Genomic DNA, 72,089 nt, shown 5'->3' on the forward strand with positions numbered 1-72,089 from the left:
ACCACTGACTTGACCCTTGACCATCTCTCCAAATTCATCCTTTTGCAATCTCCCTCTTATTCATACTTCAGTCACTTTTGCGTTTTTAATGGGGATCGAATATTCCCTTTTCATTCTTTAGATGTCTTTATTTTTCCTTGCCCTGTACTTGTCTTCCCCTGGACCATGGCTGGCTACTCCAGCAAGTCTCACTTTAGAGTTGAACTCTTTGGCTAAGACATTTTGAACCACCCATCCTAAAAGAAACTCTTTCAATTAAAGATCATTTATTATTTTCATCAGAGAACCCGAAGTTTTTATTTATAAAAGAAAGTTTTTATCTTCCTCTGAAATAGAAGTCCCCATAAGTTTAAGGTTCTTTTCTAACTTATTCTCTCTAGAGCTTCAGTGCCAAGAATAGTGCAAATGTTTGACGCATGAATCAGTTGCGAAGGAATGTATGTGATACATATATACATACAAAGGAATGTAATACATACAAAGAAAAAATAATTGTGATATCCTTGAAGAAATGCTCAAAGTCGGTGTAAACTGGCTGACATATTCCAGAGGACACATTTAAGGGACCCATCCTCAAGCTACAAAAGATTTCCATGAAAAACCAGAAGCAAATATGCCAACCTCTCTATCTGTTGAAACTTCAACAGTGAACAGGAAACACATCTTTCCTCAGCCAATAGGCACCTTCTCAGAGGGTAAGGAGCATGGCAGGTATTCAGGGCATGAATTAGTATGTTTGTCAGGTCACATCCCCAGAGACAAGGCACTTGTTTCATCAAAGTTACAGCTCTCTCCAAAGCATGGAAAATCTCCAATCAGCAATTTACATGGGCAAATTTAACATATTGTCCGATGTTGATTTATGGTGACAATTAAGAACGTATTACCCAACTCTATTTCACCATTAACATCCCTGAGGACAGGATATGTTTTAAATCTTCTGGCTGTTCCCTCCCTAAAGACTTGGATCTTGGCTAAGGATTTAGAGATTATAAATTTAAGAAAGGATGAAAACTGCAAGAGGAGAGTCTTGAACAGCAAATAATGAGTTTAACCAGGATCTCAAGTTCTCAGCAAGATTTACAACTCCTCCCTGCCTGAGGCCAAGGAATCTTTTATTTTGAAGTTTATAGCCCCTTTCACTTATTGTTTTAGCTCCAGATGTGAAAGTCTGGCCCTTGGATAGGATGTTTATGGAAGCCAATGGTCACTGCTTCAGCAAAACTTTCCTTCTGAGTGGCTTTTGGGGGAGTAGTAGCAACCAAGAGGCAAAGATCAAAAGAGGCACCTATGGCTTAAACATGATGCACACTCAGTGATAGAGCATCAATTGCACACCCAGTGACAAGACTTCCAGCCCTCTGTTACAAAAGAGTCCTGGGAATCATTGGTTCTATGAGGACAGAGATGGGATTTTCACCTCTGGTGGAGCTGAGTCACCAAGCACAGCAAAGGACAACACTAGCAAAAAATCAATCACTATCAACTTATGGTTGAACCAACAGAATTTGAAACTTAAGTCAAGGTTAAGTTTCAACTACACTTAACTCGAACTTCTCAAAATACAGTCCAGAGATATCTTGATCAGAATCAGCTGGTGTGATTTTTTAAAATATTTATTTATGCATACAAGAACTGCTATACAGGCCAGAAGTGTGGGGGGTGAGAGGATTCACCAGAGACAGAGCAGGGAACAGAACAGGCAAATTGACTGAAATACACTGCTGAGAGGAGCAGCCGGTGAGACAGGAGAGGTCTGCTGCGTCATGTTGGTCAGCTCCCTGACCTGGGATCAAACTCGTGCTGCAGTGGCTGCAGATAACTTCACAGTGCTGTGTCTTAACCCCTGGTGCCACCAGGGAGGCCCCAGCTGGTTTGTTTTTAAAGTAAGCCCCTACCTCAGACCTATAGAACCAAAATCTCTGAAACTGAGGTCTTGCCATCTCTGTCTGAAAAATTAGCACCTCTGGGGGCTTACTCTGCACTCAAAATTTTACATGCATGAAGATTCTCATCACAATGTTAACTTAGGTTATTTTTGATCTCCATCTCACACATGAAAAAACAAACAAAAAAATGTAAGTGGCACGCAACGATTACTCCACAGAGAAATGAGCTGGGATATGAATCCAAACAGCCTAACTCCAAAGGCATCATTTACTTAAAGACGCAACACTCACCTCTGTACCAATGGCACAAGCACATCTATCAGACCACAGGTAAACAAGGGGTGCTGCTGTGTGCTGATAAAAATTTATTTATCAGCACTAAAGACTGAACTTCATATAACCTTCCTGCATCATAAAATATTGTTCTCTTGGCTTTTCCCACCCATTTCAAATATGTAAAACTATCATGTTCACATGATTGATACAAAAATGGATGATGACCAGGATTTGGCCAGAGGCTATCATTTGCAGACCTCTGATTACATCACTTCCCATTCATGATATCTTAGGCGTGTTGTTAACTTCTCAGCCTCCTCACTCTTCATGCCTTGATTCATGTGTGCCATTGTCAGTTGGCTCATTCACACATTCACATTTTCACCTAAATATCTATTGAGCCACGCACTGGGCCAGATGTTGTTGATGCTAGATCCAGCTCCACCCTCGCAGAGCTTGTATTTCAGTGTGAGTAAAAGACAAATAAGCAAGTGTTCTACTAGGTGTCAAGTGTATGTTGGCAAAGTACAGAGTGTGGTGGGACAACGAACTGCAGGAAAAGGGATTCAGGATGTATCAAAGGCACCACGGAACTATAAGCAATTCCATCCCACTTGGGGGGTCTCACAGTTTCACTTCCCCTGTTCTAGTTTGATCCTCTTGAGCAGCAGATGGGTTACATAATTTCTGGACTAAAGCTATATTTAGCTTTCTATTGCTGTGGAATAAATCATCAGACCCACTGCAACTTAAAACAACACACACTCCCTGTCTCACAGTGTCCAGAGTCAAAGCCTGGTCATGGCTGAGTGGGCCCCTTAGTGCAGGCTCTCACTAGACTGCCATCAGGCATCCGCTGGGCTGCACTCTCCTCTGGAGGTCTGGCTTGAGGACAAACAGCTGAGTTTGTTCCCTTGTGGCTCAAGCACTCATGGGGGCTTGCTGGCTTGCTTGTTCAAGGGCAGCAGGAAAGTGAGAATGAGTTTCCTTGGAGTCACAGAAGTATGAATATTTATAAATAATGAGAACATAATTAGGAGTGACATCCCGTCACCATTTTTGCCAGAGAGCAGAGCTTAATCAAGGTAGTGACACCCCACCAATCACTGTGTCCATATTTCTGGAAATCATTCCCAGAAAAGGGGTAACAGTCATCAAGGGCCTTAAACCAGGAAGCAGAGATCATGGGGGGCCAGTTAGGATTCTGCTGTCACAAAAGACTCCGTCAGACCTGGGAGGGGTACCTGGGTCACGGGGTGTCCATATACTTAAAGCTCTTAGAACACTGTCTGGCACATAGGGAAGGCATATTATCATTTTCCTCTCATTTGACACTATCATTATTAAGAAGATTCTTAAAAAGATAAGCTCATGCAATTTGCAGCAACATGGATGGAGCTGGAAGGGATCATACTCAATGAAATAAGCCAGAAGGAAAAAGAAAAATATTGGATGGTCTCACTCATAGCAGGAATTTAGAAAACCTAAATGAGGGACCAGGAAAAAGACTAATTAAAACAAAGTAAAAATCAAAATCAACAAGCAACTATAAACCAGAGACATACTATGGGGGAGCGGGGCAGAGGAAGGATAAGGGTCAAAATAAGGGGGGATGCAATTGTATGGGGAATATACCCAAAATGAAAATGCATACATTGTGCAAAAATGAAAAATGATGTAAGAATTATATAAAATAAAATATAAAAAATTAAAAAAAGATTCTAGCCATGGGCATCATTCACTCTCTCCAAGGTGATCGGGGATATTGCTATGCAGAGAGCAACTTCTCTGCTTTATCTCCAGGGATTTCCAGGCATCACAATGAGTCCACATTCCCTTTGACGTCGTGGGATCTTCAAGCTGGCCCTAATGGCTCTGTGCCATCTCATTTTCTAGGTGAAAATGTTTCTGTCAGAGATGGGTTATGTCAACTTTTGCCCATAACCTCTGAGCTTCCAAATTCCAAATGCTAATTTGCTCTGATACAACAGACTCATCTCCCAGGCTTTCAGGGCATGCCCACAGCACGTCAAGTGTTCTGCTTCCTCCCTCTCAGTAGGTTTGCTCCAACTTAAATACCCAGAATTTTCTCTCATTTTGCCTGTTTTAATTTGTATCCAGTGTCACTTCTTCCCATTCTATTTAAGATAGAACCCCTTTTCAAAAAGCATTATCTGCAGCTTTGAGGTGTTGGAGAAATAGTGCATCTCACTGTTCCCCAATTTTATTGCATGGATATACAGAGGAGAACTAAGCCTCCCCCCACACCCCCCACTTCTCTCTTTATTTTCTTACTGCTTCTTCCTGTCATTGAGATTCAAAATTGCTGCCAGCCTCCTCTCTCTTAGAACCATTTCTAAAAAAACAGCTCTTTGGTTGACTGTTTTTTATTTCTTCTACTTTTTTTAACCTCTGATTTCCTAAGAATCCTTTCTCAAAGATTTCAGTCACACCAAAAGACTCAGGAGATTTTTACTATATGATTAGTAATGGCAATAATATTAATAATATGTTAATGACAACTAATATTGCCAGACTTCTAATTACATTCCAGGATCTGATCTAAGATCTTTGTTCATATTAGCCCCTTTAACCCTCATTTTGAAAATCAAGAACACAGAGCACAGAGAACTTAAGTAACTTGCCAAAGGTCACACAGCTCCTAAGGGCTGGATCCACGTCCAAGCTGTCTAATTTCAAAGCCTATGTTTTCAACCATTTTTTGTTTCACAGAGACTATGGGGAAAATATTTTTATAGAAATGGAATCCCTTTTCCAGAAACAAACTTTGAATCCAAATGAGAGGAAGAGTTGGGCCTCCCTGGTGGTGCAAGGGGTTAAGATGCAACCTATGAAGCTGTCTGCAGCTACTGCAGCATGAGTTCAATTCCCAGCCAGCCAGGGAGTTACCCACATGGCGCAGTAGACCTCTCCTGACTCGCCCCGCTGCTCCCCTCGGCGGTGTACTTCAGTCAACAGAACTGCCTGTTCTGTTCCCCACTCTGTCTCTGGTGAATCCTCTCACCACCACCCCACACCTCTGGCCTGTATCCCAGCTCTTGTATGCATAAATAAATAAATCTTTTTTAAAAATGAGAGGAAGAATTCATAGAGAGGTAATGAGAATGAGAGGGAAAATTTTAACTGTATTCCTCTGAAATGCAGGTGGGTCCTTTCTCGAACACCTCAAGACTCTAGATAATGCTTTTTAAAAATCAGCTCAAATGAATTGGAAAGGAGGGAGGAGGTGATCCAGAATCCAAATTAAAACAGACATACGGAGAGAAAGCAAAGGTGCAGTGATGCTGTGAATTCCATCAGAATTTGTTCAAATCTTGGCTTGACACCTCATACCCGAATACCTGAATATTGAATATTCAGGTATTATACTGAGCACCTCCAATCTTGTTTGACAAAGTGACTCTTTACTCCCTCAAGCAAGTTAGTACTCATAAATGGAAATCATAATGATATCCTTATCTACCCATTAAAACATTCATTCTTGCATATTCTACAAAGTGATCTTTAATTTATCTTCATTCTGTTGCTTTACACTTTGTACAACAAAATCAGGATAAACAGAGTCATAAATAATATTTGATCATTCAATATTATAACATTAGTACTCAACAGTGGGCATTCACTGTATTTTTTGAAAGAATTAAAGTTTTTTACTTGTGATATTTAATTGGAACATCCATTCTACTCAATAAATATTTACTTATGTCTTTGAGGATACTAATGTTTCTTAAGTGACTGCACACTCCAGGTTCTGTACCAAGCCCTGCATGTGGAATGGGTTATCTAACCCAGAGCCCATCTCCAGCTTCCAGTGCTAACTCTTTGTGGAGTACTGAACCAGATGGGATTGCCAGTACTCAACCATTTTTCACTTATGGGAATGGCAATTTCATATGGTTCATCCCAATACTAGGGATTACACAAAACAGAAGCACAATTATAATCTAAGAGCTATGCAGGAAAATTATGGCACTTTATGTAAAAGTGACACAGAGAAAACCTCTAAATCCAGGCTTCAGGATGGGTTTGGGAGATATTTCTTCTCCAGTTCTATGTTGTTTCCCAAGATGCCCATTACTCAAACAGTCCTGCCTCCCGCCACCGTGCCCACTGGTTTGTTAGGGAGAGGATTCTGACTCAGTTCCTGCCCTATCCTTTCTCTGGGGAGGCAGCCACTGCACAACCATCAGCTTTGCTTGCTCCTCCACGCTTAAGCGTTCCTTTTCATTGTGGTTAAATGGACATAAAATTTACCATTTTGACCACTTTTAAGCGGCATGAAGTCCATCCATACTGTGCGACCATCAGCACCATCATCTGCAGAACTTTCATCATCTTTTTTTTTTTTTTTTAAAAAAAAAAAATTTATTTATTGATTGATACAAGCACTGGGTACAGTCAGAAGTGCAGGAGGGTGAGAGAGTTCACCAGAGCCAGAGCAGGGAGCAGAACAGGCAGAAGGACCGAAGTACACTGCTGAGGGGAGCAGCGGGCGGCAGGAGAGGTCTGCGCGCCATGTGGGACCCTCGCCCGGCGGCCAGGGATCAAGCCGGCGCTGCAGAGGCTGTGGGCAGACTCGCAACCCAGCGCTCAACTGCTGTGCCTCCGAGGAGGCCCTTCTTTCATCTTCTAAACTGAAATTGTGTCCATTAAATAACTCCCCACCCTGCTTTCTCCTCAGGCCCTGAAGCAAGAAAGTATTTCAGTCACTACTGGATATTTAAAAAAAAAAAAAAAAAAAAAAATCAGCATAATTCCCAGCCTCTCCCCCAGGGAGAGAGTAGCAGAGTAGCTTCAGGTTACCCCTCTTAACCTGAGCTTGAAGAAACTGAAAATCCCTGTGGGTGTTCCCAGGTAGTGTGGGCTAGTGGGTCCTCCCTGCTGAGACCAACTGCAAGCTGCAATGCTGCTGGGCTGCACACAGGGCCAGAAGCTAAACAGGAGTCAACCGTCGTTGGGTGCAAGGGGAACTCAACAGCAGAAGAGTAGAACACAAGATCTGAAACCAGGCCAACCGGTGCTCACGCCCCGTTCATTCATTTCTCTAGCTCTGTGACCTCGGGCAGGTTGCAATGACGACTTGATTCAGTGTCTTCACCTGTAAAGCGGGGATAAGGGTAGCCCTGGTCTCACTGGTTTGCTGCAAAGATTCATTGACGTAACACACGCAGCAAGATCTTGGCTCACGCAAATATTCAATTTTAGTGGATGCCATGTCTGTTCAGTGTTGTCCAACAGAACTTGGTGCTATGATGGAAATGTCCTATACCTGTGCTGTCCAACACAACAGCCACTAGCAGCCTGACTATTAAGCACTTGAAGTGGCTAGTGAGAATAAGGAGTCTGATTTTTTTTTTAAAGATTAATTCATATATGCATACAAGAGTGGGGAGCAGAATAGGTGGATCTACTGAAATACACTGCTGAAGGGGGGCAGCAGGTGAGACAGGAGAGATCTGCTGTGCCATGTGGGTCACCTCCCTGGCCGGGGATTGAACTCGTGCTGCAGTGGCTGTGGAGAGCTTCACAGTGCTGATATTTAACCCCTTGCGCCACCATGGTGGCCCAGGAGCCTAATTTTTAATTTACAGGTAGCCGCTATCCTGCTGCATAGCATGTCACTTTAGATTGTATTCTGCATCCTGGAGTAATAATATATGTTTGCCACAGAGGCTGGGGGCTGTCACAGAAGCTAAAATTCTCATTCTAGGTCAATGCATTTGGGTCCACAGGTTAGTCCTGTGGAGAAAGGAAGTATCCTTGGCAAGCAGCTCTGAAAAGCCTCTATTAATACATCCCTGGACAAAGGCTGTCTTAAGGTTCTCAGGAGAAGCTCAGAGTATGTGAAAAGGGTCTGAAATAAGTCTCTCTTGCTTCTCTGTTAGTCCAAATTCTTGTCATTGTAATACCATTTATTAAATGCTTGCTGTGTAACGGACATGACTTTTGATGCACATCTCACTTAATTCACGTGAAACACTATGAGCTAGACACCGTGTTAATTCCCACTATACAGACAGGTAAGCAGAAATTTTAAAGATTTACTTTAAAGGGAAATTATATCACCACTGAGAACATACATTCAAAGTGCTAGCTACACTTTGTCTCCTAAGAGTCATGCAAATAAACATAAAACTGAAAGGTGTGGTTTGTTGCTTTTGTTTTTGTTTTTCTTTAAGTTCACCCAGGAATCACCCAGGGCATCCAGGGGATGCTGCTTCCATATAACCAAACTAGGCATCTCCCCGTGAGGTGGCAGTGATGGGGATGAGGGTGCTGTCCACAGAGACCAGATTCAGAGCCAGGGACTTCCAGGGAGTTTCCTCTGTGGCCTCTCTTCCTCCCCGCTGGGTCTTAATGGTGCCCCGGGGCTCCTGGTTTCCACTGGGTGCTGACTAGGGGCAGAGAGATGGAAGGCAGCACAGCCCTCCCTAGACTGCTGCCCAGATGCCTTTGTTCGCATTTCCTAAAATGTTCTTTAGGCTCAGCATTTATTTCGTTTTAAGAAACAGATCCCAAGTGTTTTTAAACCCAATCTAGTTCCTTTATTCCAGCCTAGCAGACTGCCATTTGGGCACATCATAAACATGACCCTTACCCAAGAAAAGGGGAAAAGGAAGAGGACATAAGACAATTTTATCCAGGTAACATGTTTCACTCGCAAAGTGATGAGAAAATTTATTTACACACTGTATCTTCATGTAGGACTTGCCTCACATCACCAGGATATAAATGTTGCGTAAAAATTACCTTCTCTCTGCACAAAGTCTGTAGGATGGAAAGCAAGACACCCAGGTTGGGAGGCGAAGGTGTCCAGAGGACCCTGCGGAGGAAAGGCAACCCCTCTCCACCCTACACAGGTCCTCCTCCCTCCCTCTTCTCCCAGGAGCAGGCAGGCAGAATTCATGCCTGCAGAATCCCAGACAGTGTCCCAAAGGTGCTATATCGGAACAAGAGCTGTCATGCTGGTTTCCCTAAACTGTTCTCAACATCTGTGATCTCCACCCCAGAAGTGATCAGGCCACGGGATATTATCTCAGAGCCACTTAGTTATAAATCCTCCTGCTTAATATAGTTGACTGAATTAGATAATCAATTAATGCATAAGTCATGCTGCTCTAGACTGATACATATGCCAACACAGCAAGGAACTGGAAAACACCAGGGAAATGAAGGCCGCAAAGGGACTTGCTCTGCAATACTGGAGTATATACTCCAAGTGCAGCACAAGTTCGGCAAACATCTGCTGATTCAGAATATGAGCAACCAGGGAACTCAAAATAAGCAGGAAGGTTTCTTGGAATTTTAAAAGAACAGTGGATGCTCTTCACCCTAAGATTCTCAGGTCATACAACATCTTAAAGTGTCTCTTAGTCAAATGAAGATTCCCTCCCACCATTTAGAGTTTTTGAAAAAATTATGTACCAACTTTCTGAAAATTAGCCCAAGTGTGTGTTCTCTGGGGCAATTCTCAGTTAATGTAGATATTCTGTCCACCAAAGAGTCCATTTCTCAGCAATTGCAGGGGATGGGGAAACAGGATGTAAACCAGGCATGGGGTTTAAGCCAGGAAGGATGTGTCTCTGTAGAAAGAATATCGCACTAAAAAGCAGAGGGCACCCTGGGCTCGGGTTTACCAGAAGTATGAGTGTCTAGGTAAAAAGGCTTTGCAGAGCCTCTACTTCCCAATCTGTATGACGAGAAAGCTGTTCCACCTTCCCACGTGGCTGTGAGGGTGATAAGAAAAAGTGAGTGTGAGGACTTTGGATGGCAAAGAGTAGTATTCAAAGGCCAGCAATAATTACTGCTTTTCATAGCAACACCATCTTGGGTTTGAGTTATCGCCCCTTCTCTCTCCTTTCTCCTTCCCTCCCTCTCCCTCCTAGGGGGCACAGTAACATTCAGGATAACTGTTACTCATGGAAAGTACATCTCTCCATTAGTTCTTCTTACAGAGTAAATTTTATCGAAATCCATTAAAATATTTTAAGCAATATGGCTACTTTAAAAGTGTCATTAATCACTATTTTATATCAAGATGTTGGTCTAAAGGATAAAAAGCTAGATTTTAGATATTTTGTGGTGCAGTTTGATAATAAGGTGGATTTCATTCAATTTTGCCCACTCCTTCCAAACTGTCAACAAACAAAAACACAGAGGGAACGCTGGACAAATATGACGTATTCAACAATTAAGCCAAAATAAAGATGTCCCCTGTGTTTACAAAGGTTGTAATAGGCGAAGAAGAGAGTGTTTTACCCACAAACTCATTATCCACCCAAATGGCAAATTTATACTCTACTTTTATCCCAAGGAATGGGGCTTTCTAATATTTTCCCTATTACTTCTTGAGTCTTTATGGAGTGGGTCTCAAAGAGAGGGAGAAATTGAGGGGGGGGGAGAGGGAGGGGAGAGTGAGAGATTCCATTCAGATGGATTCTTCCTCCTATTCATGGGGGACATGAGATAAAGGAACTTAAGAATAAAAAAATATGCAAAATGACCGATTGAGAAGGACCCTCAAAAGCAATCCAACCCACCTCTGTATTGTTAAAAAGACATATAACAGGTACGTGAAAATGTGTTCAAGATCATTCACCACCAGGGAAATACAAATCAAAACTACAATGAGCTATCACCTCACCTCACACCAGTTATAATGGATTTCATCAAAAAGACAAGTGATAGTAAGTGTCGACCCAGATGGGGAGAAAAGGGGGCCTTGTGCTTTGCTGGGGGGAATGTAAATTGGTGCAGACACACAAAAAAAAACCCAGTATAGAGGTTCCTCAAGAAATTAAAAGTAGAGCTACCATATAATCCAGTAATTCCACCACTGGAAGTATATCCAGGGGGAATGAAATCACTATCTCAAAATGGTCATTGTAGGATTAGCCACAAAATTCAAGACATGGAGCTGCCTCCTAATTGCCCACCTATTCAGAAAAGATGATAGTGAGTGCCTTGGGGTAAGGATAACAGAATTACCATGTCTTGACCATCAGGTTTGTGCAAGATGCTTTACTTATATTTTCTTATTTAATCTTCACAGTAACACCACATGCTAAGTCCTACTATTTTCATTGCATGCACGGGGAAGCCAGGGCTCAAAAAAGCCTGGACTCTCCTTTGGGCACCAGAATAGAGGCCTAGGTCTGCCCAACTCAGAGGTCTACCCCATACTGACAAGCTGCCGCAATGTATAGCATCTAAATCAAACAGACCCTCTCTGCTGGCACCACTTGGTCGTGGGCTTATAAATCAACACCTCTCAGTATTTCCTGGGCATGTGAATCATCTGGAGATCTTATTAAACACAAATTCTGATGCAGCAGCTGCTTGGTGAGAACTGAACCCTGCATTCCTAACAAGCACCCAGCCTGCTGGTGTGTGGACAACACTTTGAATAGCAAGGATATGAGAGAGTCCTCCAGTACCTCCATAATTTCTCACTTTTGGCCACTTGAGACTCAAGAGGCATCTGTGGTTGTACAATTGAGACTAGGAATTTGTTTCACTTTCTTGAGCTGTTTGGAGCCAGATTTTCCAAACCATCAATGCCAGTCTATACACACACACACACACACACACACACACACACACATGCTCTCAACCTCTCATATATTTTTGTCACATGGTTATTGCACCCATTTGATACCAACCCATACTAAAATCAAATGAAAACTCAAATTTTTACTAGTCATATTTAATTCAAAAGGAGAATTCCACCATAAGACAAAATGCAGCAGAGGCACCAGCAACTTTGCAGGAAATTTTTTTTTAAAGATTTATTTTATTTATACAAGAACCAGGGTACTGGCCAGATGCACAGGAGGGTGAGAGGATTCACCAGAGACAGATCAGGGAACAGAACAGGCAGACTGATGAAATACACTGCTGAGGGGAGCAGCGGGCAAGACAGGAGAGGTCTGCTGCGCCATGTGGGACCCTCCCCAGCCGGCCGGGATTGAACTGGCGCTGCAGAGGCTGCAAACAGCTTCACAGCGCTGTGCTCAACTGCCTGCGCCACAGGGAGGCCCAACTTTCCAGGAAATATTGACCTAAGAAATGATGATGAGCCAGATGGCATTGGGTGTACATGGTTAAATCTTTAACAAAAGGGTCCTTTCCCTTGCCTACTCTCAAATTTAATCCCATCAGAAGTTTTTAAGTTTTAAGGATGTCCTCATGTAGTGGCCCCTCTTGCTAGCCATATTTCACAGCTGAGGTCCCTCCTGCCCATCCTTATCTCCCTAGGTGTTCCTTTCCCAAGACTTTCTTTGCCCAACTGTTCTGGTCTTTAGATCCTCAATCACCACACTCATGCCTACTTCAGGGACCTCAACTACATTCTTCCCTTTTCTTGGATTATTTTCTCCTATCTGTGACCCCCTGCAGATTCTTCTGTCTCTAGCCTGAGTTTCCCTTCATAGGGCCACACTCGTTGACCTTGCTCACATTTAAGGATATTGACTTCATATCTTAATCTCTCCAATTGGGTCAACCATGTTTGGGGACTCCAGAAAAAAAGGAAGAAAGCAAGGTCAAAGAACGCCATAATGGCTAGTAACACAGGCCAACTCACAAACACCACTAGCATGACCTCCACCAACATTTGGCCAAATATTTCCTCTGTGAATTAAAGTCAAGTGGTAGTTCAAGCAAGACACTGCATTCCATTTACATATGCTGGTTACAATAACACTGATAAGTAGAAATAATAGGTAGGCACCACTGCCAACAAGTTCTTGCATATAAAATGCAACCCATTCCCTCTTGATCACAAGCCAGCCTCTCCAGAGTTCTCCATCGCTGTCCTCTAAGAAAACTTCTCCTGGATGCCCCTCCAGTGATTTTCTCCTTCATGTGATCATGAAAATGGCAAAACTGCAACATCACTTCCTCTTCATCATTCTTGGGCCTCCCAATATCTCTGACAAAGTTTTAGTCTTGCTGACCAAGTTATGACTGCCAAATTCTTTTGATCCAAGACACACTATTTATAGTAACAAAACAGAATATACAAACTACTCCCTAGCATGTAGAATCTTTCCCAGATACAGCTTACTTAAAAGTGATAACAATTATTATAAACAGTTTGCACCAAGCACTATTCTATGCATTTCACATACACTAATTTATTAAACACCAGCATAATTCTAGGGGTAGGTATTATCTTCCCTGTTCCAGAGATTAAGAAATAGAGACACAAAGAAGTGACATAACTTGCCCAAGGTCAGGCAGACAGTAAATCAGAATCTGAACCAGCATTTGAACAGACCACTCAGGCTCTCTGGATCATAAAGTCTTAAATCACTGTACAGTGCTACTCCTGTTTACAAGCTATATCATCATTGCATTGCCTATTGTTGAATAATTTCTCCTTATTTTAATTCATTTCATTTTTGGTCAGTACATTCCATCATATATAATTTCAAATCACCATGGAAATTTGAAGACAGCAGAACAGTGTGCTATAAGAAAGAGAAACAGTAGGGATCTAATCTCCGTGGGAGAGTAGGGGAAAGTCTCTCTCAAGGTTTAAACTTGGACTGGGACCTAAAAGATGAAAAGGGACCAAGTATATCAAGCCTGGAAGGATGATCTAAGAAACAAGAGCAAACATGGCCAAACACCAAGGGCAGGAAAGTGACGGGCACTTTCAAAGAATGGATCTAAAAACATTGTGGTTGGAACAGAGTAAGAGGAAGATGGTGGCTGTGTGGACAACTCTTTCAAGGAATCTGATTGTGAATATAGATCAGTAACCAGGGAGAAGTAGAATTTGGGGGATCAGCAAGTCTAAAGGGCACTGGACCGGTTAAGGGGTTATTGTTTAGGGAAGATACTTTTGTGCAGAACAGAGAAGGAAATGGTGTTTTACTAAAAGTTCCCTGTAGACCCCCATGGACCTATGTTTCAGAGGTAAAGGAGTTCAGCTGACATGATCCTTGAGGGAAATTCATCAGCTTCCCCGAGGAGTACTAGAAAGGAGGGCAGAATAAGGGAGAGAAAAGTGAAGAAAAGAAGTGAAGGAATCCCTCAACCTTTACACCAAAACTTATTTTCTTTCCAGATTCTCTTCCCACCCTTTGTTCCATCACTCATAACACAAGCCCATTGAGTGGATCCACAGAATCATATGTGACAAAGGCGCTCATCTGACATGACAAAACCAAGGATCAGAGTGGGTGAGTGAGTTACACAGCCAGATGAACAGGGGGTTTGCCGTCCCTGCCTGTTCTGTCCTGTGGAAGCACTCCTGGGCAGAGAAATACCACCAATTCTGCCACACTTCAATCCCTTATTCAGGCAACCTTGTAAAACTGAGAATATTGGCTCCTCTTTCTTTTATACTAGCAGTGTCAGGAGGCTCTCCAACCATTTATTTGATGGAGAGGTTGCTAAATGTTACAGCAAACGGCCACATCAATCTGGATAATAGCTGAGCGTTGGTGTCTGCTAAAACCCTAAGACCTCACCAACTTGCAAGGAAAGGTTTTCCTGACCTCCAGACCAGGGTCTGCAAGAACATGGGGAGCAGGTCCACCAGGTGGGGCAAGGGCTCTGGAGGTAAGGGATGTTCTATTTTAGCCCAGACTCTGCTGCCAACTTGTGTGACCTTGAGGAGATCACTCGGTCTCTCTGGAGAGGCTTTTACTGGATAGGAAAGGAGACTAATATAAATAGCCCCAAATGTGTGCACACAGACTTGAGAACAAGCACACCCTTTCAGGCCTGTGTGACTCCAGCGAATCCCCGCTCCTCTAAAACAGAAACTCTGGCTACCACACCGCTCATCACTGTACACCAACCACAAAGCCCCAGTGGTTGTGCAACAATAAGAATGTGTATGGCTCGTGCATCTGCCGTGGGGCTGGTGGATTTAATCTGGGCTTGGCTGGCCCAGCTGGTTCGGCTCCACACGTGTCTGATCCTCTTCTGGCTGCAGCAGACTAGCCCAGGTATATGCCTCCCATGCGATGGCCAGAGCACAGAAAGCAGACAGAAACGCATTGGGTTTCTAGAGGTTTGGCTCCGAACTGGCACATTGTTACTCTCAACTTATTCTACTGACTCAAGCAGCTCATGTGGCCAAGCCCAAAGGTAAGGGACAGGGAGAGAGAATCCACTCCCTCGGTGCATGCCGCCACCAAGTCCCGAGGGACAGGGCATCCCAGAGCAAGGGGTCAAGGGATTGCTGCACCTGCCCACCCCAACTGGAAACCTGGACCTCCACTGGGCCAGTTTCCTCCCTGTGCCCCCACTATGTCTTTGCCCATGTTGGGCATCCCTCCCGAAATAATCCCCCATCCACCTATCTAAACCCTACCTACTCTACAATCCCCTCCTCCACCCAGGAACCTTCTCCAGCCCCACAGCTGACCCTTGAGCTGTTCTGATCCTCTGGTTTTAGGTACACACCTGCTCTCTCTGGCCAGCTGGAGACCAACTGTGTCTCTTTGACACTGGCCCCACAGCTAGAGCTCAAGCAAGCCCTGTCAGCTAGGGGATTAGTGTGTGCGCAAAGGGAGGGTGTTCTAATGCTCAGCTTTCCTAAGAAGGGGAGGAAAGGCTGACTGTCTCAGAATATCTGCGCCACCCCAAACCCCGGGGTGCTCAGTGGAGAGCTCACCCTCCAGGTTGAGTGGCAACTGCTCACCAAGGCAGCAATGTGGCCACACAGCTGCAGGCCAGTGCAACAGTTCTCACAGTGCCCCCAGCTCATACAAAGACCTTCCTCCCTAGAGCCCAGAGGTGCCCCTGGAGTGGAGCTGAGGGGCAGACATCATAGGGCTCTTCCAAAAGGCTCTTGACTCTCTCATGTCAACCACGATACCCCAAACTTCCTTATGGAAGAACCGCCTCTGTAAGATTCACAATAAGATGTGCAAAGACAATTGTGGGTTATATGCCCACACACTCAGACCTCAACTTAGATGATCTAATCCATCCCCGACTACAAATATAATTTTTTAAAAGAGAGTAAATTAGGAAGAAATAACAAGCTGACACCAAAGAGCATGATTAGCCCTCAAAATTAATTACATCGCTGCCTTAATAATGCCCAGATATCTGGGAACTGGGAGAAGTCAATGATAAAATCCTGTGATTGGACCCAGTGCCGCTCCTGCCACAGAGCCCAGTGGGCGAGGCAGCTTTCTCCCACCCACTGGATCTTTCCTATCGGCCTCCTGGATTTCCAAGATCTCCTCACCTCTGGCTTTAGGACCAGGCCTGGGAGGCATTAAACAAATGCCATCTGAACCGCACGGCAATTACTTCTCATCTTGCAAGATAACTCTCTTCAAGTCCTGGCCGGCCACTTTCTACAAAGTCAGAGGCAACCCAGGCCCTGCATACCAGGCTGTAGACCCTTCTCTCCTTTCCCTGTTAAGTGCCCAGGGACCATTTTGCACACACCTCTCAGCGGCGGCTGCGGCAGACACCGCAAACCTGCGGGCAGACTTCATTAGCTCCGTGACAGGCCCCGGGCTCGCCCTGCTCACCACTCCCGCTTCCTCGAGGCATCTGAGGGTTCCAACAGAGAAAAGAGAGAGAGAGTCCAGCATCTCCTGCTGCCCCGCCTCGGCCCCAGTGGCCCCCTGGAGCACATCAAAGTACTCCCCTGGCCGCACGGGCACACTCCCCAGCCCGGCGCACGCTCTGCAGGCCTGGCCGTGCCACTTCAGCTCACAGCACAATTTAGCACATTTTCACACACTGCTCTGGAAAATAGTGACCTGCAGAGATTTGGTAATTGGCAGCCTGAGTCCTAGCATGCCCTGTTCCCCATAGAGCACCATGTTACTTTAATTGCTTGGAAACCCATTTTCATATCCCAAGACCAGGGGCCAAAGATGCTGTAATAACCTGAAGGCAACAGATAATAAACCTTCTCCTGGGCACTGCTCTGGACAGAATGAAGTTTTCTATTTCAGGGGTAATGGCAAGGCAGGACAGGACAATTCGAGGACACTTTTGATCTCAGACATTCCTTCTGATAAGGCAGGGTCCACAGGAAGAAGAAATTCAACAGGGTTACCCCAAAGTGGAATGCATAGGCTTGGGAGGTCAAGGGCATTCAAGGGCTTCAATAGACCCCCTCGGTCAAGCCAGAAACCTGGGCATTAGCTTAGGTGGACACTACTCACATTGAATTAGGGCCCACCCGAATGCCCTTACTTAATCTTAGTTACCTTTTCAAGGACCTCATCTCCAAATACAGTCCATTGAGAGGTACAGGGAGGTCAGCGCTTCACATGTGGGTTTAGGAAGGAACACAACACGGCCTGTAACAGCTCTCTTGCAGGAATGCCCTCCCCTGCCTTATTCATCGAACAACACTCACTCTTTCTTAAGAAGCACATCAGTACCACCTCCTTGGTGAGGCCTCCTCTGATGGCCTCTGTGGGGTTCATACCCCATCTCATATTCCTTGCAACCTGTGTACAAGGTCACTGGAGAACCATAACCTTGTGTTTTGATGATTTCCAGTCCTTTTTCACCACTGAACTGTGAGCTTCTAGGGGTTGCCCCTAATTTTTTCATCTCGATTCCTGCAGTACTACCCACAGGGGCCACCACAGGCCAGGCCTGTGGACACCCCTGTAGATTCAGCAGTGAACACGACAAAGTCCCCACCTACATGGAGACTTGATTTAGAGAGGGAAAAGGACAAGAAACAAGGAAAACAAAACAAAAGTGGTAAAAGGCAGGGGACCATGTCTACTCCACAGTAACTTTTAAGAAAACATCGAAGGAGAAACATGTGCAAGAGGGGTCTAGACATCTTAGAAAATGTCAGACTTGGATTCTGTGATTCGTTTTGACATTTGAGTTTCTGAGGCAGTTTTTGTCCAGAATTTCAGGCAGCCTCCTCTTGTGCTGAAAGTGAGGTCACTAGCCTGTGTCACTGCATCCCTAAATCCCACCCAAAATCATGGGACCCAGCACCATGCCCAGGAAGAAACCAGGAGTCCAAGACAGAGCCTGCCAATGTCTCCCACGGCCCCTCTCTCAAATCCCAGAGCCGAGGTCTGGTTGCAGTGGCCAGACCCGGAAATGAGTTCTATTTCCCTGTGTGCAACTTTTAGGTAAATTTGTGGGGGGAAATAGGATGGGACAGGTGACTGGGCCTAAGAGGACCCCCTCTGTGTAAATGATGCCCATTTCAGCAGCATCGCAGCCTATATTCACCAATGAGCAAGCTGCAGGCCATTTCCGGAAATTTTCTAGTAATACGTGAGAAGTGGCAGCAGGCACTCTGGGCCGGCAGTCTACTAAAAGCACAAAAGCACAGAGCTAGTGCGGACGCAGCATGGCCACCCATAATGCCCAGTTCCTTCCTGCCTTCCACAATCTTTTTTTAAATAAGAGCTATTTGGGTATCACTGAATAAAAAATGCCTGTTATAGAAAATTTAAAGAAGACTAGGCTGTAGGCACCAAATTCACTGATGGAAATCCCTGTCCTCACATATTTATTCATAAGGATGAAATTTAGAATCCTTTTTGTCATGTAAAAATGTGTTAAACTTATAGATGAAAGTGTAAAATTTATAGATAAGCAGGAATTGGCTTAGATATTCGGAACACCCCATTCTAGAACATATCAGGTGATCTTTCACGATAGTATTTTATAAATATATTCCAATATGCCCTGTACATCAATGATCTACTGCTAGAGGGTTTATATTGCTGGTGACCACTCTCAAAGAAATCTATTCTTTTTTTAATTGTATGATTTTTAATGACAACACTACATGTAATTTAAGGGCACAGATTCACACCTCTCTGAATGCATGTCCCCACACCCTATTTCCCATCCATCCTCCATCCCGGTCCACTGGGCCACAGCCCTTTTTGTCCCACACCCTGCTCCCCACCTTGGTAATCCTCCAGGCAGATTTCTAGGGTTTGTTTTGTTTCATTTGCTCTTTTCTTTCTCTCTTTATATTCCACATATGAATGAAACCACATAGTGTCCTCAGTTATATGCATGTTGTCATAAATGGCAAAAGTTCATTGTAGGGTAAATGGTTTTCAGGCTTTTCTGTCCTCCCACCATTAGGATGGCCCTGCCTGATGGGGCACCTGCAGTTGACGCAGTATTGTAAGCTGTCTTGTTTACTTCTGTGGGCCCAGGGACGAGTACTGAGATAGTCACCAAGAGAAGCAGAAACAGGAGAGGCAGGAGAGAGAAGGGGAGAAAGAAAGCCAGAAGAGAGAGAGAGAAGCCCAGAATGAAGACTTGCTGGGGGCCTGGAGGCCTGGCACCCCTGCCTGCCGTGTACCTGGTTGTTGCACTACATGTAAAAGCTAAATAAAAGCCTGAGATAGCCACCGAAGGCTCAGGACTCCTCCTTCACCCTGTATGCTGCAAACATAGAACACCTGCTCAGTGCCCATCCTGGCACAACATCCATCTTTGCCTTTGTAACGGCATAGCATTCCATTGCGTAGATACACCTTCTTTATCTGCTCATCCATCCTTGGTCACTCAGGCTGTTTCCATAACTTGACTATTATAAAGAGAACACAGGACTACATATATCCCTTGGAATTAGTGGTTTGCATACATTGGGTAGATGCCTAGGACAGAGGTACCTGGATAACATGGTAGATCAAATTTTAATGTTTTGAAAGCCTCCATACAGTTTTCTATAGAATCTACATTCCCACTAACAGTGTAGATGGTACCTTTTGCTCTACACCCTCATGAACACTTGTTGTTCTGGTCTTTTGAGATGGACCATTCTTTTACCAATGCCTTATAGTTTTCATTGTGCAGGTCTTTCACCTTCTTTAAGTTTATTCCTAGGTACTTAATTTTTTTCAATTGAGTTAGATTCAATGGGATTTATTCTTGATTAATGAAATTTTTTATTACTTCTAATTGTTTTTAGTTGATTCTATGAGATTTTCTATGTAGATGTTCCCATCATTTTAAGTAAGAACTGTTTTGCCAAGTTCCATTCCAATACATAGCCTTAGTTCATTTTCTTCTATAATTGCATTGGTGAGTAATCCCAGAGCACTGTAAATAATAACACAGAGAGTATTTTGTTTCTATATTCAGTAGAAACTCACTTAATGTCTCTCTGAGTCAGCAGGGAGAATACTGATGGCTGCTGCTTTAATATATATATTGGGGGTTACATTAAAATTTCATTTTCAGATTCAAATTGTCCCATTAGTAGTAGCAGATGTCAGATTTTTGAGAATCTACCAAGATGATCTTAAGATTTAAATAATTTTTCCATGCTGTAGATTTACATGATCCTTTGTTTTCCCATGTTATAGCCCAGCAGTGGAATTACTGGGTCAATGATAGAAGCATTTAAAATCTCTTCATAAGAGGAAATGCAAATGGCCAACAGACATATGAAAAAATGTTCAACATCACTTGTCATCAGGGAAATGCAAATCAAAACTACCATGAGATACCATCTTACACCAGTGAGAATGGCACATATTAAAAAAACTAGCAACAACAAATGTTGGCAAGGTTGTGGAGAAAAAGGAACTCTTCTACACTGTTGGTGGGAGTGCAAACTGGTCCAACCACTATGGAGAGCTGTGTGGAGATTTCTGGACCTACTAAACATAGAGCTTCCATATGATCCAACAATTCCACTCCTAGGTATTTACCCAAAGGACACAGAAACATCAATTCCAAAGAACACCTGCACCCCTGTGTTTATAGCAGCACTATTTACAATAGCTAAGCTTTGGAAATAGCCCAAATGCCCAAAAATAGATGACTGGATCAAGAAGATGTGGTCCATATATACCATGGAATATTACTCAGCATTCAAAAAAGATAAACACATGCCATTTGCAGCAACATGGATGGCGCTGGAAGGGATCATGCTCAGCGAAATAAGCCAGAAAGAAAAAGAAAAATACCGGATGGTCTCACTCATAGCAGGAATCTAGAAAACTTAAATAAGGGACCAGGAAAATGAATAACTATAAGAAAGTGAAAATCAAAATCAACAAAAAACTATGAACCAGAAACACTTTTTGGGGGGTGGGGGACGGGAGGGGAGGGATTGGGGTCAGAATGGGGCATGTGCAGTTGTATGGGGGAATATAAAAATAAAATTTATTATTTAAAATAAATAAATAAATAAATAAATAAATAAATAAATAAATAAATAAATAAAATAAAATAAAATCTCTTCATATATTTCGCTCAATTTATCCGCAAAGGATTGGACCAATTGACACTCCCCCAGCAATGGATGAAAATGCCCGTGACTCTGAACTCCTGCTTGTATTGTGCTTTAACAACTAAAATCTCTGTTAACTGAGAAACTGTTGAATGGCAGCTATAAAGTATATGCAATGTACCACCTCTTTCCCACTCTCCTGCCACAACCCTTAAAAAAATAGTTGTGGGTCCTCAGGTTTAGGATGCCTGCTGATAGTTCATAGACTTTAACACAATCCTCTGGAAGAGCCTTGCAAGAATATCTAATGCAATGATTGGGATATTTCAAGGTCACAGAAAACTAATAACCTGAAAAAAAAAACTATGGGCCCTTGCTCCAGGAAAAAAAAAAAAAAAAAAAGTGCACATGTGTCATTTGTTCTCACAAGTTTCCAAAGATCCCCAGATCTCCTAAAGCTCATTAGTGGGGTGTCACAGAGCCACAGATGTCCAATGAGGACATCTGGACCATTTCAATACCTCTACAGAGAAAGAAAACTCAGGCTGGGGAAATCTCCTTTGGTTTAAGACGGAAATAAAACCATTTTTAAACTTGTTTTAAAGGGCTTTTCCAAAAGTATTTGAAGAGAAAGGCATATCGTGGCTTTCTGCTTTTAAAAGATATTATTTTGAGAAAGGAAAACTTGGAGAAACAGCAGCATTTTATTAGCTGAGCCACAAAGCTTTTCAGATTCATCCTCATGGGGCAAAGCAGAAAGTGCCTGAGCAGGAATGAGACAGGCAGGATCTGGAAATGCCGGTGTGTCCTCAAATAGCTCATCAAAGGGGAGCCCCACTTTCTAGACCTGTAATACAGGGTAATAATCAGGCTGTGGGTTATGGGGGGTTGAGTATAAGTGTTGACTATGAGTGTGTATTGTGGGTTAAAGGAGGTTGCCAGTACTTCGTGAGTTGTGGGTTGCATGAGTGTTGTGAGTGCGGGTTGTATGTAAGTACTGTAGGCTGCATGTGTATGCTTTGGGTTATGTGGGGGGCAGCAGGTTATTTGTTATTTGTGTGTGCATATGGACTGGAGTGAGTGTGTGCGTGTGCCTTCATGTGTTGGGAGACAAGGCTAACGGGGCAGGCTGAGCAGTGGGTGGCATGGACGGTGCTATTACTTTGCCGTTCACATCTCTTCATCAATGCAAGACACCTGGTTCCAAATGCCACACCAGCCCTACTCCATCCGAGAGCCTTGTCTGGATCTGGGTTTTATTTCCCCCATCCTCAGCAGGCTAGACATGCCCATGAATTCAAGTTCTCCACCCCAGAAGCCCCCAGTCAATGACTGGGTGTGGGAGCACAAGTGCCCAGCACCACCAGCCTGGGTAAATGACATGCCCCATGGCCTTGCCTGAGCTCCCCAGCAGGATCACACTCCATCTGCCCGGGGTGGCAACATGCTTGACGATGAGCTTGTGTTGGCTGCTTTCCCCCAATTGTTTCACATCCACACACCATGTGGGTATTTGCTGATCTCCTTCCCAAATAAACGGCCAGTTCTCACATCCCTTACCTCATGGGTCCACATCTGGGTAGACCCAAACTGAGAAAGCTTAGAAGCCATTCTGGGCTGGACACTGAGTGCAAAGGGCAGCCATGGCTGTGACTGGTAGGAGTCTCATGTTTAAAACATGATCCATGTTTTAGAAATTAATGACACACAAAGCTCCAGCAACTTTCTAAGTCACACAATTCAACCCCCTGTGCTGTCCATGCCCCCCAATCAAGAAAGGGTACCTGCCCGCCTGCCAGGCAGGGGTGACCCTACCTTTCAGGGATTCTTTGAGATTCCAGAATGTGTAGGCGACTTATCCAGAGCCTCCCAGTTAGGGAGCAACCAAACCACATGAGACTCAAGTCCAAGGTGCCTGTTCTTCCGCCCTGTTCTCACTGGGGTGCCCCCAATCCCCAACACTTTCAAAAGCTGTTTGTCCACACTTGTCAAGAACAGGACCCTCAGCCATTTCCAGTCAGTATCCTGGAGACAAAGAAAATGAAGACAAAGTCACATTCTGCCCTGGCCTGGAGCCAGGGCCTGCTCCTTTGCAAGTCAGACAACTGCTCTAAAAACTTAAAAATGGAAATATCACATGACCCAGCAATCCCACTCTGGGGCATCTCTCTGAAGAACACGAAACCAGCCAGGCCAAAATGCTGTGTTCGACAGTATTGATTGCAGCCGATTTACAGTCACGAGGACATGGCAACGAGGAGAGGCAGAGGGTTGGATGCAGAGATGTGGTCTGTCCACACCATGGAATGCTCTTTGGTCAAAAGGTAAGATGGAATGTTGCCACTTACAGCAAAACGGAAGAAGGTTGAGGGAATTGTGTATAGTACAACAAGTGCGAATGGCAAAGACAAATATTGGACATTTACATAGCAGACAGCTTGACAAAATGGAGCACTTGTGAAAACCGCTAACAGATAAAGTGAGGCTTCAGAGGCTAAGAGAGAAGGGAGGAGCATGAGGTTAAAAAAAATTCTTCCCATATTTCTTCACTCAACTTTTATGATGATGGGGACAGAGTTTGAGACTGGAAATGAAGGGTGTTGCCCCTGGGCCATGGAATGGGGTTGCTGAAAGAGTGGGGTGAACAGACCTCCCTGCACTGTGGCTACGGAGAAGAAACTCTCATCCTCGTAACCACGGTTTAATCCTGCACATCTAGCACCATATCTGCCCTGCACTGTAAAGAGCTGCAGGATCTTCCAGAGGAAAAGTCAGCTCAGACCATGTGTGTGTGTGCCCTCGGGTGGTGCCCACAACCTCTGTGCTCCAGACCCTGCAAAAAGGGCCTCTGGGGACTGACCTGTCACCAGGAAAATCACAGGAGAAAGACTGACCATCCTCCCTGACTCTCAATCCATGAGATCCACCTTAACTCTGTGAGACATTCAGAATTCTGAAACCTTAGCAGATTTGAAATTGTGGTTATTACCCCATCATCATAAAATTGAGTGAAGAAAAGCAGGGTATAAATTGATTTCAACCATGGTCAGAAGCAAAATAAAACTATGTACAACACGAAAAGGACAGAAAATAAAGGCAGCACAGGAAACGCTGCAGGAGTTGACCTCAGAGTGGGCCCCCTCTCATCTTCTATATTGTCCCAGTTTTCATTAATGAACCCACCTCTTATCAATAAAACAAAATTCCATTTTAAAGGAACCCAATGATGCTGACTCCATGCTTGCTACCTGGGTACTTCGTCTTACCTTACATAACTGAGGACATGCATAACATTAGCCTCATTTTACAGGTGGGGGCATTAGGCTCAGGTGGACCGAGGACTTGACCATGCTAGAGCTGTCAAGGGCAAAGCCAAAGTTTAAAATAAGTTTGACCTACTCTCAAGTGGTACTTTCCAGCTTGACTACAGGTTAGAATCATATGGGAAGCTTTTAAAAATCATGATAGTTTTTCAAAAATCATGATATCCAGGCTATATCCTGGACCTATTAAACCTGAATCCTGGGTTTTAGTCCCAGGCATCAGTACTTTCTAAATGCCCCCGTGTGTACAACATGCAGCCAGGACCGAGGATATGGCTCTCCAGTCAGTGTGGTTTGGAACAACGGGCAATGTTCTTTTCAAGATAAGGGAACCTCTGTCTCCAGCAGTGAAAAATACAAGCACATTATTTAAGAGCCTTCAATGGGCCTCCCTGGTGGCGCAAAGGGGTGAGCACAGCACTGTGAAGCTATCTGCAACCTCTGCAGCACAAGTTCGATCCCCAGCCAGGGAAGTGACCCACAGGGCAGAGCAGACCTCTCCTGTCTCGCCAGTTGCTCCCCTTAGCAGTGTGTTTTGGTAGATCTTCCTTCTGCTCCCCACTCTGTCTCAAGTGAGTCCTCTCACCCTGCTGCACCTCTGGCCTGTCCCCCAGTTCTTGTGTGCATGAATAAATGAATCTTTGGAAAAAGGAAAAAAAAAAAAAAAGAAAGAAAAGAAAGAAACACTTATTAGGCACCATGAGGATTTCAGCGCCTGGTGCAGGGAAAGAGGCAGCCATCCTACACAAGACGTATTCCTCAATCTGAGAGTGGAAGAGAATAGCAATGTTGAGAAGAGACTCCTGAAGGCTGGACAAATTTTTTAAAAAGGTTACTGGTTGACTGGGTGCTGGAAGAGGGGATGACAAGGAGACTCGGACTCAAGGGAAAGTTTCAATGAACCAAGTACAGAGTGAATTCAAGTCAACTGCACCTACCATGGAAAAGGCTGACCTGTGCTCTCTGGTGCGCAGCAGCTAGGGTGAGCTGCTTGTTTATACAACTAAACAGGTAGGCACACAGAGGAAACAGCCATCCCCAGGAGGGCGAGATGAACAGGTCCGAGACTGGCTCACAGCAAGAGCTGTAAGCTAATGCATACAAGGATCAATAGGGAGGTCAGAGCAGCCGGCGAGGGAAGAACAAATACTGAGCTAGCACAGAATAATGACTCATAACATCAAGGACAACAAAAAAAACATCGGTGAAGCCCTCTTGATGCATGAGTGATGATTTGGATTGTTATTCCATGTCCTTCTTACTGTGGGAAGGTAGACTTCCAGCCCCACCAATCTGAAGCATGGCCATAGGACTTGCTTTAGCTAGTGACCTGTAAGCCTGAGAACCAGACGAGTCGGTGCTAGGAGAAAGCAGGCACCAGACAGCACCCATCTTCCTGGTAACAGCAGGGTGATGGCAGCTTGCTCTGGGGGCATTAGGACAATGTTCAGACTCAGTGACAGCAACCTGATGGCCATTCCCAGTGACAGTGGGGTTCCCAGGCAAGCTCCCTCCAACCCTTTGAGAGAGTCTGTGTGCTACCTCAGAGCCACAGTAAAGTACCTCCCGCTTGAACTAGCTTACGTGGCTTCTGTTGTCTGCAACCAAGAAAAACGTTGGTCATTTAATCCCTGAGCCTATTCCCCACATAGAAAATGGGAAGAACAACAAACAGTAGTAGGAACATCGGCAGGTGTCAGAGCTTGGCAGTTAAAGTTGGACAACCTGGATTCAAGTCCCAGCTCCATCATGTACTGTTGCTTCAGGCAAGTTACAACAGCTTTCTGAGCCTCGGTTTACACTAAGTAAATGAAGAAAACACATACTTTACTGAGTATTTCAAAGATTGAAAGGGACAGTTTATGTGGCGCTTTGTGCACATAAAGCACTTAAATACTAGCTGTCATTATTACTGGGGTTAGCACTGAAAGTTTTTCACCTCCCATATTTCACCCCCTCCACAACACCTACAACACTGCGCTCTGGAGGATAGAGTTGAATCTCCATGATTTTAGCCATCAAGCCTTTCCCACCGCTACCCCTTGGTCCTTGCAGGGATCTGGTCTGTCACAACTTCTCCTTATTCCTCCACCCGGCAAACCTGGCAAACCTCAGGAAATCTAAGCTGCCTTTCCCTTCTCTGAGCCTGTGGAGCAGCTGGTGGTTCTTACTGTGCAAGCTAGTGCTGAATTATGCATGGCCACAGAGTGTCGGCATCTCATCCTGGATGTGTCCTGTCTCAACAGCTAGACTAGAGACTCCTCAAGGGCAGGTCCTTTGCCTCGTGTATCTTGGTGACCCCCACTGGCCGGGCACTTAGAGGGAAGGAAAGGGGGAAAAAAAATGTGTCACTTTGAAACTGAGCAATTGAACAGATGCCAAATCAATATCTCAGGTGGCAGGAGCAGGGCAAGGTCACGATGGAGCCCCAGGGGTCTCAGGCAACCCTGAATCCACAGGGTGTGCTAGGACACCACCCCCTCCCCACACTTGCAGGCAGTTGGGTAATTTGCATACAGATGACAGTCTACAAAATGCAGGTGCCTGCCTTTTCACCACAGAGGCCAATTAAATGCTTTACGTTTAAAAGCAGACTCTTTAAGAAATGCCTGTGAGAACAATTAAGAGCACAAAACACAGTAAATGAAACTGGAAGTTATCAAAAGCTATTGAAAGAAGTTGAGGAAAATGGCCAGTTGCCAAAGGAGGGAGCAGGAGTAGAGTACAGTGGGTGAGATTAGGGGCTGTGGAAGCCAATACTTGGGCTCCCACCCCCAAGGGTCTCTCAGGGACCAATTGTAAAACAGAGATAATAATAGTATTGCCTAGGAGGGCAGTGGTTAAGATTGAATGTATTATATAGGTAAAGTAATTAAAACAGTGCCTAGCACTTAAGTGCTCAGTGACTGTTGTTGCTATGATTATGATTATTAATATAGTAGTATATGTGCTCCAGAGTGGCAGCGCCCTGCCCCGCCTGTTTTCATAGCACCCTGGCACTTCAGGCACACGGGGGAGACTCCACAAATGACGGAGTTAAATGGCAAGCTCAGCTGGTGACAAGTGAGGACCCAGAGCAGCCTGCAGGCCTGCTGCCCCTGCACCTGCAGCTGCTCCTTCCTGCCCCAGCCAAGTCTCTGAGCCCTCTCCAAGTGTCCTCCCTGGTTTGATGCCTCAGGGGCCCCTGCCTGGCTCATCCACTCAGTCTCTCCTGGCCATGGGCCCAACCTCCTCTGCCCTCACCCAGTCCTCTTCAGACCTCCACATTCTGAGTTCTCCATGGTTCTAAGCCGGGACTCTGGAATCTTACAGACCTGGGTTTAAATCCTAACACTCCACTCAGGGATTCCCTGGTGGCACAAGAGGTTAAAGTCTGTGCTATCAAGCGATAGCCAGCCACTGTAGCACCAGGGAGCTGACCCACATGTCGCAGACCTCTGCCGCCCTGCCCGGCTCCCTTCAGCAGTGTATTTCAGTAGATCTGCCTGTTCTGCTCCCCACTCTGTCTGGTGAATCCTCTCACCTCCAGGACCTCTGGCTTACACCCCAGTTCTTGTATGCATAAATAAATCTTAAGAAGAAATAAATAAATCCTGACACTCAACCCCACGCTATCCAGCGTTCTTTGCTATATATGTCATCTCCCTGACCTCAGTTTCCTCACCTGAAAAATGGGATGCTAAGGCCCATTTACATAAATGCCCTCAACACTCCCAGCACAAGGTCTGCACGTAAAAGCAGAACGTGCAATGTTAATTCTCTCCCTGCTTGCTCCTTCCACGAGATGGTGGAATCACTGGCACCCCATAAAAACACTGGATGGGCCATTTGGTCAGCAAGAGCCTGGTGATTGAAATCTCGAGCTTCGACTCTATTTTTCCAAAAGAGAGTGGAACTTTGTAATAAAATTGTTGTGGTAGAATGCTCGGAAAAGCTGTTTGCTGCAGTCTTAACAGGCAAGATATAAAGGGCACCTCCTCAGAGGCCAGGGGACAGGTTATTAATAGGATTAAAGCCAGCCAGAGGGGCTGGGAAGTCAGGGTGGCTTATCAGCATGAAATAGTGTGTGCTGGAAGATAAGATCACCCACAGAGCAGCCAAGGGGCCATTTCAGAAAAAAAAAATTGTAATGGGCGACTGGGCTAGGGAGACAGGACAGGAAATACCAGTTGCCTTCAAACACTGGTCCATGTGTTCCGTAAGGACGGCTACATCAGAATCACTGGGGGAGGGTTTAGAGTACAGAGTCCTGACGGGCGCGGGGAACCACTCCACCCTGGAGTTTCCAGGGTGGGTAGGTGTAAGGGGTCCCTGGGAATCTGAAGCAATTTTTGCAAGAGTCACAGAAGATGTTGCTGATGCAGCAGTTAAGTCAGGTTGTTTGAGTTACCATGTGAGGATCATTTCATGATTAGTTTAGTAGCAATCCAGACACCTGGATTTATCCATTCATTTGTTTAACAAATACTCATTACACGCCTACCACGTTCTACGTGAGAACAAAAATAAGAAAAGAGGGTCATGTTCTGCACTGAGCTTACTGCTGATCCCCGGGGAGTCAAAAAGAACAACAAATCAGTCACCGCTCACTCACAAATGAAGTACCTATTATGTGCCAGGCCCTGTTCTAACAAAGCAGGATTTTGACTGGGGCCCCAAAATGGGAAGCAATGAGAGACTTTGGGAGAAAGTCACAGTTTAGAGTTCAACCTTTCCAAGGGAGGCATCATTGTTTTTGCTCTTTCTCAGAATCATGTTCTATATTATTCCCTGAGAGGGAAGAGCAATGTTTCTTTGAGCTCAGAGAATGGATTATGTTTCCAAGATCAAGGTCTTCAGACTTGAGAGAGACAGGTTTGCACTATTCAAACGCAGGCAGCATGTTCTCAAATGACACTAAAGAGGAAGAAAAATGTGAGGAGAAAGGAAAAATGCTAATAGCAGGAGTATAATAACATATTAAGCACATTCCCCACATGGGGCTCAGTGCCAATCACTCCAAAGCCCCTTGCTTTGCTTCTGCAGTGAGCAGCAAATGTGGCAGTCCTTTCAGGAGGTAATTTTGCAGAGGCATCTATGGCCTTCAGAAGCTCTGGTCCTGCCATCTGAACCATGCTCTTCTTTGCAGGGAGCACACTTCAGACCTCTCACAAAGTCGTCATGCACAGCAACATGCAGTACTGGATTATAAGGGCACAAAACCTAGGAGCAAACTGAGTGTCCAACCATGTCTGGAGCTTGCTTAAATGATCACTGGTACATGGGGGAGGAGAGGGCTCAAAACAGGGGCAGGCAGAGCAGAGGGACTATGGTGATGGTGCGCGGGTGAATTGGTGGTGAGAATTCTATGGGGATTACACCTGAGAGGAGAAAGCAAACATTGCGCAAAAATGAACAATGATATAAAATATATATAAATAATTTATAAAGCAAAACAAAAATGATCTCTGGTACACCCACATAACAGAAGGAAGAGGTGACTCTGTACTGACATAGAACTGTTTCCACGATGAACCATTATGTGAAAAATGCCAGTGCAGAAGAGTGTGAGGTTATCTTTTAAATTTCAGGGCATATGCATGCATTAACATTGCAAAACCGATTTAAAGCCATATGCCAAACTATTTACAGAGTGTGATCCAATCGTCTATATACAAGGACAAGTAAGCGGGGGAAAGAGTTTGTAGAAATGTCCACTGCATTTTTCTCTACTATTTTTTATATTTCTAGATTTAGATGTGGGGAAATGAAACACTGTTATCATGGAAAAAAGTTTTAAATAAAGAAATCACAGAGCTGGGCTAGGGATTTGCTTTGATTTTTAAAACCTTACCACACCTTCAAAAACTGCAGTGGCCAAGCCCCAGTGACCAAGAAACACACAGCAAAGAATGGAAGGAAGCAGGGAGGAGATGATATAAAGGCACAATGATTTATAAAAAAGCAAAAAGCCAAGAACCTCTCAAAATTGAGTTTCAAAGCATCATCCTGAGATTGCTTTGGGGTTTAAGTGTATTGGTTAGAACTCTTCCTGCTGCAATTGGCAGGAACACTAACTCAAACTGGATAGAGCACAGGGGATGTATTGTTGAACCTGTGCCTGACATTTTTCTTTCTGGATAAATCCCTCATATCTGTGTTCCTCTTTTTCTTCCTCATCTTCTTTCCCCCTCTCCTTTTTGAGATATCTGGGCAACTCACCATTTTTCTTCCTCAGTGCTTTAATTACCAAAAAAGATGTGCTTATCATCAAACTACAAGCAATAAATAAGCACGTAATAAAGTGTGAGAACCTCCCTCTAGTAAATGCTGGCGCGGTTTGGTACATAATCTTCCACAATATTTACTGTGCAGATACAGGAAATTATGTTTACTACAATGTTACATATTTTCATCATAGTGAGATAAACTGCAGTGGCCAGGCTGCCTAGTCTCTGGAAATGGCATGAGGCGTCACCATGAACACCTCTCAGAAACCATCTCCATCATTCATTCATTCCTCTGCCAGTTAACACCTGGGCCAGGGGCCTTGCAAGGTGCTCAGATACAGCTGTGAACCAGACAGGCACACTGCCCTTCTAGAGAGAACATCTGGGCTACATGGATGGTGGATCTAACTCACTTCAAGAACTGCATTGGCCAAGCTCCCCTCTGTCCTAGGCCCATCCAGGCTGCAGGACATCCTAGATAAAGCCTACACAGCCCCTGCTCTGAAATGCTCGTAGAACAGGAGAAAAATACCAGAAAGTGAGCTCTACTGATTCTATTACGTTACTATGAATTATGCGTACTGGGCACTAACTCTGTGACAGGTACCTCACTCACTAGGCACTTCACACCAGCCTGCTTATCTCCACGAGGACCCTGTGAGGGAGGCTCAATGGTCATCCCATTTTGCAGATGAGGGCACAGGCTGAGAGAGGACAAGTGACTTGCTCAAGCCCTCACAGCTGGCGAGTGGGGGGCTGTGACCCCAGCCCAAGCTGTCTGTCTCGAGGTCTTCTCTGCTTTCAGACACTCTGCTCTTCCCCTCTCCAGCATTCTTTGGCTCCGTCTTCACCACATTCCTACAGATCCCTGGTGACTCTACCCTGCCCCAAGTAACTTGCTGCTGAGTCACCTAACTTTAGGGGGAAAGCCTTGCCTGAACTGTATCGACAGCCACAATGACTGAAAATTGTGTCACGTACAACAAAGACCCTCTGTTCCCAGGGCACCCAGCAAGACTGAAATAGGTTCATCTACAGGCTTGTGTCTCAAATTCCACTGGCAAGGTTAATGCTCAGGGTCACATTCCTCCTGAGCTTAAAACCAAGGACTTCAAGGTAATGAAGGAGCCAGCACTCCAGGGGGCTTGGACTACTGACCTGTGAGCTTCTGTTCAGCCCCAAGCTCCTGGATTTTCAGAGTTCAGCATAGTGAGATGCTGGACAAGCATCTGGTCAAAAGAAGGCTTGATAGTGTAATGAAAAGATTAATGGGCCAACAGCTCACTATCAACTTATTCTGAGATCAACCTAAGTCTTATTTTTGTCCATTATCTTACCCGCATCACCTCCCTGCCCCTTCCCTGAACGCAACTGCTCAACCAGCTCTAGGATACGAATGTGCAAAGGTATCTCCCTGTCCTTGCAGGCTCCCTACACAGCACCACCTTGTTACCTGTCTCCATCACAGGTCTCTGCTGACTGAGCAGCTTGCTGGGTGGTTCCCTCAGGACCGTTCTTTCACAATTCATCCCTTCCTCAAGCTCCTGCTCTCTGATCAGACTGTTCAATTCATCTCAATGGGGGTCTCACTGCCCTTCCACCGGGCTGGCCAGCAGACAAGGCTGGTTGGGACAGATGAATGAGACACAGGCCTTAGAACAGTCATGGCCCCCAACAGTCAGAATGAAGGGAACATGACTTACATGCAAATAAAATTAATAATGTCTTGTCTGTGCAGTAAATAGGAGAGAACAAGACACAAAGGAAGGGGTTAGTCATCATCTCTGCAGAGGGTAGGAGATGACAAAAAAAAAGTCTTCACAGATGAGGGTTTTAAATGATGAATAGGAGTTTTCCTGAGGGGAAAAGTGAAAACAAAGACAAGAAATCATAAAAGGGCATGTGTGGTGGGCAGAGGAGTGGGAAGAAGAAAATAGGGTTCCCTACAATTCATGATGCCGTAGTGTGGACCATGGGGGAGCAGAGTGGACGGAGATGAGCATGAGAAACTGTGATAGACCCAATCACGGTCTTTGCTTATTTTTGTCAATTTTTTTAAATCTTGAAACACAAACTCCACACTAAAAGGAAAGTTGTAAGCTTTGTATGAAGAACTCTCATGTATCTTTTCACTGAGTTCCCCAAAGAATCAATATGTCATGAAACTCACTTTATCATCTTTTCTCTATAGGTACACATTTATATTCTTTTCTAAACCATTTGAGAATGAGTTGGAGCCATGATATTCCTTTACCCCTAAATAGTTCAGTGACTTAAAACCAAAGTCATTTTCTTAGATAACTACTATAAAAAGTCAGAAAATTTATGACAATAAATTTATGACAATAAAATTTATGACAATAAATGAAGTTTAATCTACAAACTTCATTCCTATTTCACCAGTTGAGCCCATAACACCCTTTATTGTAAATACATACATAAGATAACTTATCTCAAGGTGGCAGCCTCACCACTTCCAATATGCCCAGTCATGACCCTGTTTTACCTTCTGCACACACTGTCCCGTCCCCAATACCCAGAACAGTGCTTGGCACATGGTAGCTGCTCAAAAAACATTCTTCACATGACTGAACAGCCAAACCCAGATATGTCTCTTCCAGACTACCTGTTCCTTTCATCTTTTTAACAAAAGCCAATGGGATAGTCACCTCAAGAACACAGAGGCTCCATGTTATGTGTTTCCTCCTTTAAAGTTTTGTTTGGGGTACTCTTCTTTGTCCCCTTCTATGTATATAATGCATATTACAAGAGAGAGGACTATCCCCCAAACAGGGCTTTTCCTAAAGCTAGCACAAGTCAACTGAACCCCTTTGGGCTGACTATTAAGATGCAAAAGTCCTTGAAGTATCTATCCCTCTCCAGAGAAAGTCCGTATCTTTAGGTCTAATTGAAAGATTTGAAAAAAAAAAAAATAACTAGAAGGTCAATTTATAGATTCAACTGTTAAACCAAGCCATATTCTTAAGCACATGGGACACAAACCTTGTATTAAATCAAAGACTTAATCTAAGTTAAGCCACCCTGGCTGGGAACTTGAGCTGGAGGAGACGTGTAATTAACAGGAGCCAGTCAGCTGCTCCAGCTGACACTCCACAGCCTGGACAACCTTGTTACAATTTCCAGAGGGCCTTGGTTGCAGCAATGGTGGGCTTGGCCTCTGTGCAACCTTCCTAGACCGGATAGTTCCTTGTTGATTCAGGCAGAAGAAAAGAAAATTTTGGAGCCTTCCATATTTTGCTATGCTGTTAGTGCTGAATCAGGGAACCAGACTCACAGGCAGACCAGCAGGCAGGGAGGCAGCAACAGAGCTTCCTAGTACCTCTTGAATGACACAGGCCTTCTCAATCACCTGAGTCAGTATCCCCTGAGATGACACCATTAACCAGGTTTGTCTGGCTCTCAGGCTGAAAATCTCTAAGACAAAAATCAATGGGTAATGGGGAGGTAAGCGAAATGTGAGGGATTACAACTTCAGACCTTGTTGTAGGGGATCTAGGTAGGTCTGAGAATATAACAATCCACATTCCCACAACTATAGTACTGTCCCTAAACACTGAATTCTATGACCTGGATCACTGAGTATTTTTATATTTAATTAGTATCTGCTATCCTCAGGCCCCACCTGAGCACTGATTCTCAACTGAGGACAATCCTCTGCCCCTCCCCCCCCCCACACAATGGCAATGTCTAGAGACATTTTGTTGTCAAAACTATGGTGCAGGTGCTACTGGCATCTAGCAGGCAGAGACCAGGGATGGTACTAAACAGTTCTACAATGCACAGAACATCCCACCCCCACCCATACCAAATGATCCAATCCCAATGTGAATGGTGTCAAGGTTGATAAACCCTTGACACAAATAAACATCAAAGAGATATAGATGCTAAATAAAACATCTGAATGCAAAGAAATTCAAATTAAAATGTTATTGAAATATTTCCTATCTAGTGGGCTGACAGAACTCAAAAAAAAAAAAATACCACACGTACTGGCAGGAATATGAAACTATAGGAACCCTCATGCACAGCTGGTGGAAGCAAGCAACCTTCTACCATCTAGTCCAAGTGAGAATCACAGCCCCAGTAAGCAGCAGGTCTGAAAGAAAGTTACAAAGCTCCCACAAAGGACACATAAGTAGGTAAGGGTTTCAACACTATTTGTGGCTTCAAAAAGTATGAGGTCATGGGGTGCCCATCAGTGGAGAATTAGACAGGTAGAAGTCGTAGAAGTGAAGTGTCTAAGTGGGCACCATGGAGTATTATAAGTGACAATTAGAGGTACAAAGAGCAGTAGATATGCCCCTTATACCTATAATGAGGGAGGAGAAGTAAAAATACAGTATAAGGTCATTAGCACAATTCCACATACATCAATTTTTTTAAAAGTATATATACTGGGAGAGTACATTGATAAACAAGTACTTTAGAAAATTGTAAATTTCATAGTGTTTACAAAAGCCCAAATGTAAATATTATAACCCAATAATACTACACCTAGAAGTATATACACAAGAAATGAGTTCCTGTGCCCACCAAAAAAAAGTGTAGTTGTAGCAGTTTAATTAGTAATAGCCCCAAACTGGAAACAGCCAGTTGTTAATAAGTAAACAAAGTATATCCATGTGATGGAATAATATACAGCAAGGAAGATGGACAAACTACAGTCAAGCATTGCTTAATGACAGAGATATGTTCTTTGAAATATCATACATGGCACATGACTCTAAACACAATGTGGAAGAATCCCAGAGACGTGTTTAGCAAAAGAAGACATGTTTAGCAAAAGAAGACAGACACAAAAGAGTACATACTCTATCATATATAGAGTGTATATATATATATTATATATATATATATACTCTATATATATATGCAAAAAAATCAAGCAAATACTTATCAGGTATATGCTCTTTATGTTAGCTATATCTACTTTAAATGCATGTTATACTTCTTGAGAAGAAAGTTTTAAAATTCAAGTTTGATTTGGTCACTGTGTGGGCAAGTGAATGTGCAAGAAGGAAGTCCAGTGGTCCAGTAAAAACATGATGAAGGGTTGAGAAGTAGATTTGGAAAATAGTTAACGATATCATAACTAAAAATAAAACTTGGAGAGGGCAATTTCAAAAGATAAAGATTCAATTGACAATACTAAGGGCAAAAATGCAGGGCAATTAAAAATTCTCATATATTGCTGATGGAAAGCAAAATGGCACTGCCACTCTATAAAAACAGTTTAGCAGTTACTTATAAAGTTAAACATACACTTACAATATGGCCCAGTTATCCCACTCCTGAGTATCCTAAAGAAATGAAAACTTCTGTTCACCAAAAAAAAAAAAAAAAAAAAAAAAAAAACCTGTACACAGAGATACAAAGAGCTGTTTACAACAGTTCTATTCATAATCACCTAAAATTGGAGACAATCCAAATGTCCTTCAGTGAGTGAGTGGATAAACAAACATCCCTACCACGGAATACTACTCAGTAATAAAAAGAAGCAGATGACTGATACAGGCAACAGCCTGGATGAATCTCAGAGGCATTATCCTGAATGCAGGCAGCCAATTTCAAAATTGTTACATCCTATACGACCCCATTCATGTGACTTTTTTGAAAAAATAAAATTATAGTGAAAGAGAGAGATCAGTAGTTACCAGGGAAGGCGGGTGAGAAGGGGTGTGACTATAAAGGAATAACATGGAATTCTCTGGGGTAACAAGAGTGCTCAGTATGCTGATTGTAATTACCTGAATCTATAATGTGTTAAAATTCATAGAACTATACATCCCCCAAAATGGTCAGCTATACTGTAGGATGACGTGAAATATAAAATAAATATTGATTCAAAATCCTATCCCCAATGAATAAAGAACTATGTTGGAAATAAAAAGTTCTGGAGCTAACATACAGACTGGTGATTATCATTAACAATACTGTATTATGTACTTGAAAGTTCTCACCACAAAAAGAAATGGTAATTACATGACATGATGAAGGTGTTAGCTAAGCTATAGTGGTGATTATTTTGCAATTAAGTGTACAATCAATGCATTGTACATCTTAACCTTACACAATGTTATGTGTCAATTATCCTCAATAAAGCTAGAAAAAACACACATATCATAGATATTTTTATATACACATCCTATATATACATACATACATACACACAAAAACATGCATATGCTATAAGAACATACACAGAGAATGCTATACATTGAGCACAAATTGGCTTCTTAAGGGGAGTGAGTATAACAAATGGGAGTTATGTGTGGGGATTAAAGAAAATGAAGCTGCAGCTAGATAAATAAGACACATCTGGTGATGCATGAGGAAGATGAGTACCTGCGACAAAGAGTCAGTGGTACCCTCTGCTTATCACTTCTACAAGATTATGGGGGGGTCTGGTCTGGAGGAAACCATACACAGGGTGCCAACACTCTGCTGCCTCTCTTCCAGGGATTGCATTGAACATGGTCCTTCATCCCACAAAATTCAGCAATTTGTACAGAGCTCCTGCCTAGGGACGTCCACTGAAGACTTGGGACTTTTATTCAGGGTTGTTGTTTTTTTTCCATTGAGCACAGGTTCAGGGGTCTCATTAGGGGCTGATCAAGTAGGTTTTCATTGGGGGCTGGTCATACAGACACAATAACCGAACCCAATTATTGAGGTTGCAGGCTCCCACAAGGGAAGCAGGTATTCACACAGCCCAGTTCCTTGATGCCAGTCAAGGGTCAGAGCCCAAATCAGGTCCCTGGAAAGACAGCAAACCCAGGCCTGCTCTGTTAACTTTTCTGTGCCCACACCAAAGTCATGAGTTTATAGTCCTAGAGAAAGAGTGAAATAAAATCAACACTGTCTGAGTCAAGCAAAACGTCCGTCTGACTGGAGAACTCACAGGCGTTCTGCTACAAGCCTGCTCCCAAGGGATGCCCCGTGGATGCTCCTGTCTTAGCCCCAAGTCAGATTATGACCACCAGTGAGAGCGAATTAGAGTGGACACCCTTTGCATTAAACCAGCTCAGCCTTGGCAAACTCACCCAAATGTATTTTTCATTCACCTTTGTTTCACTGTGTGACAACCAAAAGTAACCAAAAAATCCCTCAGCAAATGTTTAATAACAGAGAAGTGCAGAGGGGCAGTGAACAGCCCACATATCTCATCAAGGATAATATAAAGATGGAACGATCCTCACCCTCCTGCAATGCCCTCCCAGCCTCCCAGCTCCACAGCATCTGACATTAAAAGCAAACAGTCTTTTTTAGTTTCAGGCATGAAAGAATTTTTGCTCCCTAATGATACCTCTCAGATGTAGCAGGACTTAGGCTCTGTTTAGCTGGAGAAATGCCTTTATGTTCACCACAGACTTCCCTTGCCTCAAAGACAGACACTCAGCAAGAACAGGGAGCTGCAAAGCCAGAGACACTCTGATATTAATTCTGATATTAATTCATCTGCTCCCAGTTGTCAGTTCTGGCTATTATTTAAGCCATGCCAATGTGTTAACCAGGCTGCTTGGTCAATCAACAGGTAGATGAATGAATGGGTAGGTGAGTGGCTGGGTAAACAGATGGGTGAGTGTTTGGCTAAATGGTTGTGGGAGGGGATGGATGGATGAATGGATGGGTGGGATGGGTGGATGGGTGGACAGATGGATGGTGGGTGGATGGGTAGATGGATGGACAGATGGATGGATGGATGAATGGATATATACATATATAGACAGAACTAAATATAAACAAATATAGATAGATATAAATAGCTAAAGAGAAATGGGGGGTGGTGATTTATCCAGTCATTCAATAATTATTTCTTGAGTATCTACTATGAGCCAGGCATTCTTGTAGGTGCTGAGCACATAACAATAACCAAAACAGACAAACATCCCCTACCTTCATGGAGTTTATGGTCTAGTAGAAGGGAGACCATAAGAATACATATAAATATATAGAATGGCAGCTAGCATTGATGCAAAGAAGAGAAAAAATTTAAATATTAACTTTACTTAAAAATTTAAAAATTAAAAAGGGTCAGGCAAGGACTTGCTAGGAATGTCAGTTTTGAATACAGATCTAAAGGAGACTAGGTATTCAGGTTTGAGAATATGCTATAACTAAATAAACCTAACTTTCTGAGGGGAAAAAAAAACACGCTTATAACAAAAATACCACAACAACAAAAAATCATAGAAGTTGGTTTAACACTGACAGGTGTTTAAAAGAGAATGTGGAATTTAAACATTTTGTTGTTGCAAGATTTGGATTGGAGATACATAAAATGAATTAGGCATAACTGAAAGAAATCAAAGGATCCCACAAAGGTGGGTTTACACAGGCCTAAGACCACCAGGAAACATAATCACCCTTAACAATGTGTAACACAAAAAGATGGGGGATATGCCTAATTTGGGCACAGAAATGGGTTGAAATGTAGGACCAACCAAGGCTAATATAGACACCCTAGGGATGGAGCAAAAAAGGGACTAAGGGCAACAGGAAGGTTGAGGCTCTATATAGATATGGAAAAAACAACAATAGTGCTTGACAATCTCTGAGAATTTGTACATCTGTTGCTTACCCCACTGACCCCCATTAGCCATGTAAGTAAGCCCATATTGGCACAGGTCTACCTGTTCTACATTGCTGAGAAGACTTCTTGTTAGACTAGGAGATGGCAATGATCAGTCTTCACAGTGCCTATGCATCAAATCAGAATTATAGTGCTTACAAAAGTTGACCACAAATTCCTCCTATCCCTATATATACACCCCTTTGTCAAACAACTTTGACGTTCTCCCCATTAAGGAGTAGAGTCTATTTCTCCACCTTCTTGAACCTGGGATGGTCATGTGATTTGTTTTAACCAATAAAAATCTCAAAGAAATGATGTTAAAGTACTTTGCGCCTAAGCTTCAATAGGTCTGCAGCTTCTGCCCTCTCTCTTGAAACATTGACCTGAGGCTAAAATACAAGAATGTACAGATTGTGGAGGATAAGAAATCATGTGACAATGTCTTGTCAGCAGACAGACGGCCTTCAGAGTGAGCCATCATAGTTCACCCAACTCTGGCTGAGCTACCAGACAAGCACAGAACATGAGTAGCTCCAGGCAAGATGAACAGAAGAACCACATAGCTGAGCACAGAACAAATTGGACACTCGAGTTGTACACAACATTGCAACACAATGTTGCGTAAAGCCACGAAATTTGGGATGTTATGCAGGAACAGGTAACTAATCCAGGTGGTAACCACAAATCTCTCCCTATTCTTTAAGGCTGTCAAGAGATCATGATACTCTGAGGAGTGGAAAGGTGTCCATTCATCAACAACCACTTATAGAGCTCCTATTATGTTCCAATCCAGCCTAGTGACTCACAATCAGAAAGCTCCATAGTCACTGCTTGTGAGATATCGCTATAGAAAAGTACTCCTTTGTCATATCAAGAGATAATGATCTGCCCTTGCACATCTGTCCTTACTCAAGAAACAAATGAAGGTTCCTTCACTGAAGGTTCTCATTCCAGGGAAGATGAAGCCCAACTCCTTTTGGCCAATGTCTTCCCTTCTATGATGTGCTGACTCACAGATTCTACAATGTGATTGTTTAGGACTTCACAGACAGCACCTGTTATTATGCAGTTGCACTTAAGGCTGATCCTTCCTAGAACTAACAGGAGAAGAGAAAAATCTGGCCCTCACCCACCAAAAATGGACCAATCCATTCCCCCCCAATGGCAGACTCAACTTCTTCAGTAGTGAAGAGCACAAGGTATGGGGTGGAAGTCAGGAAATCAGGCTCCTGTTCATGGATCTTTGAGACTTGTAGGATGACACTTCATTGCTCAGTCTATGAAATAGGGATAAGAGAGCTCTGACTCCAAACTGTTTAAATGCATTACCTCCATCTTCCCATTTAACTCTCCAGGCATCCCACTGAGGTAGGCACTCTCTCCATCCTGACTTTACAAATGAGGAGTCTGAGGGTTGGAAAAGTTAAATAACTCGCTCATGTCATGCAGCTACTTAGATAAGTAAGGATATGAACCTGGGGTCTTCTGATTCTAAAAACATGGACTTAACCAGTACCCATCCATCTGACAGAGGCTGAAGTTGGCTACTTCAGATGAGCTTGGAATCCACCTTGTAGGAAACTGCTCTATCCAGAGATGGATAAAAGCAGCTAAAATTACATTAGGCTTAAAATTGCCTGGCTGAATCTCTACTTGCTAACCCTTGTCATCTGTTCACATCAATAATTCAATCAATCAATATCACTGATCACCTACTATGCACCACACAAAGATAGTGTGCTTGGGATATACTTAGGAGAGTCCACGTTCTGACTTGGGTGTTTCCTAACAGGGATTCTTATTATCCATGGGTGGGGAAGAGAAGGGTAGGATTGGGGTTGGGTGGGTATAAATGATTAGAACTGATAAGCAAGTTTTGTCCAGCAGAGCAGGTCAGAGGTGCTGCCTGCAAGAGAATTTCCAAGGAGATAGGCCCCAGGACTTGCCAAATGAAGGGCCATTAGTGGCAGAACTCCCAGAAATGGATTATTACTCAGGAGGGGAGAGCCAAAATTTGGAAGCCACGGAGAATAGAGCTTGAGAAGCAGCTGTCCCTTTGATCTTCAAAGGGAGAAGCAGAAGGGCAAGCAGAGGTGTAAACAGAGAAGTGAGTGAAAGCCAGCCACAGAACAGAGAGATGGGGCTGAAAGGACTATGGTAAAGCACTAGGGCTGTGCAAGAGAGGAGAGTGTGAGCAAATGCTGAGCCCAACCCCAAGACGTTATTTCCAGGAAGGTTATACAGAAGGTTATCCTGTTCTGGACACAGGGCCCCAAACAGACCCTGTCCGGAGCACCCCAATGCCAACAATTCTGTTACTCAGATGCATGTCCCCAAGTCCTTCTGGGTTAAGCCTTTTCCTTGAAAACCAAATGAAATACCTCCGAGGACATGCCTCGGCCCAGCGCCCGAAGGTTCCCTGCCCACACCCAAGCCTCACTCTGAATTCCTCTGTCTGAAGAATTCTTGACCGCCCTGCAGTGAGCTCCTGCTTGTAACCTCTCTCCATCATTCTGTCACCCACAGTCTCTCCTGTTATTGCCCCAAAACACCTCTAAGACAGGCTGTACCTGCCTCAACTTTACTGCAGTTCTCAGGAAATGATGGGAGATGGAGCACAGAGAATCAACCACCATCACGGGGTCTAGTTCCCATGTCCTAAGTTCCCTGCCACCCCCGCCCCAGAGATTCCTCACTCCCTACTTCCCTCAAGGCTCAACTGTGACCCTCTTGCTTGAGGAGTCCTCTTTCCCTACCGAGTCCCTTCTCCCCCATCTTTCTCCTTTTCGTGTTTTGCACAGTTCCAGCCCCCAGACTTCCTGTCCCAGAGAGCTGGGGAAATTCCTGTTATGTATCATGCATACCAGTAAAAGTCTTTTTTATCTAAACTTCTCCCATTCCCACCATGTCCCAGGGAGGCCTCACTCTAAATAAGCAAGTATTTAGAAAGCACTTTTTTTCTGAAAAAAAGTAAGTGCAATTATCACCTCAGGGGGGTTCTTCTGATCCTCCTAGTCACCCAGTTCAAAAGGCAACTAGCTGTTAAAATAACATTTTTCCATTAAATAACAATAACTAATTGAGTCTGCACATTGGCATAGCAGGGTACTTTACATTGATTTATCCATTTTCCAGATGAAGAAATTGAGGTGCAGAGAGAAAGCAGAGCTAGGAAGCAGAAAAGTGAAAAATCAGCCAACCACCAGAGCCAGTGGTCAGGCAAGGGAGGTAGGTGGGATGCAAAATTTAAGGTGATACTCATTCTCAGATGCCAATCCTGCACTTGCACACCCAGGAAGTGGGTGCCTCCTTAAAAGCAAGGTGCCTGAGGCTCAAGAGCTGGTGCCTGAGGCTCAAGATCTGGGCAGGGTGAATGCAACTTTTATTTTGCATCCTAGGTGCCCAGGTTGCATCCCGGTGGCCAAACCCTGCACTTTTCCTCCTACAGCCCTGAAACGTGAGCGAGTAAAAATCCTCAGGAAGAGGGTGGCCTGGGCCTCTGGGCTGGCATCCTGATGCGAGCCTCACCTTTCCTGTGCAGGTGGGGCTGATTAATGGCTCTGTTAAGGAGAACCAGCTGCTGCCTTTAGCATCCTCCTGCAGAGCTCCTTAATTACTGGGCTTCACCTGTTGAGTCTCCTCAAGCAACATGAGTGTATATTTTTCAGTGGGAAAACAATTCATTAGGAAGTGCCAACATCTTATAGAAGGGAGAGCCCCCAATTAATTCCAGAACATACTACTTCAGCCATGTAAAAGGTGCTGTTTTTATCTGAATGCTACAGAGCCCCACCTCCACCCCCCAAACCAAACCTTCAGCAGATGGTGGGGACCCCATCCATGGAGAGGGGCCATAAGATCAGACCACTCTCTTCTCAGTTGCCATCCATCCTTCAGCATCCTCCCTGGGGACCCCTTTATCTCAGTAGCCTTGAAACGACAGCAATAGCACCAATCCAGTACACCCCCACACCCAGGAACCAAAACTGCTTTAGCATTTTGCTTTAGCTTTAGCATTGTTAAACAAATGCAAGCAATGCAAATGGCTAAAGTTATTAATAGACATTTTGACGTAGGATAATATGCCTTAAGGTATTAGAATCCAGGTTCTAAGACAGCAGTTCTCAACTCTCATAATTAGGAGATTTTTTTTTAATTCAAATGCCCAGACTCTGGATTCAGATTTAACTGGTCTGTGGTATGGACTAGGGCATAGGATCTTTTAATCCTGATCTAATGTGTGACCAGGATTAGAAACCATTCTGGTTTATACTGTACTTTTGACAGATCGCAAAACACTTTCTAAAGGATGGGTCCCGAGTCCTGGTTCCCAGGTCCCAGACATAGTATCACCGTGCCAATCATAGTGCTTGGCACAGAATTTGTCATGATTACATGTTTATATAAATTAAAGTTCTGTTACTTGAATCCTACATTATTTTTCAATTATTTTGCCTTATGCATATATAAATTTTACATAAATACATACAGGTGACCAAAAACATGTGTTTATATGTGAAAGAGAGCACACTTCAATTTCCTTATCACTTTTTACCTGCATGCCCTGCCCCCTCTCATTCCTCATATAAAAAACTCTGACTGTGGGGCCTCCCCGGTGGCGCAGCGGTTGAGCGCTGGGTTGTGAAGCTGCCCGCGGCCTCTGCGGCGCCAGTTCGATCCCCGGCTGCTCCCCGGCCACCAGCGGAGGGTCCCACATGGCGCGCAGACCTCTCCTGCTGCCCGCTGCTCCCCTCAGCAGTGTACTTCGGTCCTTCTGCCTGGTCTGCTCCCCGCTCTGGCTCTGGTGAATTCTCTCACCCTCCTGCGCTTCTGACTGTACCCAGTGCATGTATGTATAAACAAACAAACAAACAAACAAACAAGCAAACAAATAAATAAATAAAACATGCCTCTATTAAAAAAAAAACTCTGACTGTGATCTTCCACATCCTCTCCATCCTCACTGAACTCTAGACAAATACGTAAACATACACAAGCATGGGTGCTCACTCTGTTTTGTAGAACGAGGCCATAGTATGCACACCAATGCCTTGCAGAAAGCCCTCCCAGTCACTGGCTAAAGCTCCACGGCATTGTCTTTGAAGGGCACATACTAGTTTGTAGCTTACTCAGTCTCCATTTCCCCCTATGAAGGGCACTTACGGTGCTTCCCATTTCTCCCCCATCAGAAACCACGCAGCCACAAACACCAGGTCTTCAGATGCCTGAGCCACCTGTAAAGCACAGATGTTCATGTGGATCTTCCTTTCCATCCCTGGGCACAGGCAAATATCTGGCAAGCCTGCCTTGATGCCGTTATTCTCCATCTCTGGTCAAGGGAAATTTTAATGAATCATGAGATCGTGTACACAATAGAAGTCACTTTACAGTCTGCAGAAGGCTTTGTGTTGAAGTTGGGCAAATACAAAGCACATGTCCAGGTTCTCTGTGGCCAGCCCCATCCACAACTCCACTCAGCAGAAAGTGGCTCAATAGCATCATTAACAGCCCATTGATCCAATTATATTTCTTTCTGTTCCACTTCAGAATTACAATCCCTCGTTGCCCCCGCAAGAGCCCAGATAGATTCCTGATGATCAGTGGTGGAGGTAGCTGCCATCAGGACTCGACTGATGGGCCCAAATGCTCATGCAATGGTGGCAGGGATGAATTAATCTGGTTGGCACATCAAGGAAACCTGCTCGTTTCTACAGCCTCTTAGTTTTTCTAGTCAGATTCAAGGTGCAGCCAATGCAGGTCAACCAGGAGCATCACTGGACTGCCCGCATCATGTGTTCCAGGCAAGCAGGCACTCAAGAAATAACTGTTGAGTTGAAAAAATTGCCCAAGGGATCCTATTTTGGGGTTCAAAGCAGAGCAGTTGGTGAATAAATGGGATTTGTCCAAATGGTCTCTTTGCAGGATGGGAACTGGAAATCTGAGTACAGAAGTAGTGCATAAAATGTATTTACTCTAAATGAATATAAGAAAGTGAAAATCAAAATCAACAAAAAACTATGAACCAGAGACACTTGTTGGGGGTGGGGGCGGGAGGGAAGGATTGGGGTCAGAATGGGGCGTTTGCAATTGTATGGGGGAATATAAAAATAAAATTTAATATTTAAAAAAAAAATGTATTTACTCTAGAAGAAGGCAAAGTCAAAACCTTGAGCAACAAGTGAGGCAAAGACAGGAATTAAATATGTACTCTGAGTCCAGTGGGCAGGATAGTAAAGGAGAGAAACAGAGAGTAATAGGACCAGAATAGGGAACATTCACTCACTGACATACCTATGAATACCAGGCACTGTGCTAAGTATTGATGGCCTGGCGGCACAGAAGTCATAATCCCAGCCCTCACTGCTCACGGTCTTACAGGCGAAACCACGACACAAACACACAATCACAACACAGACTTGACAAGTCAAGAGCTAAGAGGGAAGCCCAGGGAGAGCTGAGCGTACATGGAGAGGTGCCTCAGACAAGCTGGGGAAGCTTCCTGGAGGAGATGGATGAGGAAGACAGTAAAACTGAAGGGAAGGGGAGGGGGGTTGGCAGAAAAACCATATATATTATGAAAGACTCATTCCCATTGCTGTCACCTCAACCTTTGACTTCTGCATCTAGACACCCAGCTGGTGAGAATCTGTACCCACAGCCTTTTCCCTGGAGCCACCCGCCCTGTGTTCTCCCACCTCCATGCCTTTTGCCTACCCTGCCCCTCTGCCTGGAGAGCACCACCCTCGCCTACCTCTCCAACCTGCAAAACCATCTCCCCGCCTCCCATCAAGGCACAACCCAAATGCTACCTCCTCCACGAAGCTTTTCCAAGTTCCTCTACCTGGAATTAATCTCTGTCTCTCTCCCTGAATTCCAATAACACGCTGCCTGTTCCTCTCTCACAGTACACAGCACTCCTAACACTGTATTGTAATTATTTGTGTACTTGTCTTCTTTCCTCTACTAAACTATAAACTCTGTCAGGGCAATAGCCTTGTTTTACCCACCTTTGTATATTCCCCATGGTGCTTTATCCACGGCAGGTGCTCAATACATGTTGAATGAAGATTCTGTTTAGCGCATTCCAGGTAAATGAAAGGCAGTTAACAGACAGCTCAGCCAGGATCAGTGGGCAGTCCCAACTTTATAACAACTAGAACTGGCTGCCTTTGACTTAATGAAGTTCCCAGAGTGGACAGAGATTCTTTAAAAAATAGTTGGCCTAAATGACTTCTAGGGTCATCCAAACTTTGCCAGGTTACTATGATGGAGAATGGTTGATAAACAAGCAAAGACGAGAGAATCCCACTAAAAGGTGAAATAGGAATAGAGGTAAGTTATTGCCATTATTTTTACACCTGGATTGCAAGGGCATTTATTAGATTATCAAATGACTAATCGATTAAAGTGAAAGATTCATTCTTAGAGAAATGAAGAGCGTGTCAGAAACGAAAATTGTAATTAACCTATTTCTGAACACCTGAAATTCATTTTAAAAGTTTGATCTACATAATAATTGATCCAAGATCTGATTTGATACACCAGTGGAGTCAAGCGATGAAGGCTTTACAGGGTACAAATCTCGACATACCATCCTGCTTTTTAAACCCTTCGATGACACAGCACCCCCAGTACCCCAGGACACACTCCTCGGTGCTCAGCATGATGTTTGAAGCACTGAATATAGCTCTGGCTGTCCTCGCCTTCTGACATCCCATGACACACACAGACCCAGGATCCCGATCTCAAAAGCCTACAGCAATGCAGTGGAGGGTGCTGGGCCTTGAGCAACACTAGTGTCTGCCCCCACTCAAAAACTGAGCAATTTCCCAGCTCCAGCCCCTTTTTCCAGCAGACACACAGACTCAGTGTTGCAAGCTTTTCCAAGTTTTCAAAAGAATCAAGAAAACTCATCAAACATTGTACAAAAATAAACAATGTGAAAATAAATAAATCAGGAACTCCAAATTGTTTTTATAGGATCTGCCACTTTTCAATGTTGGCTCAAAAATTCTTTAAACACTGTGCAGGCCAGATAAACCCATCTGTGGCTCATGAATCCCTACCCTACGCTTTATTTAGCACCTATTATTTTAATCTGCTTTGTGTTACTCTAATATGCAGTGCTCACTTACCTCCATATCCCCTTCCTAATTTTTCCTCTGCCTTTATCACTCCTCTCCATTTCTTTTTCCTGGATTCATTCCTACTTAACTTTGCTTCTGGCAGCAGTTACTCCTGCAAATTATCCATTTCTTTGTACTTATATTTGCTCAAATTTTTGGGATGAACTTGAGTAGCACATGTTGTCACTGCTTTCCCACTTCCCCTAATACCCTTGGACATTTCCATGCACACAGTTCCCCCATGGGCTTCCAGTCTCGGTAGCCTAAGGCTATTGAGATCCACTCCACAAGCCCATGGGAATTGATGGCCGGTGCAGGAGTAGAAATACTTCCGTTCCCTTGTCCCCTGATGAAAATAACTCCAAAATATGCTGTTTCCAAATCTCCCCTGAAGATTGAACCAAAGTTCTTTTCTGTTGCACTTTGCTTATTATGACATACTTGCTGTGTCTTTCCTGGAAACATTTCTAATAGATCAGTTTAAAGGAGTCCTTGTTCAGGATCTCCTTCCTGGTTCTGTGACAGACAGCCTCTGACGTGGCCTCCACTTGTCTCTACCTCTTGTTTAAGCCCTGTGCAATCCCCTCCCTTGAGTGTGACTTGCTTCTAGGTTTCACAGTGATAGGTATCATCTCTAAGACAAGTTTAGAAAATATCAAACTTCCATTTTGCTAGCAGACTACTGTGTGCTCATCTTGCTTTGATAATACAAGATTCCACATGGGAAAGACCCACGTGGCAAGGGGCTCAGGTGGCCACTGGCCAGCAAACAACTCCAAGCTTCCAATAACCATTGAGTTTAGAAATGATATTTCCCCAGTTGGGCCTTCAGATGAGACCACAAAACTTGAGCCAAAGCTTGAGGCTTTGTGAAAAACCATGAAGCAGAAAACCCAACTAATTTACACCCAGACTCCTGATTCCCCAAAACTATGAGATAATACATGTGTGTTATTTTAACCTCTGAGTTATAGGGTGACTTGTTGTGAAGCAACAGATAATAGTTCTATAATCAGAAAAAATTCTATCCTTGACATCTCCAGAAAATAATTTCTGAGCCCCCCCAGGCCATAGCCCTGTGTCCCTCGTGTCATGGCCTTTAGCATCCTGAATTTAATCCTTGATGTCCCTTGCCTCTCCCCATTTGTCTTCCCTACTCATTGAGAACAAACCTGAAAGTCCTGATAATTTCTTTTTATCAAAACATAGTGTCTAGTATGTAGTAGATGCTGAATAAATGTCTGTTAAAGTAATTTGCTATTGTTTTGCCATGAAATTTTGGCCAAATGTCTCCCTATACGCCATCATTCTCCAGACACCAACTCAAGGGTAAAGCATTCTTCAATATTCTGCAAGATCCTCTCTCTGTTTCCCCTGCATCATTTTCTAAGCAGCTTCTTCTTTTCCAACACCAGGGTGCAAATCAATTTCACATTGACACTTCCTCCCATCTGTTCGATTCATCTGTTGGACGGTCACTCGCTGCCACTTCAGAGCCACAGGGAGTTCACTCTTCCTTTCATACCCCTCTGGGAAGCCCATGGAAATTATCTCTGATTGATGTGATTCCTTCTTTTGGTCCTAATGACAAAATTACAGCAAAATCCAGTCCTACTCTGCACCACACTTGGAAGAAATCTGCTCAGCGTTTGTCTGCCAACCACAACAAAAACTTGATTAGCTGGGACTCGGCACACATTGGTTTGGAATTTTTGTTTTGTTTTTTTATTTCTGGTTAGCTAAGGGATAAAACCCCCAATGCCTCAATAAAGATGCCATTTATTTCCTCCCTTATTACTGGGAAAAAAAGAATCAATAGGTTAGCCCACATTGCTGCCCATTATGAATAAATTCCCCCAAAGAAATTGAGTTTCTCTCTCTCCCTGAGTGAATGAGCATGCTGCAGGCCCAAGAACCATGCAGTCTCAAGCTAAAAATGGTGTTAGAAATTAGGCTGAATCAGGAGAGACCATTCACATATGGGATTTTTATTTAATATATATATATATATATATATATATATATATGATATTCCTTGTCTTTACCCTTTGAAAAGCAAAGGTTATTTGAAAGTTCCAGATTCTTAAAGCCCAACTCTTACTAGTTGTGTTATACTTTGATAATATGGTAGAGATTCTTTTACAGATACCTAAACCCAAGCTTACTGGATTAATTTCTCATATTCATTTCTACTCAGTGGGTATTCAAAATCTCCTGAGCACCTTGGATCCTCTTCCCTGAAGATACATGAGACTCTCTCCAGAACCTTCCCATGGTGTGTGGCATTGTGAGAAATGAAACCATCCTTTGGACCAATCTAACAGATCATTTTACATCTAGGAAATAAAGAAGAAGCCAGAATGATAATTTGATACCTTGAACAAAAATCAACCGCATATTAAGGGAGAAGAATTATAAAGAAAGGAAAGAGGTTGGTGACTATTAACTCGGGATTGAGAACACATTCTTCACTCCTGATCACAGTTTACAAGGCCCTGCATGACCCAGTCCCTGCCTACTTTTTTTGACTACATCCATGCCCATACCCCCAAACTCTCTGAATCAATATGACAAAGAAAGAAAAAGTCTTGTATCGGCCCACGATGGTGAGTGTGTCTACTAAATCACCTACCGTGTTACAGTCCCTTTGCTAGACCATGCCAAGCTCTTCCTACCTCAGAGCTTTTGCACTTGCCATTTCCTTTGCTCTTCCCCAGATAGGTGCACAGCTGACCCTAATTATCCCTTGCTACTCAACTCAACATCATCTCAGAGAGCCCCTCCTAGCTAAGCTGCCACCTTCCATGCCCAGCCATTCCTGATCATGTTCCTGTGTTACAGTTTCTTCATAGCTCATTACCATTTTTAATCAACCTAATTATTGTCTGGGTCCACATGAAATGATAACCTTCATGAAAGCAAGGAATTTCCTGCCTGGCACTTGTGACATCAACATGCCAGCACAAACCTGCCATGAAATAGAAGTTGAGAAAATATCTGTAGAATGAATACAGAAATAACCTTCTTTCTGAGTCCTCCCTAGATAAATATTTTTATCACCTCCACTTACAGATAAGGAAGTAGCGGTACTGAGCAGAGGCGGAGACTCTGCAGGACTACATAGCTGGCAGGGACGAGCGGGCTGGACCATAGCACCATCTAACTCCACAGCCTGCGTTCTCCATCAGTACTGGAGACTGTGTGGGAAGACAGGAAAGTGTGTTTTCATCAATTGTTTTCCAACTTCTATTAATGAAATATGTCTGAGCAGCTGTGACAAGAAGAAAGTCTTTTATCAGCCCAAAATCTTGAGTCTGTCGTAGCACGTTGTGTCTTTCAAATCAGATGCTGCTGTTTTGTCAAATATCAAGAAACTACCACATCTGTCTCTCTCTCATGTACCCCTTTCTCTAGGACCCTCTCACTAGGCAGCTAAGATCCAAGCAGTAGATGAAAGTCATGTCTGTCTAGGATGGTTAGTGAATGGATTTGACAAGCTCTGTATTTGAGGAAAGCCATCTGCCCTTCGCCCAAATTTTCTCACCAAAGTCACCACCCACCAGCATGAAAGTCAATGGTGCAAAATTGTGGGAATTGGGTCCTGCCACTCTACTGGTAGCCATTTTCTGGGAAGCAAATCCTTTTATTCACCCCACTACCTATACTCCCATCTTCAGTTTCATTAACATTGCCCCCCACGTACGCCACTCTGCTTTGCTTCTTGTCTCCAGCTTAAAGTTCGAAAGCCTCACAAGATAGGTAGGTGTTTTATGTTCTGGGTGTTGAAACATGGGGCCTCCTAAGGAAGTGGCCTGCATACTGCACCCCCCCCATGTAGCAGTCATTCCTGAGCATGACTCATTTGGGGAATGCTTTGACCCAGCATCAGAGCCGCAGACAACAAGTCCCCAATTTTCCTACCCAAGTTCCACTTACAAGAAAACCATCAGTGACCTCACCACACTCAATGGACTGAAAATCTCTGGCAAGAAAGAATTTTAGAGGTGACCTGACAGTATAGTCCCACCACCAGTTACAGAATCAAAGAGAACAATTATAGTTCAAAGGCAAAATGTGTGCTATCTTCTCATTATTTTTTCTGATATTAAGTCTTTTTTATTAAGAGAATCATAATGCTCGTTCTCTCTACATGACACTTTCCATCTTTAAACATTAACTAATTAATTGACTGAAATGGTATCTCGGGAGCATTTATCATCCCTCCCATTAGCCAGCGAGCCAGGCAACTGTCTATAAAAGCTGTCGAACACTCAGTGGAGGCTTCGTCTTTCTGCTTCCCTTCCCAGAAATGTTCGTGTGTGTGTGTGTGTGTGTGTGTGTGTGTGAATATGTAAAAGGAAAAAATAGAGGATTTTGCTTCCACCAACCACTATAAAAATCTACCTCTGGGAGACATGGAATTTCAATTGTGAAATAATCAGTCTTGGAAATTGTCCTGTCCTCCAGGAAAAGAAAAAATAAGTAGTTTAACAGCAATTGCCCTTCAAAACAATTACTAATTATAATGTCTATAAAGAAAAATACCCTCGATACCATTACTCCTAATAAAGCCAGGCAAATCTATAGAAAGGAATTAGCTAGCATGTCTAAAATCTGATGGAGAGCTCTTGGGAGTGGTCAGAAGCGGGTGTGCTCCAACCAGCTTATAAGCCCAAATCCAGAGCTTTAGGAAGCTTACCACCTGGGGCAAGCCCCTTCCAGCAAACTGGGAAGATTAACACGGGCCTCTGAGAAATCAGACTAGGACAAATCAGAGAGGTCAACCCAAGATATTTTTCCTGACCTGTGTTTCTGTCCTGCCTGTGGCACTGTCTTCCCTGGTCCCTTCACCTCTTCCTCAAACAGAGGCCGGTGTTTGGGATTCCATATGTGAGTCATGTCTCAATGATCAGTATCATCCTCTCCCCACAGTCCTCTGAAAGATACAGAGGTGCCTGGGAAGAGACACGTCACGTCCCTAAGGCCTGGGGATGAATTTGACTGTCGAATTTCATCTGTTTGGAACAACATGGGGGGGGGAAAGCAAGAAAAGGAACCAGAGGGGAAACTGGGTGGCAGTGCTGAAGATGGGAAGAGTTGGTCTGGCCCCAAGTGCCCTATTCTAACCTGTCCCGAACAAGCAGCCAAATCATTTGAGCTCAGATCCTCAGACCCTGGGTCCTCATCTGAGAGAGGGCAGAGGAGGGTTTAGGAGAGCTGGGGTTTTACACAGTGTTCAGACAAAGGAACCACTCTGGCTACTTTAAGCAAAAAGGGATGTATTCCTAGGTATAAGGTGACTAAGAAAACCAATGGAAGAACCCAAAGAATTGGAGCTTCCAAGAAAATCCCCTCTCCTCTGCAATGCTGGGGAAAACTGCCACTGCTTGGAGGAGACGCTAAGTCAGGAGGCTGGTAGAACACCCAGCAATGTAGGAATCCACAGCAGCGAAGCAGTTGCACTGTGCCTTTTTCCTTCTGCACTCAGCCCTGAACTCAAGGCGCACAGGAGCCCATCAGAACCCAAGTCAAATCCAGAATCTTAACTGCAAGGAGTCTATGAAAGCATACTGTTTCGATTCCCAGCCTCTGCAGCATGGGACAGGCCAGTCAACAGAGACCCGGGGAGAAGTGGAAGAAGACCATCTACTGGGGCACCATGTCTGACCATTAGTAGGTTCCCCTAAACATTAGTTTATCTTCTCTTTCCCAAAATTTTGAAAGTGGCCTGTGACTCATCCTAAAGAAGGAAGACAGCTGGGAGCAAAAAAATGATTATCCTAAAGCATGTGTGAGGCTGCCTTGGGCATCTTCAACTAAGCGATCTGATCAAACCTCAGAGTCATCGTATTTCAGGCATCCTCCTGCCTAACAGCAAGATGGGAGCATTTTCAGCAGCAGCATTAGAGTTTACTCTTTGAAATTTCCCTGTATAATTACATTCACTTTACCAATTTAACCAGTATTTACTGGTTAATATTAATAACTTGGAATCACCTACTAGATCCCAGGCAGAGGTGACTCCTCCCCTTCAAAGAATGAACAGTCCAGGCAGAAAAAAATTGGACAAACCTTATAAATTACAAATTCCAATAAACACCAAAGGAAGGGAATAGGGTCCTGTGAGCCAGCAGAAATAGGGGAAAGCAATTCTGTTCAGGGAGTCAGGAACAACCTCTCTGAGAACGTAACTTCTAAGACTGAAAGGACAATACCAGGAAAAGTGAGGGTGGAGACAAGAGTGGTTCTGGCAGAGTAGCATGTGCAAAAGACGGCATGTTGGAGAAGCCAGGGAATACCAGCAAAGGGAGAAGGACAATAGGGTGAGGATGACATTGGCTGTGTCCCCCAAACTATTCATCTGGGGGTGACATTCCTGCTGAAGTTGGAGACTGGAGTCCAGACCTATTAGACAATGAACATTTCACAAAAACAATATCTAAAGTAATGTGTGTTTACCTTTCTGCATCTTAGTTGTTTCTTCAGTGAAAGAGAATAGTAGTAACCCTCTCCTGGATAGCCGCTAACCAGTATGAAGTTTCTAGAAGATGGCTGGATACAGTGAGCACCACAGTGTCTTCAGTGTCCACCACACCAGTCCAGAGAGGGATTCTCCACCAGGTCTTCCCCATTCAAAGCCCCCCTTGAGACCCTCTCTAGCCAACACATAGCAGAGACACCCATGTGACGCCCTCACATGGCCACAGCTGACCGGACCAGAGCAGACACCCGCCCACCTGGGCTATCAGACGCTCACATGGAAATGTGAAACAGACACGAAGCCTGAGTTGGTCAGGGAGTGTCAGGAGCCAGGAAAAGTCATGGAAGAGGAAGAATCAGATTCTTGGATGGAAAAGTCGGGAATAGGAAGAATCAGATTCCCTGCAAGGGGAAAGTGACCTGGGCTGCAGAGAGGAAGTCTGCAGAGAGGAGAACGGAGCAGAGCAGATGTGCAGAGATAAGCTCCAGAGAGCAAGAGGAGAGGAAGCCTGCTAACAACACCCCAAGCCCATGAGGTCCAGCTGCCGGCACTGGATTCCCCGGGAACCTGCTGTGACCTGACAATAAAATTCCACGTTCACTTTGATTTCTTTGAAAGAGTTTCTGTTCCTTGAAATTAAGCAATCGCTGCCTAAGAGACTCATTGACACAAAGAGCCAAAGTTTTACTCCTGAATCAGGTCGTGGGAACACTGACCAGGGGTCCCGCGCCATCTCAAGGTCTTTCACACTGCTCTTCCCTCTGCAGAGAAATCTCTCCCTCCCACTTTTCATAAAGCTAGTTCTCACTCACCTTCCACATGCCCCCTTTGAGTAACACCTCCACAAACTCCTACTCTGAGTTGGACCCTTGCTGTGGTTTCAATAGCTCCTGGGACCTCTCTTCGCACAGGCAACTCTCTTTGGTCACATGTCCCAAGGCTCCCACCACCCTCCTGCCTTGTTTCCCCAGACACTGCATGCCCTGTTTCCTGCTGGGTCTCCAGGACCTGACAAAGGGTCAAGCACACAGTAGTTGCTCAATAAACATTTGATTAATGACTGTGAAATCATCTAAAAGGAGCAAATCGATTTTTTAGCTTTCTTTTACTCTTTCTTTCATGGAAAAGAGTCTCATTTTGCCCTGCTGGTGCTCTGTTCTGTGCACGGTGTTTGGGCTAAAAGATGAATTAAACATGACCCCTGTGTTTAGGACCTCACAGTCTAGGCAGAGGATATGTAGGTACCTAAATGCATTATGATGTAACATGACTATTAGCAGAGAGAGAGAGAGATTATCGCGGAAATATTAAAAATCATTTATCTTCGATGATCAAGAAGAGTCCTGTTTCATTTCCACCACCTTTTGAATTTCCTCAGAAAATGAAAGTTGTTTGGCTAGCATCTGTCCTCCCCTCTTCCAGATATAGCCCCCCACTTTTCTTTTTAGAGAAGCTGCTCTCTCAGTCCAAGAGCTGGGGCCAATGCCCTCCACCCAGCAGCAGGCAAGGCGTGTGCTCCAGGTCAGTAAACAGACTGACGTGCTCCTCCAGTGACTGGGGGAGATCATGTAGCAGAACTGTGCCAAGTGAGAGTCAGCCTCAGGATTCTTGGGGGAAGCAATGAAAAGGACAAGCTCTTTTTTCACCGAGTCTCTGAGTGGGTAGCAGCCTTGAGTTGTGGAACCCCATCTTGTGATCATGAGGAGGAAAAACTCCCAACAAATGACGCCTACGAAGAAAGTAGGAAGCCAGAGAGAAAATGGCACTTCTGATGTCACCGCTCCAACACGCATATACAGCCAGCTCTTCTGGATTTTTCAGTGATGGGTCAACAAATTCTCTTTATTTCTTATACCAGAGTTTCTCAACCTCAGCACTATTGATGTTTGACAGGATGGGGAGTGCCCTGTGCGTTGTAGGATGCCTGGCAGCATTCCTGGCTTCAATTCACTACGCCATTCTCATCTCACCGCTGTGGCCCCAAAAATGTCTCAAGTCAATGCCAAGTGTCCCCTGCAAGGCATCATCACTTCCTACCACTGGCTTCTGCCTGTTTGGTCAGGTTTCTATTACTTGTCACCAAAAGGAGTCACGACCACACACTAATCCCTCCACTCATGCCTCACTTAACCCCCTAATTTCCAGGAATAACTTTTACTCCTATATTTCTTTACTTTCCATGGTTCCTGAAACATCTATCCACAGGCTTTGCTCCCAAAACCACTTGATCTAGTTCACATTTTTTTTTAATATTGGAGTCAATGAAAGTCAGTCAATGAGATCAAGAACAACTTAGACCTCAGTTCCAGCAATACTTTTATAAGTGGCAGATTTGGGCACATCGATTATACCCTTTTCTCTCCTTTAAAATTTTAAATATCTTCCCTCATTTACTTTCTTTATTTTAGAATTTTCAGCAGTCAATTCTCCTTTATCCACAGACCTTGCCTTCGATGGGAAACTAATCAATAAGAAATTATATTTTTGCCAGGCTATTTTAAAGTAATGTAACCAACATATTTCTCTCTCATTCATGGCTTTATTGATTGTGAAATGAAAACAAAAAGTCGGTGCAGACTCCACACTGCATTTCTGAAGCCCCCATGCAATTCACTTCATCCCAGGCAGCTTCATGCATCTGAGCCATTTCTCTCAGTGGCCTTACTTTGGGTGAAGCTGGTGGTGGTCATCAACCACATCTTGTAAATTAAAGTTCAGCGAGAAATGAATTAGTCCCTCAGAAGGAGGGATGACAGGGTGGTAAGTAACAACAGAACTCAGACAGATAAGCTACATCCACTAATTCTATCTGAAATCTTGTTTTTGACAATTATTTCTCTTATTGTGGTGATGTTGGGCCACCTTTTGGCTCCTAAATTGAAATATCTCTTTCAAGAAAATATCGTATTGTACTGAATGAGAAAATCAAAATGAAAATGAGGTTTCAAGAGGAATGTAACTACTATCTTTTCAATTTTTTTCTTTAAACACCAGCTGGAGAAGTTTGCCAGACCCAGTCAATGGGGATGTGAATCCCTTTCATCAATGTACTTATGTATCTGAAAGCCACCATGATGCCACTGAATGATGGAGAAGAAGAAAAATGGACAGTGAGTATGCCTCACTATGCACACAGTAGGTGCTTGGTGCCTGCCTACCTAGCTGCAATCAGTGAAGCTGGGAGTCTCCTCAAAGTAGTTAGCATTAATTCACAGGGGAGCTGGCCAAAACAAGACGTAACACGTGTTGAGTCTGCATTGCCCCTCCCTTCACAAATACCACGTCTCATTTCATCTCCATCACAACCCCATGAGGGATGGACGCATCTCCACCATCTCATGGATGAAGAAGCCGAGACTCAGAAGTGACCAGAACAAGGTCTGTCTCACTCCAAAGCCTAGGGTCTTTTTGGTCACCCTGCTCCCCACTCACCCAATAAAACCCTATTTACTAACAGAACCTGAATGTTTCCTCTGTGTCTATTCCCTGTTAAGACTCAATGAGGGGTATGGAATTGGGGTGCGGTCTTTGCTCTCCTGGCACTAACAGTCTAGCTGAAGAAACTGGAGGAAAATGCTCATTTGATTTTAAAAAAATCATACCAACACTCCACCCACACCCGCTGATCTTGCAGAAAGACTTGTGAGTTCTAGAGCATGGTATACCACTACACCAGCACATGCCCCTCTCCTTGTTCCTCCTAACCATAATCATCTTCACGCCCCCAGAGTCAAGTCTTCTATGAAGCTCAGCTAAACCCTGGGTTGGTCAGCTGCCTCTCCGCTATGTACCCCCAAGCTCCCAGGAAACTTAAAGTATCTCCAACAAGGGGGAAATTAGTGAGAATACCAAAAGTCAGATGGGAAAAGACACAGAGGATGAAGGGTATGTATTATGGTCCAAGGTGGTGCCATCCACGAGAGGAAACTGACCGGCAGATGAGGGACCAGTATGTAGCCAGGTGTGGTGAACTCATAAGACACAGAGTCAGCCTACTCAAGAGCCAATGAATTCACAATGTTTTACTTTCACTTGTTTTCTCTAGGTGTTTCCACCTATGGAAGCATAGCTGGTGGCCATATTTATGAGACAGGAAGTAGATACCATCCGCTCCATCTGATGAAAGAAGAAACTGACATACTCAGAGAAAATCACACAACATGGAAACTGCAAATCAGCAGAGTTGAGTGGTGCACATCACACTCTGTTGTCAGGCAAGAAACAGCTCTCAACTCCCTGGCCCCATGAACTTGGGCAAAAGACTTAACTTCTCCAAGACTCAGTTTCCACATCTACATGAGAGGACTAACGCTATTTCATAGAAGGATCAAAGGGGTATGTAAATAAGACCTCAGTCAGCCCTTGACATCTGTGACCACAGACCTTTCTCCCTCCGCTGCCACTGCTCATTTGACCTGAGGCAGCTGCAGCACCACCTGTGTGAAACACTGGTCCAGCTGTTCAGCAGGAATGACAGGGCTTCCTCTTGGGAAACAAGATGACTTTGGAGCCCAAGTTTCTGAGCTCTTGTTCAACTGCACATCCCCTTTTTCAAAAATCCACCAGCTTTATGTTTCCTTTCTGAACTGCCAGGAAACAAATGCCAGGGGCTTGCTTTACAGAACCATTTGGAAAATAATTAGTTTACCTTCTACAGAGGCCAGAGTTCACCACTGAGATATTTAAAACTCTACTGATGGCTTAAAATAAATATCACAATGGAGATGTCAAAATAGCAGTGTGTTTTAAAACATGACCTTTGGGGCAGGGGTTGGGGGGAGAGTAAAAAATGTAAATGGATTTACCAAAATAATCTCAAGGTAAGACCTTTGAGGTTTGATACCACAAAAATGTCATATTGTTTAAATTTCTATTTTTTGTGTGTTGTTTGTGTAAGTTTGTTTTTCTCCTCTGAGGGCACTGAAAGGTTTGTCATGAAAAAGAATCAAAAACTTGCGTGAAAAATAAAAAAAAGCATAATTGCATTTTTTAAATCAATCATTAACAATTTTCAGATGTTCCTTTTGAGAAGTTAAGGCCATTCCCAAACACAAATAATTGATTTCTCCCACTGGAAAATGTACTAAGTACTCGATGGATGCCAACTCCTGGGCTGGGTATTTTTCCATGTTTCTCTTATTTTAATCCTCACAGGTGCTCAAGGAGGCAGCTGGGCTCCCCCCTCTGCATAGGAGATAGTGGAGACCCCAGGTACTTGTTTAAGAGTCCAGAGCTAATACAGGACACAGGATTGAGCCCAAGTCATCTTCATCCTGACACCTTCTCGTTCCAGCACATTCGATCTACTCCATTTATACTGGGAGACTAAACACCTGCCATTGTCAGGGAATGCAACAACACAATCTCACAAGCTGAAGTTCATGGTTAGAATAAAGCAATAAAGGGCAAATCTGAGAGAGAAGCAGTTCTAGTAAACACCTGTAACCTCAAGAATAAGACCTCTTTCCCCAGTCCTTCCTGACAAAACCTACTCCCTCATCTCCTACCACTACCCACTCACTTGATGCCACCAAATCACTCCTATTGCCCAGAGGTATCCATGTCTCATGTCACTGTGCTTTTGCAAATGCTGTCCCCTTCACCCAAATGCTCTTCCTCCATAATTCACTTGGTCCGCAGTCAAAACCCTACTGAACATAATCTTTTAGACGTCCTCAACCCCCTCCCACTCTTACACCTCACATCATTTACATGCGAACATTTTTTGTAATGGGCATAGTTTTTCTGGGGGGTGTTGTTCTCTTGGTTGGCTGGCTGGTTTGGCTAACAGACCTGTTCCCCTCACCAGGGTGACTTTCACACAGGTAGGAGCTAAGCCTCATCCCTCTCTGTATCCTCATGCCCAGCTCAGTGCTTGAGTCAAACTAGGGATCTAATTGAATGAATGGAAATTGGAAATGAAAACAACTATCATGGAGAACTAGAAGAAAGGGAAACAAGTGCTAATGTTGTGCAAGTCTATTACAGAGCAATCAACCAGACCATGTTTTCCTAATACAGATCACAAAACTGGCACAGAGGCAAGATGGAGCAGCAGTGGGGACTCAGACTCTCTGGACATCTGCTGGGCGTCTCATCTGATCAATCCTCGCCTTGCCTTGCTGACGATTTCATCTTTCAGAAGTCAGAGAATGCGACAAGGGAATGGTTACTGGCGCTAAACCCTGGCAACGAGGAAACACTGGCTAATGAGGAAGTCATGGAATCCTTGGTTAAAAAAAAAAGAAGACAACACGTAATCTTAGTTAATGCAGTGCAAGAGAGCAGGAAAGAAAACACGTCCGTTAAATGCCTGCGGCATGTTGCGTGCCGTGCAGGCACTACTGCATTTGTTTCTGCTATTTTCTGTAGTCGTTTGCTACCACAGCAACCCTAGAAGGTGGGGATAAGACTCTTCCATTTATAATAAAGAAAATGAGAAAGTGCAGAGAATGCCATGCCCACAGTCCCACGGTGCTGTCTGCCGGCTCGTACTCTCTGCGAAGCAAAGATCCCACCACTGCCTGACCTGCCCCTGAACCAGAGGGGGTGTCTGCGATCAGTAGAGGCATGGGGGCACCGCACTAACCACACACCCAAAATCGCAGGACGACAATACAAAAGTCATTCTTTCAGCCTGGTCAGTCTTCTAGGATGGGCAGCCGCTGCGTGGTGGCTCAGTCCTCATGGACCCTCCATCCAGCCGACGCACAGGTTCAGTCAGGGAGAAGTCCTGGGGATCTCACGCCAGAACCCCATGCCTACACCCAGAAATAGCAAGCATGTCCTCTGCTCGCATGACCAACCTAATGCCAAGAGGCGGAGAAGTCAATTCTCTACTCAGAAGGAAAAGGCAGCAAAGTGGCTGAGCTCCGAAAGTCCTGCCAGGACCCTCCACAAAGCTGAGACAGCAAGCGTCTGTGTGCAACACACTCACCTGACAAGTCCGGCCTCTGCAAGCCTTACGAAAGGAGAGAGGAGAAAACACAAAAATGAAAAATAATAACCATAATGCAATGCTCAAAACAAAGAGAAAGGGGACACTCTTGACCAGGGAGCCGGGTTATGGAAGATGATTTCACAAAAAATCACCGGCATAGCACTAAGCTATGGACAAGGTCCTCTGGCCGCAAATCAAGATGGAAACAGACAACATGTTTGGAAGCATCTTAATTGGGCTGCCGTAACAAAAGTGCAGCGGGTCAAGACTGGAAGTCCAGGAGCGGGAGCCAGCACCCTCAGGTTCCAGCGAGAGCCTCCTTCCTGCTTTATAGACAGCTGCTGTCTTGCTGCAGCCTCACGCAGGGAAGGAGAAAGCTCTGTTCTCTCTTCTCATCAGGGCACTAATGCCATCACGGGGGCCTCGCTCTCACAGCTTCATCTAAACCTAAATCACCTCCCAAAGGTCCCATCCCCTAATGCTGTCCTGTTGGGGGTGGAGCTTCAACCTGTGATGAATTCAGAGGGAGAAAGGGGACACAAGCAAGCAGTCCATAACAGGGAGACCTGGAAAATTGTGTCTGCCCATTGCTATTTTTTTTTCAAGATTTATTTATTTATTTATACAAGCACTGGGTACAGTCAGAAGTGCGGGAGGGTGAGAGAATTCACCAGAGCCAGAGCGGGGAGCAGAGCAGGCAGAAGGACCAAGGTACACTGCTGAGGGGAGCAGCGGGTGGCAGGAGAGGTCTGCGCGCCATGTGGGACCCTCCTCCGGTGGTGGGGGAGCAGCCAAGGATGGAACCGGCGCTGCAGAGGCCACGAGCAGCTTCGCAACCCAGCGCTCAACCGCTGCACCACCGGGGAGGCCCTGCCCATTGCTTTTTTACCATTCCCATTGAGAAGGAAGATGAGGCATCAGAAGCAATTGACAGGACTACACACGAGCTTCCTGGATGTTCTTATTCGAAGAGCTATGAGCAAAAGCTAGACACAAACCCTGCTTTGAAAATGGACAGAGGACAGCATGATAGAAGAAGCACTGCACTGTGTGACTGACACTGACAGCCACTGAGCTGTGTGACTTTAGAAAGTTAATTAACCTTTCTGAGCCTAGATCTCAGGTATGTGTGCTAGAAATAATACATGATGTGCCTGAAAGGGTTGTCATGAGGATTGAGATGTTATAGGTTATGTGCTTGTCAAAGTACCCAGCAAAAAGCAAAAGTCAAAGTTATCTCTGCCTGACTCTAAAGACTGGTTTTTTCCCCACTATGAGGGATGGAATCAGGGAAAACAAACCACAAATGTGAGTGCTGGTGGACTGTATTTAGGGTCCTTGAAGGGGCTGCTCTGAAGTCTGCAGAGCAAGGCGGTGTGGTCAGTGGAGATGGGTCCCCCAACTCATAGCCCCTAGTTAACTTAGCTCACTGTAAGCATTTAACTGAATCCATTCATCCGCAGCCACTAATTGGCCTCCACCAGCCAATGAAAAAAAAAGGATCTGTCCATGCCACTGATCTCAGGACTAGCTCACCCTTGGTCTCAATGCTCATCTCAAAGGAGAATAGTTGTCCAGGTCATGATTAGAAAACTGAACACCCCACTCCCAAAGGTGGCAGCATTTCAAAAGCCATCGACTTAATAGCATAAGAGACTAGGAAATGCAGATGATGATACCTGGAAAAGCTGAAAGATACACAGGATCAGCATAGCAACTTGTATTTCCCACACGCCACCAAAACAGTAGCATTCTCTCAATCTTAATGTCTTAAGACAAATCTTATATGCTCTGCTTTGATATTCAAATAAGTGAGAATTTAGGAGACAGCAGAGAGTCTTGGCTCAGAAAAGGTCAATCCTGGGTGTGCACACCGGCTGCAGGACTTGAGCAATTAGTTAATGTCTCCAAGTCTCAGTTTCCTTATCTCAAGAAAAGAAATAAGTTTAGCACCTTCCTGCCATCGGGCTAAATTTTAAGTGAAGAAATCCAGGTAAAGCCCTTGAACAGGGTCCGGCATACAGCAAGTACTCAATAAATGTTAGCTATTATTACCAAGAAAGAAAAAAGTTAGTCTATAAATTTTATAGGTCACATCAGCACTGAAAATAACTCTTTACCATACCCTGAATTTTCTTTTCTTGATTAATTTACCTATGAGTTCAATTTTCAAGCTTTTCTTAATTTTTTGGGTGGGGGGAATCTATGGGGTATTTACTGTTCTCCAGGACTTGTTCCTCTACACCCTGCTTGACTCATATTCCTCCTGGACAATCTCCCCCACATTGTGCGTGTAGTCATCCACTCATTCCCCAACCAAGTTCTGCTAATCATCTACTGATCACCAGGTCCTGTGCTCCCATCAGGGCTGGGCAGTAGAGACCCTACTCATCTGCCCAAGATATGGAAACTCAAAGTGTCCAAAACTTGACTTTCCATCTTTCTCTTCAAACGTGCTTCTCCCTCTGCCTCCCTTCTTGGTCAATGGCTCCACCAACCAGCCAAACCAGAATAGTTCTAGACTAACTTTATCCAATTGACCCCCAATTCCTGTGGATACCAAGTATGAACGGCTCTCCCATCACATTTTTCTCCATTCATAACTGACTCTGCCACACATATTCAGAACTCAGCATGACTTCCCTGAAATCCTATAGCCACCTCCATTGCGATCTCTCTCCTTCTCAGTCCCCCCAGCAAACGCCCCACGTTGCTGCACAAAGTCGTCTTTGGAAACATGATTCTGAATCTGCCACTTTCCTGTTTAAAAACCTTAAAGGATTCACAGACCCCAAAATAAAGTCTCTGCTTCTTAGTCAGGAAGGCCCACCATGGGCTACCATGCCTGCCCACGTGGCTCTGTCTCTGGTCATTTCTCAAAAGCCCCTTCCTTGATATGCGAGCACCTTCCACGAGTCCCCCCGTGACTTTTCACACCTCCTGCCTTTGAATCTGCTGTGTCTTGTGCTCACAGCCCTCCATGCTCCCTAGCTGCTGAGCCAACAACAGCTAGTCATCATCTCTGATAAGTGCGAATCTCCCCACAGGCCTTTTCCAACATCCCTCCCCAGGCTGGCTAAGGAGGCCTCCTCTGCACTCCTCTCGCATATTCCTCTATCATTAGTATCACACTGCTCTGTAACTTGTGGCTTTTTCTTCTTTCTCACCTCAAAACCAAATGGTCATCTTTTTGAGGACAGAGATCTTGTCCATTCATTTCCAATGCCATACATGTTTTAAGGATACAAATCAAGAAAAACTTTGCACAACAGGGAAAGTCAGAAATCTCTGAAAGCAAATGTTTTATGCATAGCAGAGGAATAATTATAATAACAATATCAACTATTTCTAAGTATTTAATATGAATAAACACTTTATAGGCATAGTTCACTTTGTCCTTTTAGCCACTCTGTAGAAGGACAATTTTGTTCTCACTCTTTTTTATGAGGAAAATGAGGTAGAGAGAACACACACATACACACACACACACACACACACTGGTCAGAAAGGCATGGTCCCAATGTGATTTTTGTCATTTACCTTCTATGTGACCTCCAGGCATTTCACTCCATCTCTATTTGTTTCTTCATCTCTGAAATGGTAAAAATATGGAGTGTGATAATTTAAAAATACTATTTATAAAATTACTGGCACATAGTAAATAGTCATTGTTAACATCTCTCAGCCAATGACTTATGACAATTTGTCCAAACTCGGATTCTTCAGCTACATTATTAGATTGGAGAGGTCGACCCAGGTTGGCTGGTTCACTCTCGCTTACCCAACAGGCCAGTTGAGTCACCTCCTCCCGTCACTGCCCCCACAATACTAACTTCATGGATAAGGTGAGACTGTGGGGCAGGGGGTTAGATGTGGGATGGGTTAGAATGAGCATGACTTCCATACAGACTACTTTCTATCTTCGAAAAAGCAGAAAGCTTAGCAACTTGGTCTTGAGGTGCAAAACAAACGTGCAAGTGCGGGGTATGGACTTCTGCTGAGCGCATCTGAAGGGACACAGGCGTGGAAGCCCAAAGGCTGGGTATAGCTGGGGATGTGCCGTGATCGGATTTCAGCAGTCCTGTCTGCCTGGAGATGCTGAGGCTGCCCCCCCTCAGCTGCCCTCTCCCCCCACCCTCCCCTCTTGCACACCAAGGAATACATTGACATTTCGAAATGTATTGATTACAGGAGCAGACTAGGCTTGGGCGAGGGAAGGGGGAGAAATGGATTGGTTTTATTATTTGTGGGAGGGAAAAAGGATAAACAAGGTTGCTTTTGTTTGGAGGACAAAACCAAAATTATCGGTTGAATGGGGCTGAATTAAGCACTTAAAGTTCAATCTTTCCAGAGTGCTGACAATGCAGGTGGAGATCAATACGGAAACAATTTGCACCATGGGGAACCCAGGCTCTGGTTATTAACAACTAATTATACCAAGTTTCTGCAGAATTGGGTTAGTTCTCTTAAACATTGTGATACAGCAGGACTTGTGGGTAATGTCAGACCCCAGGCAGGGATCCTGTTCCCAGAGCACATGGCTCCTAGCAGCCCAGGATCCAGGAATTCCCAGGGGCCTCTGCTCTCTGGTGCCCACTTCAGGGTGCCACTCAAAATTCAGGGTACAAGAAGCCACATTTTAATCATAATTTTAGAATAAGAATGGCAAATCTGATATTTAGCCAGGTGCACCAGTAAGACCATACCAGTCTTTAAAATCCAGAAATTCTTCCATATCTGTTGGTTAACAGCCACCCTTGCGACCTCCCAGACCCCCTGTGACCCAGAACTAAAGGGGTCTCCAGGACTTAGGCGAGTATAGAGGCAGGAAGGGACAGAGCAGGTTTTCTCTGACCCAAGCAGATGGGGTAAAGGTGGAGTCCTGGAGCCCTTGGTGGCTTTTCAGAATTTTATTAATCTTTTACCAGGTATATGACAGGCAGCGGTGTCGGGGGTGGGGGGGCGGGAGGCTGACAGTCCTCCCAGCTCCCAGCGAGTCCTCAGTCTTTCTGGGCTCTCCAGCATTCTCTCGTGGCCTTGTTCCTTTTGCTCTGCTGTTTCGCTGTTCTGCTGGTGCCCCTGTGACGCCGCCCTTATAAGCCCAGTCTCTCAGCCCAGGTGTACCCACCTAAGCATGCCCACACCCTACTCCAGGTGTCCGCCATCAGGCAAGCATTCAGGATCGCAGATCCATCGTCAATCCTAATGGTGGGAGGGCAGAAAAGCCTGATACTTGTTTACCTTACCCTACAGCAGGCAAAATCAGTCTACAAACTTCTTTGGGAAGAGGTATTAATTCTACATAAATAAAGGCATGCACACATTCTATATTTCCATATAGCTACCTGTATAAATATGCACATATAGTTTAAAATGGAGAAATGGATGGATGAGAGAGAGACGCAGAGAGAGAATAGACACATTAGTTAAACCTGGAATATTTGGGAGATATTTCCATGTTAGCACATATAAATTTATCTCACCTGTTTAACAGCCATATGGCACCAATGTATGGGTACGCCATTACTTAGTCACTCCCTTACGATGGATATTTAGGGTTACTCCCACTCTGTCACTACTGCAACAGTGCTGTCATGCACATCTTGAACATATATTATACACACACACCTGAACATTTCTGTAGAAGTTTCCAAAAAGTGGAATTGCTGAATCAATAGAGATGTGATTTTAATGTTGACAGATCCTGGCAAACTAATCCTATGTGTTTTTATGTGCAGATGATGGCATGTGCCCCTTTTTTCTGTGTGGTTTGCAGAAATAAGTCCCTTCAATGTGGACTCCAGTCAACTCTAGTGATGTGTTCCATCTGCATCTCACAATCAGAACCCACCATACTCAAGCCAATAGATTGTTCCAGATGCCCCCGTTTCCAGTCTGTTAGATGGAAATAACAAAGCGATTTTCCCCAAGAGCCTGGAAGAGTGGCATTCCCATCAACCCTGTGCCATGAAATGTTACCCAGGCCCTGAAGCTGCTCTGCTTGAGAGCCTTATAAAGTCTGAGCCTTATAAAGTCTATATTTTTACATCATTTTTCATTTTTGAACAATGTATGCATTTTCATCTTGGCTATAGTCCCCAATTTCTGGCCACCAACCTTGCCTCAGATGTCACTGAGCCTGCCACGAAAACCAGCTGTCAATCTCTCCCCTGTAATCTTAGGACCACAGACCCAGGATAGAGGGCTGAGTGGAAGACAGATGCTAGTCTGCCCCTGTCTCCCTCCTTCCCACGAGGAAAGGTCCAGAGCCTGGCAGAATGCTCAGCAGATGGAAGCGTTGCCCACAGTCAAAGCATCTAGACCCCGGTTCAGTCAGCCTCACGGCCCCTCTGCACCTGCCTTCTTATCCATTCTACCAAAGGCTTGAGGCAGCTTCTGAGAAGGCATGCAGCACAACAACATCGGGAAATGTCATTAAAATATAAATCGAGGGGAAATGTACATGGGCCAGGAAATGAAGACCAACAGGAAATGCATCAATACAACCCACTGGGTTGTAGTTGAAACCTACAAGTTCTAGTCATTCCTAGTGTAACAGGGCTCCGGCTCCAGCCCCCAGCTGCTCGGATCCAAATGCTCCACGAACATAATGCCAAATCCCACATTTAGACTTTAAGAAGAATCGTGAAGAAGAAAATAGGAAATAAAGGTGACATGATAGTCAGTTTCCCAGAATAGTTCTGTTTCTCGTGCAAACCTAGACCTTAGCAGCTGACAATCCAGCCAGGCTACCTCTCTCACCTGCCAGGAAAGACCTTTCTGAGCTGACCTGATGCTCTTCTCCCCATCTTAGCTCCCCCTCAACTTCCACTCCACTCGGGCTGCCCCTCACCATCAACACCCCTTTCCTCTGAGGTGATGCCCAAACCAGACAAAAACCAGCCACAAGATCCTGGCGCACGGCCCCCCAGATAACCAGAGATCTGCTTAGCTCATGCACACGACCCCCTCCTCTCCATCCACCTTGGAAACCCGGCATGTTCCTAAGCCTTTCCCCTGCTCCTCAGCCCGAGCACACGGTGTCATACCACAGATATGGCAAGAGGCCATCCCAGTTCGCCTACACCAGAGACCAGGCAGTATTTTCACACAAACCCTTTTTTTTTTAATATGTATCTCATTGTAGTTTTTTTAATATTTTATTTACTATATTTTTACATCATTTTTCATTTTTGAACAATGTATGCATTTTCATCTTGGCTATAGTCCCCATACAATGCCCACACCCATTATTTGACAGTAATCCCTCCTATCCCCACCCTACCCCCCGCAGTGTGTCTCTGGCTTATAGTTGCTTGTTGATATTGATTTTTACTTTAATATAATTAGTCTTTCTCCTGGTCCCTTATAAACAATCCAAATGCCCCAAAATAGACAACTGGATCAAGAAGATGTGGTACATATACACAATGGAATATTACTCAACAATCAAAAAAGATAAATGCAATTTGCAACAACATGGATGGAGCAGGAAGGGATCATGCTCAGCCAAATAAGCCAGAAGAAAAAGAAAAAGAGCAGATGGTCTCACTCATAGCAGGAATTTAGAACACCCCTTTTTTAACTTGATTAAAAATATTTTAAAAATCCAGATGTCTCACTTTTTACAAATCAGGTGAAAACATGTTTAAAACAAACAAGGCTGCGTACTCCTTTTCCATAGCCGGAAAGGAATAGTAGTTGCCTCCTTAAACAGGGAAGGTACCTTGAATTTGCCCCACACTGACTACTCCCTGAGTCCGACCCCTGCCCCTCACAAACCCCAGTCCAGGAACCAAAGATTTCAACTTTTTTTTTTACAAAGAGAAAAGGCAAATGGGGTGAGCAAAATTTCACAAAAAAAAAAGCCTGAATCCAGACTTAGCCATCTGTCTCCTAATCCACAAGATGAGAGGTCAAACACCAAAGAAGAGGCTCTTTTCTACCTCTGACAATACTCTTGTCTTCTGGCTGACAAAGGCTCTCCTTCCCAGGGCAGGGAATGTGCTGACATCGACAGACCACGCCACTTTGATGACAGGGTTAGGAGAGGGGCTTTCCGAGATGGGGCCATTTCATTTTATTTTTTGCTCGAAATGGCTTACCCTGCCATGCCCTTGTCACCCCTAGCCCCAGGGTCTTTCCAGCATATTAGGCTGATGCAACCACAGAGATGAAAGGCAGGCTTGGAGGTGCTAGGTTAGTTAGTAAACAGAAACAAAAACAAAAGCAAAAAAAAAAAATTGAATCTCTTCCTCTCCTTAAAATAAAATGTTGCCTGAATTTAGTAGCCTGTTTACCAGAGGTAGGCGGGAGCCCAGGTGTGTCCTGGAAGCCAAGCCTTGAGCGCCATCTAGGAGCAGAGAGCAGCACTGCAGGTACCAATCCTTGGGGGCTGCAGACCTTTGCACTCCAAAATCCCTGCTCTCGCTGCCTACTCCTCTCTCTAGAGGCAATGTGCTAGAGTGGGGAGTCAGGGGCTTTGCAGACATACCCAGCCACTACCCAGACTGCGGGACCTGGGGCAGTCTGTTTCTTTATATTAAAACAGTAATAATTATGCCCATCTTACTAGGTGGCTAGAGAATTAAGAAAAACTACGTAATATATAACACAGAGCAAAAAAAATTTTAAACTAAGTACACTTTTAAAATTATGTTTATTGGGCCTGCCTGGTGGCACAAGGTGATAAGACACAGCCTATGAAGCTATTGGCAGCCACTGCAGCACGAGTTCAATCCCCGGCCTGGGAGCTGACCCAACAGGCACAGCAGACCTCTCCTGTCTTGCCCGCTACTCCCCTCAGCAGTGTATTTCAGCAGATCTGCCAGTTCTGCTCCCTACTCTGTCTCTGGTGAATCCTCTCACTCTCCACACCTCTGGCCTGTACCCCAGTTCTTGTATGCATAAATAAATCTTTTTTAAAAATTAAAAATTATGTTTACTGAGGTCGTGTTGGTTTACAACACTATATGACTTAGAAGTATAGGTTCACACCTCCACAAATGAATGTTATCATACCACACTCACTACCAAAGCCCCAATAATCTTCACCACAGTCCACTGGGCTCCTTTCTCCCTTTATCCCCTACCCCACACCACTTTCTGATAGTCGCACTTCTGCAGTCATATGTCAAGGGTTTGTTTTTGTTTAATTTTGTCTGTTCCTTCGTATATTCTGTGTTTGAATGAAATCATCCAGTATTGGTCATTCTCCTTCTTTCTTATTTCACTTATTTAACTTAGCATCATCCCTTCCAGTTCCATGTAGGTTGTCACAAATGGCAACAGTCCATCTTTTTTTAATAGATGAATATATTCATTGTCTAGATAGACCACATCGTCTTTAGCCTCTCATCTGTCATTGGACACTTAGATTGCTTCCATATCTTGGCTATTACAAATAGTGTTGCAATGAAAATAGGAGTACGTGTATTCCTTCAAATTCATGTTTTTTCAATTTTTCCAGTAGACACCTGCCCAAAGTTGTACTGCTAGATCATTAGGTAGGATCTATTTTTAATGTTTTGATAAACCTTCATATAGTTGTCCATAGGATCTACATTCCCAACAACAATGTACAGCGGTTCCTTTTTCTCACACGCTCACCAACACTTGTTGAGTCTAGTCTTTGAATCACAGGTGCGAGGTGACATTTCATTGTGGTTTTGATGAGAATTTTTTCATGTGCCTACTGGCCATCTATATGTCTTCTTTGGAAAAGTGCCTATTTAGCTCTTCTGCTTTTTCTAATTGGGTTATTATTTTCTTATTGTTAAGTTGTATGAAGTCATTGTAGGTTTTGGATACTAGCCCCTAATTAGATGTGTGATGTGCAATTTTCTTTCTACCTCGGACAGTATCTTTTTGTTTTATTGACAGTTTCTTCCACAGTGCAGAAGCTTTTAAATTTGATATAGTCCTAGACATTTTATGGTTTCAGGTCTTACGTCCAGGTTTTTAATCCATTCTGAGTTAATATTTGTACATGGTAGGAGACAGTGATCTAGTTCATTCTTTTGCATATGAGCTATCCATTTTTGCGAACACCATTCATTGAAGAAACTTTCTTTTCTCCATTGTATGTTCTTGGCTCTCGTCATAAGTTAGCTGTTAATTAAGTGTGGGTTTATTTCTGAGCTTTCAGTTCTATTCCATTAATCTGTGTGTCTATTTTTATTCCAATACCATACTATTTTGATTATTACTGTTTGTAGTATAAATTAAAGCCTGGGAGCATACCTCCATTCTCCTTTTTTGTCTCATTTGCTTTGGCTATTTGGGGTCTTTTGTAGTTCCATACAAAGTTCAGTAACATTTATTATGTTTCCTTGAAGAAAGCTATAGGTTGCAAGGATGGTTCAACATCCAAAAATCTATGTAGTTCACATCAATGAAGGAAAGATGGGGGCCTCCCTGGTGAAGCAAGGGGTTAAGCACAGCACTGTGAAGCAATCTGCAGCCTCTGCAGCATGAGTTCGATCCCCTGCAGGCCAGGGAGCAACCCACATGGCGCAGCAGACCTCTCCTGTCTCACCTGCTGCTCCCCTCAGCAGTGTGTTTCAGTCAGTCTGCCTGTTCTGTTCCCCGCTCTGTCTCTGGTGAATTCTTTCACCTCCCGCATTCCTGGCCTGTACCCCAGCTCTTGTATGCATAAATAAATAAATCTTAAAAAAAAAAAAAGAAAGGAAAGATTAAAAAAAAAAAACGAACATGTCAATAGGTGGAGAGAAAGTATTTGATAAGATCCAATATCCATTTATAATAAAAACTCTAAATAAAATGGGGGGATAGAAGGAAAATACTACATCATAGAAGGAAAATACTACATCATAGAAGGAAAATACTACATCATAATAATACTACATCCAACAAACCCACAATAATCATACTCAATGGTGGAAAACTGCAAGCTTTTCCTCTAAGATCAAGTACAAGACAAGAATGTCCATGCTCACCACTACCATTCAACGTAGTATGGGAAGTTCTACCTAGAACAGTGGGCAAGAGAAAGGAATTCAAATCTGAAAAGAAGTAAAACTAACACTATT

General features: G+C 44.0%; 1 long non-coding RNA gene across 4 annotated transcripts; it reads left to right on the top strand.

The window, feature by feature from the left end:
- Nucleotides 1-46,570: 46,570 nt before the first annotated feature.
- Nucleotides 46,571-58,956, top strand: LOC119241891 (uncharacterized). Of its 4 annotated transcripts, XR_008551246.1 has the most exons (5): nt 46,571-46,823; nt 49,033-49,318; nt 49,815-50,223; nt 57,093-57,208; nt 58,144-58,956. It is a non-coding gene; the product is annotated as an uncharacterized LOC119241891 (long non-coding RNA). The 4 variants fall into 4 exon arrangements; XR_008551247.1 differs by lacking the exon at nt 49,033-49,318; XR_005124387.2 differs by lacking the exons at nt 57,093-57,208; nt 58,144-58,956 and adding an exon at nt 50,690-51,816.
- The last annotated feature ends 13,133 nt before the right edge of the window (nt 58,957-72,089 follow it).

The sequence above is a fragment of the Talpa occidentalis genome, unplaced genomic scaffold (genome assembly GCF_014898055.3).
Source record: "Talpa occidentalis isolate TD23 unplaced genomic scaffold, MPIMG_talOcc4v2.1 talOcc4.12, whole genome shotgun sequence".
NCBI classification, from domain to species: Eukaryota; Metazoa; Chordata; class Mammalia; order Eulipotyphla; family Talpidae; genus Talpa; species Talpa occidentalis.